Raw genomic sequence first — 72089 nt, 5'->3', positions numbered from 1 at the left:
CACTATTTAAGATGAGGTTGGTTGTTGGCTTTGTATAAATGTCCTTTACTATGTGGAAGAATTTCCCTTCTAGTTCTATTTTGCTGAGAGTTTTTATCGTGAATGGGTGTTGGACTTCGTCAAATGCCTCTTCCACATCAATTGATAAGCTCATGTGGTTCTTTGTTTTATATATGTGATGGATTACCTTGTTTGTCTTTCTAATATTGAACCATCCATGCATACCTAGTATGAATCCCACTTGGTCATGGTGATATGGTCATTTCACCTTGGTCATTTTTTGGTATGTTGTTGAATTCTATCGGCTAGAATTTCACTGAGGATTTTCGTGTCTATGTTCATGAGGGATAACCTGGTTTTGGTATCAGGATTATGCAGGCTTCATAGAACGAGTTTGAGAGTATTCCATCCTTTTCTATACTCTGAAATACCTTTAGGAGTAGTGGTGTTAACTCTTCTCTGAATGTTTGGTAGAATTCTCCAGTGAAGATGTCAGGGGCAGGGCTTTATTTTATTGGGAGTTTTTAAATTACCTCTTCTATCTCTTCTTTTGTTATAGGGTTATTTAATTTTTCTACCTCTGTTTGTGTTAGTTTAGGTAGGTAGCGTGTTTTTAGAAATTTGTCCATTTCCTCTAGGTTTTCGAGTTTTCATAGTATTTGTTAAGATTCTTTAATTTTAGTTGGACCTGTTGTTATATCGCCCATCTCATTTCTTATTCAGGCTCCTTGCTTCCTCTCCTGTTTTTCTTTTGTCAGTTTGGCCAATGGTTTGTAAATTTTGTTGACCTTTTCAAAGAACCAGCTTTTGGTCTTATTAACTCTTTCAATTGTTTTTCTATTCTCTATTTCATTTCATTCTGCTCTAATTTTTATTATTTCCTTTCTTCTGGTGCCTGATGGCTTCTTTTGCTGCTCCCTTTCTATTTGTTCGAGTTGTAGGGTTAATGTTTTGATTTGGGCCCTTTCTTCTTTTTGCATTTGCGCATTCATTGGTATAAATTTACCTCTGAGCACTGCCTTTGCTGTGTCCCAAACGTTCTGGTAGGATGTGTTTTCATTCTCATATGATTCTATGAATTTCTCATTCCGTCCTTAACTTCTTCTATAAACCAGTAGTTTTTGAGTGAGGTGTTTACTCAGTTTCCATGTATTTCATTTTTTTCCCTGGCTTTTTATGCCGTTGATTTCCACCTTTATGGCTTTATGGTCAGAAAAGATGCTTTGTAACATTTCAATGTTTTGGTTTGTGTTAATTGTGCTTTGTGATCTAACATGTTGTCTCTTCTGGAGAATGTTCCATGTGCATTGGAAAAGAAAGTGTACTTGGCTGCTGTTGGGTAGAGTGTTCTGTGTATATCTATGAAATCAAGTTTATTGATTGTGGCATTTAGATCTTCTATGTCTTTATTGACCTTCTTTGTGGATGTTCTGTCCAAAAGTGGTGTGTTGAAGTCCCCTGCTATTATTGTGGGGCTATCTATTTCTCTTTCACAATGCTGTTAGAGTTTGTTTTATATATTTTGGAGCCCTGTTTTGGGGTGTGTAAATATTTATTATGGTTATGTCCTCCTGGTATATTGACCCTTTAATCATTATATAGTGTCTTTCCTTGTCCTTTGTGGTGGATTTTGCTTTAAAATCTATTTCGTCAGAAATTAATATTACCACTTCTTTTTTTTTTTGATTGTTGTTTGCTTGATTTTTTCCTGTCCTTTGAGTTTTAGCTTGGTTATACCTTTGAATCTAAGGTGTGTTTCTTGTAGGCAGCATATAGATGGATTTTTTAATCCATTCTGCAAATCTCTGTCTCTTTATTGGTGCATTTAGTCCATTTACATTCAGCGTAATTATTGATAGGTATGAGTTTAGTGCTGTCATTTTGATATTTTTTTTGTGTGTATTGTTGACAGTTTCTTTGTTCTACTTAATTTTCTGTGCTGAGTCATTTTTCTTTATGTATTTTCTTTTCATCTTTTTCATTCTTGTTAATTTTATATTTGCTGAGTTTTTATATTTTTCTTTTTTTTTATTTTGATGTGTAGAATTGTTAGTGTCCTTTGTGCTTACCTTAATATTTACCTCTATTTTTCTACGTTTAAACCAACTTTTTATTTATTAATATTTCCTTAACTTCCTCTCCATAAGAAACCTTTATGAATACACTATTTAGTCCCTCTTTTTTGTTATAATGTTGGCATCGTTTACATATTGACATCTCCATTTCTCTTTTTTCAGTGTTTCAACTTTGATTTATTTTTGTGACTTCCATATCTTGGTTGATATGTGGTTGTTCTGTCCTGTGTTCTAGACTTGGTTGTTATCTGATGTTATTGATTTTCTAACTGGAGGACTCCCTTTAGTATTTCTTGTAATTTTGGTTTGATTTTTACAAATTCCCTAAACTTCTATTGTTCTGGAAATGGCCTAATTTCATCAGTATATATGAGACACTTTTTCTGGATATATAATTCTTGGCTGGCAATTTTTTTTTTTTCCTTCAAGGCTTTATATATGTCATCCTATTGCCTTCTTGCCTGCATTGTTTCTGCTGAGTAGTCAGATCTTACTCTTACTGACCCTCTTTTGTAGATGAGTTTTTTTTTTTTTTCGTTTATCCCTGGCCACTCTTAAAATTCTCGCTTTATCTTTGGTTTTGGTAAGTTTGATTATAATATGTCTTGGTGACTTTCTTTTGAGATCTACCTTGTGTGGGGTTCAATGAGCTTCTTCGATAGATGTCTTCTTTCATGGTATCAGGGAAGTTTTCTGCCAACAAATCTTCAGCAATTCTCTCTGTATTTTCTGTTATCCCACCCTGTTCTTGCACTCCAATCACTCATAGGTTATTTCTCTTGATAGAGTCACATATAATTCTTAGGGTTTCTTCATTTTTTTTTTTAATAATTCTTGTATCTGATTTTTCAGGAGTTGGTGTCAAGTGCTTTCTCTTTAATCTCACTCATTCTCGCTTCAATTGCTCAATTCTGCTCCTATGACTTTCTATTAAGTTGTCTAGTTCTGAAATTTTATTGTTAATATTTTGGATTCCTGTTTGCTGTCTCTCTATGGATTCTTGCAGCCTGTTAAATTTGTCTTTACGCTCTTGTACAATCTTCTTCAGTTCCTCTGTTGCTTTCTCTACGTGTTCCTTGGCTTGTTCTGTGTTTTGTCTGTTCTCCTTCCTGATCTCTGGAAGAGCTCTGTATTTTAATCTTTTGAACTCTACATCCAGTAATTCCAAGGAATTATCTTTCTCTGGGAGGTTTCTTGGATATTTGTTTTAGTTGATTGCTGAAGACATCAGAGTCTACCTCTCTATGTGTTTTGATATTGTCTATTGTCTCTGAGCCATCAATAAGTTAAGTTTATTTAATTTATGTTTGCTTACTGTGTCCTAGCTTCTTGTTTTATTTGTTTTGATATGTCCAAATAAGCTGGTCATGTAAGCTACTTCGATTATTGGCCTCTTTGAAGTTCTCACATCCTGTCACTGGGTAGTTAGAGTTACTAGGTATGTGAGCCCGGGTGTTTGTTTACTTTTCTTGTGTGGATTTAGCTCAGGTGTCCAGGTCTTTGGTCACTGAGTGTGTGGTGCAGGCTCTCACCTACAGTTCTATATGAGAAGGGGTGATGGAAGTAGGCACCAGTACCTGGCTGCAGTAGGGGGTCATATGCTGAGCAAGGCAGTGAGCTGATAACTGCCCCTAAGTGTCTGGATGAAAAGTGTACCTCTGTTCCCTAAAGTACATAGATGGGTAGATTTTGCAGCCAGATTTTGGGCACCCAATGCTGTTGGCTATAAGGACTGGTAGGCATCACTTATTCTTGGACCCCGTCACTGGTGGCTAGGTAGAGTGGGTGGAGCCACCAGTCCTCAGGCCCCTGATGTGGGTAGGGGAGGATCCTGCTTAATGGACAGGGTGGTGTCAAATGTCACCCATCTGCCATTCCCCTGTATAGCTGTTGCAGTAGAACATAAGCTTCAGGTACATACCTTGTTGTACTGTGCTAATGAGGGCCTATGCTGTTTAAATGGGCCCACACAGGTCAATGCAGGGCTGAAAGGCATTTGACATCGGTGGACCCCTTATGTCTGTGCCTATTCAAGGTAGTTGTGCCTGCCTGGGATTCCCAACTTAGGAGAGCTGATTATTTTTTTCCTGTTTGTTAATTTATTCCCTTTCCAAAGCCGGGAGAATTGCTAGGGGTACACAATGTGTCCTACTTCCAGCTCAGGGGGAATTGCTGAAGCCTGACAGAGACCTTGAGGAGGTGGGTAAATGGGAGAAATGTACCTCCTAAAGGGGTGGAAGGCTTTTTTTTTGATCCACGCAGTAGGTCAGATGCTTGTACTTATCTTTAGCTGATTCAGAGCTACTTCTCCCTGGTTCCAGAGGCTTGAGGTGATTCCCTCCCATTCAGTTTCTCCCTATGTGGAAAATGCGTCCCCAGTGCTACTGCTCACCTCAACCCGTGCACGCTACATATCCAACCTGCAGGGTCTGGCAAATCCTCTCTACTTCTGAACTGTCTCTTCCTCCCCCATATTGCTCAGTTGAACTCCTCGACTTTGCCTTTGATGTTCAGGGCTCCTAGATTCATGTATAATCAATTCACTTGTTTTTTTTTTTTTTTTTGGTCTTTGTTGTAAAAGGGACCACAGGAAGTATTTGACTACTTTCCCCCTACTTTTAATTTTTTTAAGGAAATCACAAGGGTAAACAACTTACTTCTAAGGAATGTATTTTTAAGTACAAATACTAGTAAAACTCTGACTGAATGAAATTGCTAATTGATCATTTCAATGTTGAGGTTACATACCCTTTCTACCAAGAGAATATATAATGATCTGAGTTATACACATACAGCAATGTCTCTGATTCCAACACTGATTGTATGACCATCAGAAACGTCCCTCAATCTCCATTAAAAAAAAAAAAAACCCAAATCTGTTGCTGTCAAGTCGATTGTGACTCATAAGGACAGTACAGGACAGAGTAGAACGGCCCCATAGGGTTTCCAAGGAGTACCTGGTGGGTTCAAACTGCTGACCTTTGGTTAGCAGCTGTAGCTCTTAACCACTACACCACCAGTGTTTCCCAATCATCATCAGGAGAAGAAAATATTTGTCATGAAAAAGTTCCTTTTTTGCCAGTCTTCAAAAAGCATATTTTAAACTTTTGATTTGATTAACATTTAAAGTAACTGTTTTCCAAGAGCACAGAAAAATTTACTAGAACATTGGCAACTATATTAAAAATATGTGGATGTAAACACCTATGACTTGCTTAGTCAACGTTTTTCAAGGTTTCTAGAAATTTAGCACAACCAACAATACAGTTTATTTTCACTAAACAGAAGGTAGTTTTGTTAAAGTCATATATTATTCCATGATAATAAAATAGAACATAAAACACCTATCCAAAAGAGGATGAGGAGTAAGAGTGAAAGATCCCATTTAAAGCTCTGAAAAAATACTCACTGTACAGTAAGGAAAGGTCAATAACTGAGCTGCTGTGCTGAACAGAAATGAAGGAAACAATGGTTTCTTTGTGGAAGAAAGCAACCATGTACTAAATTTGCATTGACTAATACATTATTGTATAACCACTGACTAGTGATGAGAACACCAATTGAATTTTGATAGAGTTATAATTTCATTAGTAAATTGAAAAAGAAATCATCTAACCCAACCCGTTGCCATCAAGCCAATTCTGACTCATAGCAACAAAACAGAACAGATTAGAACTGTCCACATGATGTTTCCAAGGCTGTAAATCTTTACCAAAGCAGACTGCCGTATCTTTCTGCTGTGGAGTGGATGTTGTGTTTGAACCACTGACCTTTCAGTTAGCAACCAAGCACTTAGCCACTGTACCACCAGGGCTCTTTAGGAAAAGAGATCATGAGAGTTAAATACACATGACTAAAATAAGTTTGTCTCATAGCATATATTATCTACAAAAATGATTCATTTATGAAGGGGTCAACTAGAAATATTGGAATAAAGATGAAAACAGCAAAGTCTTATCTATATCTCTAGAGATCTTTAGTTCAAGAATCATAAGATAAAAGAAGGCAGCCTTCCTCTTTAATAACTGGAATTATCTTTTAAGACAAAGAATGTGGGAATAAATTAAATAACATAGGTGGTGATCTATCCTTGAACACTAATAAATCTCTCTTTTTGTCATTTACAACTCTTTTATTTTCAAAATGCAATATTACATCCTGCTATGAAACACTATGGAACAAAATAATGGCCCAGAGTGCCATACTACTAATAACAAATTATGATTTTTGAAAATTAACAGTGATGCTGGGCATTTCTTTTCTGCTTCTCTTTCTTGTTTCTAAAATTCAACATTGAGTGCTTTATATGTTCTTTATCTTATAACTCTGGTGCTATCATTCCCATTTTATAAATGCAGAAATTAAAGTTTTCAAAGGTTAAGAAACTTGCATGATGTCCCACAAGTAATAAGTGGTACAGTTAAGTCTTGCAACTCATCTGTAATTATCCTTTGCCTACTTCTATTAGCTTGCTTTCCTACACAATCTACTGTCTTTGAGCAGCAATACCTGTACTTTCCAAATAGACAAGTTTCTGTTAATGAGCTGGTATATGCCTAATAATCATGTCCTTGTTCCCGTTTGATTATTGAACCTAATTTTGACTTCTATCCTTTCTATGTCTTCTTCCCCTCATTTTATCCTAGATGTAAATCAACTATATTTTTACAGGAAATAGAAGAAAGAGAAGAAAAAGTACAGGAGACAAAATTACAAGCAGTGGGAAAATAATGATGGAAGGCTTAGGATCTGCTCTTCCAGGCTGAATAGAAGCATGTCAGGAATTTATTTTATTTGAACTTTCAAGGGATCTTTGATTGTCAGACAATAATAGAGGCCATTCAATAGTTATAAAAGCATATTATGATGCTAATTATATAATCAAAGGAACAGAAAAACTGGAAAAAATAGAAAAATGCAAATTTTTTTTGATTGGGTGCTAGATAATTAGTAATGCTTTTTAATATATTTTATTTTTCTTCTATTAGTTCTCCTTAAAGAGAGAGAGGAGGCTCCCAAAACAACACCAAGAATACATTATTTAGATGATAAATAGGAAAAATCTATCAATATATACTCTGACTTGCTTAGTCAACTTTTCTTTCTCATATTGAGATTTCAAAAGATTTAGTCCACCAAGAATGTTATATGAAAAATCAGCATGAAAAAACCATCAGATCACTCCCATCGTGTTCCTTCCCATTTCCTCATCTACATCTAAACGCTTTCTGCCTAATGGTCAAGAGGAGGCAGTCTCATGGTCACATTGTATTTGCCCCATAATTTTTAACCTCTACCAATACCAAGGTGCCAATTTTCCATTCATTCATTCGAGATCAACAAATATTTAATTTCAACCATTCATTGAAAACATATACATATACCTATCTCATTTGCAAGAGGTGTAGAGAAAGAACAGCTTGGTCCTGCCCCCTAGAGAGCTCTGATTCAGGGTAGGAGGGGAAGCAATAGTTTGAAAAATAATTGCAAGTATCACGATGGTTAAATACAAGGTGATTAGCTAACAAACCTGAGCAGCCAGACTGAGCCTTTTCTAGGAAGTGATATTGAAAATCTCACTGATGTGTATGACCTTGATTAGTGATGAGTGGGGACAGGTGGTCCAAACAGAAATAAGAGAGGGGTCTTGAAGTAAAATGGAATGGCACTTTCAAGAATCTGAGAAAAGTTGAAGACTAGAGCTTGAGGTAAAAAAATAATAACTCATATAATAAACAGTAGCATTTATTTTCTAAAAGGGTTAAAATTGATGTTATTCAACCCAGTAGATAAACATGTCTAAGAGGTTGTTAATTCTATTATGCCAAAAGTATTTATAAATAAGTGCAATTAAGAGAAAATTTCAAAATAATTCATCCTTTAGCAAGAAGGTAATGAGGTAGTTAATTAAACTGAATTTGCTTTCCCAATTAAAAATTTGACATTGAAATTTGTATTCTAAGGATAATGGCTTTGCAGGAAACTAATAAAGTATTTTGTATAAAGTTTGAAGAAAATGATTAATTGTATCACATTTTAGAGATTCATTTGGGAAAAAGTACATAAAACTATATTAAAAATATTCATAAGATTTTTATGATAAACTACTAGTTTATACGTCTCAGAATTTATTGAAATCTGATTCATTCCTTTAAATACTGACTTAGAAACTTCTGGTCTTAAACCTGACAAAGATGATGCCATCATTTTTTAGGAGAAAAACACGTTCTTTGGAGAAGTGTTTTCTCCGTAGAATGAAATATATAGTACAAATTCTTTATTACTTTTATAATATTAACTTTAGTCAACTCTCCAAAAGAAGGAATACATTCACATTCTTCTTCCTTTTTTATTTCATTGTCAATTGTCATCACTAAGTCAATGCTAATTAAAATAACTAATAGCAGCTTTTCTTGAAACTAGAAAATCAATAAGAGTTGTGTGATTACCAGATATTTTAGGTTATCACTTCAATTAGAGTCCACACTCACTCTTTTATTTATATTTGCAGATTTTTGACAAAAAGAAATCAAGTTTCTTTCTTCATGGAACACATGTTTCTAGATTGTTTAGCAGAACGAGATGTGTGATCCATCCAATATGTGCAGAATTTTACTTGAAATTTCACTTGAATGCTTTATAATGGGTACCATAAATTTTATCCTCTGAACAAAGGCCCTTTTAAGAATGAAAGAAGTGGTAATAGTAATTACTCCAGGCAACAGTTGTAAACTGGAACTGTGCTGGCAAATCAGAATACATAGCTATCCTGACCATAAGAAATGAGGGAAATTCAAACAACGTCATTGTGTATTTTCAGAAATTCAAACAACGTGAGTGACACATTTGAAACATTCTCATGCCAGTAAAGACTAGCCTTTTACATTGTACAGTCCTGTCTATGCAATCTCTGATCTGAAGGGCTATAGCTGTTAAGTAGGGGACACTATTAGTTTAAAAATCAATAGGAACAAAGAAGAGCAGAACTGTATAGCAAATAATACTCAAAAGATTAGATAAGAAACTTAGTGGGCAGTGAGTTTATGTTAATGGGAAAGGAACAACTCAGAAAAGGAGAGTAATGTTACTAAATTGTATGTGTAGAAATTGTTGAGTTGATGTATATTCTACTGTGTTATACTCTCAACAGCAAAAATAAATTATATTTACAAGAAAATCCATAAATTAGAATTTTTTTAATTAAAAATGTTTAGGCAGTATATTGGTTTGCCACGTTTAAAGTTAGGGTAAGATGTAGGTGTGAGAAAATAGAAATTGAAAATAGAATTTAACATAAAGAATGGGAATATCATGTAGAAAGCAAAATTTTAAAAAATCATTTTAGGTCTGAATTCTTATTGGAAGATAGAGGTTTAGACCCACCTGTTGAAACAATATGTGGAAAGAAATTGGAGTTCCAGATTACTCAAGGTTCAAAACAAAATAAAACTTTGGACTTAATCTTTAAATAAATATAGCAAATAGAAGTCACAGAGTCTTAGGGAAGGATTTGATGTATATTGACTAACCTTGGGGGTAGAGGCATTCTAAACAAACAGAAAGCATGATCAGGAGACAGAAAGGCAAACTCAGGTTGTCAAGTGAACATTTGAAGAGCAGGAAAGCAGAGTTAGCAAAGAAAGGGAGCTCCTCACAGGACTGTAGCTTAAAACTCAGCTCCCAAGTGGTGAAAAGGTTTAAATATATGACAGCATCTAGGTTTACCTCCAAATCTGGCTTATAGATTGGCTGTCAGATTCACCAGCTGCCATGTAAAATATTTATAATACCAAGAGATTTGTCCCATGTTTATATTAAATGGAGGTCCCTTATAGTATCTATACCTGTTAAAGCTTTATTTTTCAAAAGGACAGTGATTCTGCTTCATTGAAGTTGCTAGCTTTCTTTTGAGCTCTGTGGTAAGGCATAATCTAAGCTCTAAAAACCAGTAAACAAAACCCGCCCCATTGTCAATAAACAAACACTGTCCACAATTCCATCAGGTACCTCTGGTGAATATTGAACATCTGCGGTGCCCCAAAGGACTTGCTTTCATAATATAAATTGCAAGTCACTGGTTCAATACCATTCAGGGACTCACAATATTTTAGAGCCAAAATGGACCTTAGAATTCAATTCAGGACATGTTTATTAAATACCAGCTAGGTTCCTAGGCTTGGATGGCAAAGTGGGATGATATAAAAATGATAAGCGGTATTTGACAGACAATAATCAAGAGTATGATTAGGTTTTAATTGGGTATAGAGGAAGATGTTAATGATTACAACAACAATAACAAAAACAAAAAATATCGAGTACTTCCTATGTCCCAGGTACAATGTTAAGCTTTAGATGAGCTTTTTCATGTATTGTTAAGAACACTCCCCACTCACAGCTGTAATCCATACATTGTGCACAGATACATGTAAGAATGTCAGCCAACTGAGAGCAGGGAGGAGAGTGCCTTTTTCAAAGAAGGCATTCAGTATGGGTTTAGGGGATGAATGAATGAGTGAGTAATTAATGAACAGCCAATTCTAATAGTAGATGCCATTTTATCACCTCATTATAGAAAAGAAGCTGAGAATCCAAAAAGTTTAAGTACCTGGAACAAGGAGTAAAGACTTGAACCCAAGTCATCTGAGTTCACAACTTGGGCCCTCATTTCAAAGAATCAATGTGGTATAAAAGGGTGAGAAGAAAGATGTTGAAAAGGTAAAGTGGATTAGGTTTAGATTTCTGGAATATGAGAAAAATAACTTTTACATAATATATAAGAAATAATGAATCATGGTTTCAAAATCATGGTTTCAAATAAACTATCAAGAATTTTGATTTTTTTTGAGGGAGAGCCATATATATATATATATATAATTAATACTACAAATGAAAGAGCAAGAACCAATCACAGTTTTAACTTGTCCTTTGTTGTTGTTGTTGTCAGTAGCCATCAAGACAACTCCGACTCATGGCGACCCCAGGTAGAACAGAACAAAACGTCACCTGGTCTTGCATAATGGTATGCTTGAGACCACTGCTGTGGTCATTGTGTATTTTCAGTGACTTCCAACTAGGGAGCTCATCTTCCAGTATTATATTGAGCAATAGTCTGTTGTGCTCCATAGGATTTTCACTGACGAAGTTTTGAAAGTAGATAGTCAAGGCTTTCTTTCTAGTCTTAGTCTGGAAGCTCCACTGAAACCTATCTACCACAGCTGATCCTATTGGTATTTAAATACTGGTGGCAAAGCTCCCAGCAACATAGCAACAAATAAGCCTCAAGAGCATGACAAACTGAAAGATAAGTGGTGATCTTGTCCACTAGAAACAAGTTATGCTGAAGGATTGCTTGAAGTAACATCATTTAAATTGGAGGCAGAAACCAAATGATGGACTCTGTTTGGTGAGGATAACAGCAAAAGAGACAATCTTCTTGACCACAACTTGCCATCAATTTGCTAACTATCAAAAAACTATCAGCTTATTAAAATATGTTATGGCTAAGTCAATTCCTTCTCAGATAGGCCTCCTGAAAAATGACACAACTCTGTTCAAAGGACAGAAAACAGTTTGATATGGACCCTAATTAGAACTCTATGCAAAATCAAGACATTAATTTCCTGATTGACATAAAAGATAAATTGGGAATGATAATTATTTCCTCTAAAATAGATCTTTATATTACAAATGAATTCATTATTAAATTACTTTTGATAACAATTTCTGTAGGGGTCATTGGGATGCATTGGTGAACAATGCATCTCTAGGTACTTATAAACTGCAAAAATTATAAACTCATGTATTCCAATCTAAAAACCATCAACAAATGAACAAAAAAAATATTTTCCTGGAATCCAAAATAGAAATTTGATAATCTTAGAAAAATAACTGTGTATTCAGAAAATTAACATAATTTCAATATTTCAGGAAAGTGAAGGTCTTATTTTCAGATCAATAATAATGTAGATATTTTATGAATATGTTTGTCCGTGCATGGTTAGTAAGGCCAAACAGTGTTGCCTTTAGTGAGGATGGAACATGAGGTAGAACTTTGGTGAAATCACCTGAGTCGGGATTTTGATTCTATTAGAACTTCCAAAAGTATATCAGAACTCTGGTTTAAGAATTAAAAAAAAAAAAAAACCCAGATTCGAATAGATTCATACAAATTAATATAACAACAAATAAAAACAAAATTAGTTTGGGAAATTAAACACTTGCTTATTTACAACTAAAAAAAATAAAATCCAAACAAAACCCAAGGCCATCGAGTCGATTCTGACTCATAGCGACCCTATAGGACAGAGCAGAACTGCCCTGTAGAGTTTCCAAGGACCACCTGGCGGATTTGAACTGCCGGCCCTTGGGTTAGCAGCTGTAGCACTTAACCACTATGCCACCAGGGTTTACAATAAAAAAAGGAACAATAAAAAATATTGGGTAAAAACATTCACAGCATCTTTTGATACATTAAATAAAAAACAATAGAATATGACAAATTATGAATGTAAAAATGCTTATGTCTAAGAATTTTTTCCGGATTTTAGGAAATTTTGTTAAAATTTGTTATTTACTTGATTTCTGAATATGTTTGATTTCAAATGTTTGGAAATATGCACATAATCTCATTGGATAGATATACTGCTATTTTTAATTCTACACACTCACATACACACATAACACCTGTGTACACATGTGTCTACACATACTTTTTCCTCTAGACATCTAGGTTCATATAGAGTAGTATATCCTAGATTAGTCATTTAACTCTATATATTAACATTTTCCTTACATTTAAAAAAATTATTTAAAAATTTCAATTTTAGCACAAATTTATAATTTGAAAGATGATTTTATTTATTTTTACTTTTAATACTAGTTCTATAGTTAATATCCTCAGTGTTTTTGTCAATCTTAACAAATTTTGGAGAATTCTTTTGAATGTCTTCAAACTGAATTCTTATGCAAAATGGTGTGGGCATGTTTTTAAAGAACTAATTTACATGACTACGAACACAATGTGGTATTGCATTTCTCAATACCTACTGGCCAGTAATCAAAATTGATTTTTAATAACTGAATTTTATTGGTGAAAAATACTCTCACATTAGCAACATAGAAAAAAATTTAAATGTTTCTTGACTATGTTTACTTTACATACAGATTGAATAAGCATGATGAAAGGATACAATCCTGACTTACACCTTTCCTGACTTTAAACCATACAGTATCCCCTTGTTCTATTCCAGTTACTGCCTATCAATCTATGTATAGGTTCATTATAAGCACAATTAAGTGTTCTGGAATTCCCATTCTTTGCAATTCACCCATAGTTTGTTATGATCCACACAGTCGAATGCCGTTCCATAGTTAATAAAACACAGGTAAACCTCATTCTGGTATTCCCTGCTTTCAGCAAAACATTCATCTGACATCAGCACTAATATCCCTGGATCCGTGTCCTCTTCTGAATCTGGCTTGAATTTTGGGCAGTTCCTTGTTGATTTACTGCTGCAGCTGCATTTGAATGATCTTCAGAAAAATTTTACTTGCCTGTGACATTAATGATCTTGTTCAGTAATTTCTACATTCGGTTGAATCACATTTCTTGGGAATAGGTGTATCCTTTCACCATACTTATTCAATCTGTTTGCTGAAAAAATAATTTGAGAAGTTGAACTATGTGAAGCATGGGGCATCAGAATTGGAGGAGGACCTGTGATATGCAGACCACACAAAGTTGCTTGCTGAAAGTGAAGAGAATTTAAAGCACTTACTGATGAAGGTCAAAGACCACAGCCTTCAGTATAGATTAAGCCTCAACTTAAAACAAAAATCCTCACAACTGGACCAATAAGCAACATCATAATAAAGAGAGAAAATACTGAAGTTGTCAAGGATTTCATTTTACTTGGATCAATCAACACCCATGGAAGCAGCAGTCAAGAAATCAAGAGACGCATTGCATTGGGCAAATTTGCTGCCAAAGACCTCTTTAAAGTGTTGAAAAGCAAAGATGTCACCTTGAAGATTAAGGTGTGCCTGACCCAAGCCATGGTGTTTTCAGTCGCCTCATATGCATTTGAAAGCTGGATGATAAAGGAAGACTGAAGAACTGATGCCTTTGAATTGTGGTGTTGGGAAAGAATATTACCATACCATGGAATAACAACCCCCATGTGTCTGTCAGTTTGTCCTACTGTGGGGGCTTGGTGTTGCTGTGATGCTGGAAGCTATGACACCGGTATTCAGATATCAGCAGGGTCACCCATGAAGGACAGATTTCAGCTGAGCTTCTAGACTAAGACAGACCAGGAAGAAGGCCCAGCAGTTCACTTCTGAAAAGCATTAGCCAGTGAAAACCTTATGAATAGCAGTGGAATATTGTCTGATACAGTGCTGGAAGATGAGCCCCCCCCCCAGGTTGGAAGGCACTCAAAGATGACTGGAGAAGAGCTCCTTCCTCAAAGTAGAATGGGCCTCAATGACGTGGTTAGAGGGCAACTTTCAGGACCTTCATTCACTGATGTGGCACGACTCAAAATGAGAAGAAACAGCTGCAAACATCCATTAATAATCGGAACCTGGAATGTATGAAGTATGAATCTAAGACAATTGGAAATCATCAAAAATGAAATGGAACGCATAAACATGGATAACCTAAGCATTAGTGAGCTGAAATGGACTGGTATTGGCCATTTTGAATCAGACAATCATATAGTCTACTATGCTTAGAATGACAACTTGAAGAGGAATGGTGTTGCATTCATCATCAAAAAGAACATTTCAAGATCTGTCTTGAAATATGACACTGTCAGTGATAGGATAATATCCATAAGCCTACAAGGAAGATTATTTAATACAATGATTATTCAAACTTACGCACCAAACTCAGGGCCAAAGTTGAAGAAATAGAACATTTTTATCAGCTCGTGCAGTCTGAAATTGATCGAACATGCAATCAAGATGCATTGATAATTACTGGTGATTGGAATCCGAAAGTTGGAAACAAAGAGTAAGTATCGACAGTTGGAAAATACGGCCTTGGTGATAGAAACAATGCCGGATATCGAATCATAAAATTTTGCAAGACCAATGACTTCTTCGTTGCAAATACTTTCTTTCACCAACATAAACAGCAACTATACACATGGACCTCACCAGATGGGACACACAGAAATCAAATTGACTACATCTGTGGAAAGAGACAATGGAAAAGATCAATATTATCACTCAGAACAAGGCCAGGGGCTGACTGTGGAACAGGCCATCAATTGCTCCTATGCATGTTCAAGGTGACACTGAAGAACATCAGAGCAAGTCCACCAGACCCAAAATATGACCTTGAGTATATCCCGCCTGAATTTAGAGACCATCTGAAGAATAGATTTGACACATTGAACACTAGTGACCGAAGACCAGACGAGTTGTGGAATGACATCAAGGACATCATCCATGAAGAAAGCAAGAAGTCATCGAAAAGACAGGAAAGAAAGAAAAGATCAAGATGGATGTCAGAGGAGACTCTGAAACTTGCTCTTGAGCATCAAGCAGCTAAAGCAAAAGGAAGAATTGATTAAGTGAAAGAACTGAACAGAAGATTTCAAAGGGCCTCTTGATAAGACAAAGTAAAGTATTCTAATGACATGTGCAAAGAGCTGGAGATGGAAAACCAAAAGGGAAGAACACACTCGGCGTTTCTCAAGCTGAAAGAACTGAAGAAAAAATTAAAGCCTTGAGTTGCAATAGTAAAGGATTCCATGGGAAAAATATTAAATGATGGAGGAAGCATGAAAAGAAGATGGAAGGAATACACAGAGTCATTATACCAAAAAGAATTAGTCGATGTTCAAACATTTCAAGAGGTGGCATATGATCAGGAACTGATGGTACTGAAGGAAGAAGTCCAAGCTGCTGTGAAGGCATTGGTGAGAAACAAGGCTCCAGGAATTAATGGAATATCAATTGAGATGTTTCAACAAACAGATGCAGTGCTAGAGGTGCTCACTTATCTATGCCAAGAAATAAGGAAGACAGCTTCCTGGACAACTGACTGGAAGAGATCCATATTTATGCCTATTCCTAAGAAAGGTGTTCCAACTGAATGTAGAAATTATAGAACAATATCATTAATATCACATGCAAGCAAAACTCTGCTGAAGATCATTCAAAAACGGCTGCAGCAGTGTATCGACAGGGAACTGCCAGAAATTCAGGCTGGTTTCAGAAGAGGACGTGGAACCAGGGATATCACTGCTGATGTCAGATGGATCCTGGCTGAAATCAGAGAATACCAGAAGGATGTGTACCTGTGTTTTATTGACTATGCAAAGGCATTCGACTGTGTGGATCATAACAAACTACGGATAACATTGCGAAGAATGGGAATTCCAGAACATTTAATTGTGCTCATAAGGAGCCTTTACATAGATCAAGAGGCGGTCATTCAGACAGAACAAGGGAATGCAGAGTGTTTTAAAGTCAGGAGAGGTGTGCGTCAGGGTTGTATTCTTTCACCATTCCTATTCAATCCGTTTGCTGAGCAAATAATCCAAGAAGCTGGACTATATGAAGAAGAATGGGCATCAGGATTGGAGGAAGACGCATTAACAACCTGTGTTATGCAGATGACACAACCTTGCTTGCTGAAAGTGAAGAGGACTTGAAGCACTTACTAATGAAGATCAAAGACCACAGCTTCAGTATGGGTTACACCTCAACATAAAGAAAACAAAAATCTTCACAACTGGAACAATGAGCAACATCATGATAAACGGAGAAAAGATTGAAGTTGTCAAGGATTTCATTTTACTTGGATCCACAATCAACAGCCATGGAAGCAGCAGTAAAGAAACCAAAAGATGCATTACATTGGGCAAATCTGCTGCAAAGGACCTCTTCAAAGTGTTGAAGAGCAAAGATGTCACCCTGAGGACTAAGGTGCACCTGACCCAAACCACGGTATTTTCAATTGCATTATATGCATGTGAAAGCTGGACAATGAATAAGGACGACCAAAGAAGAGTTGATGCCTTTGAATTGTGGTGTTGGTGAAGAATATTGAATATACCATGGACTGCCAAAAGAATGAACAAATCTGTCTTGGAAGAAGTACAGCCAGAATGTTCCTTAGAGGCAAGGATGGTGAGACTGTGTCTTACATACTTTGGACATGTTGTCAGGAGGGATCAGTGGCTGGAGAAGGACATCATACTTGGAGAGTACAGGGTCAGCAGAAAAGAGGAAGACCCTCAAAGAGGTGGATTGACACAGTGGCTGCAACAATGAGCTCAAGCATAACTATGATTGTAACTATGGCACAGGACTGGGCAGTGTTTTGTTGTGTTGTGCATAGGGTCGCTATGAGTCGGAACCGACTCGATGTCACCTAACAACAACAACATGGAATACCAAAAGAACAAACAAATCTGTCTTAGGAGAAGTACAACTAGAATGCTCCTTAGAAGTCTCACATACTTTAGACATGTTATCAGGAGCGATCAGTCCCTGGAAAAGGACATCATGCTTGGTAAAGTGGAGGGCCAGTGAAAAAGAGGAAGACCCTAAATGAGATGGATTGACACAGTGGCTGCAAAAATGGGCTCAAACATGGCAATGATTGTAAGGATTGCACAGGACCAGGCAGTGGTTCTTTCTGTTGTACATAGGGTTACTGTAGGGAACCAACTTGATGGCACCTAACAACAACTACATATTTACTTTTATTTTTACCTGAATTTTCTTTTCTCTTTTACTTATCGGAAACCCTCGTGGTGTAGTGGTTAAGTGCTACGGCTGCTAACCAAAGGGTCGGCAGTTCAAATCTGCCAGGTGCTCCTTGGAAACTCTATGGGACAGTTCTACTCTGTCCTATAGGATTGCTATGAGTGAGAATCGACTCGGCGGCACTGGGTTTGGTTTTGGTTTTTACTTATTACTCCTTTGTCATTGCTGTTGCTCCTGACCTTTGTGCCTTTGTTTAATCATTAGTGTTTCAATATCCTTGTATTGGTTTGTGATAACTATTTAGCATATTAAAGAAATTAACAGTTTGTCTTTGTTTTTGTTGCAATTACCTTCTCAGTTTTTTGCATGTGTTCAAAATGTGTTAATGATGACTTTTTATGTATATGAATCATTAACATTTAATAATATTACAAATAAGTTTTGTATCAAAGCACTTTCCATGATAAGAATTGTTTTCCACAGAGACACTGGGATTATTTCAGAGGCCTTTATTATAATAAACCATGGTTAAATAACCTGATGCTGATGCCTTTTTCCCCATATTATGAAATGAGCAGGTTTATGATTTATTGTACCACTAGGTCTGGAAGTCAAAAGTTAAGGGACCAGAGTAGTGTTCCTGACAGCCCATAATCAAGTTGTGCCCATTCCTCTTCCATACCTAACACAAAATATCTGTTAGGAGTAGAATCCTTTTTGAGTTTTGAAGCATGATTAAAAATAAACACCATCAATAGATGAATGGATAAAAAGGAGTACGTACGTACAATGGGATATTATGCATAAAGAGACATGCTACAACATGGATGAACCTTGGAAACACTATCCTGAGTGAAATATGTCAGTCATAAAAAGATATATATTGCATGATCTCACATAAAATATCTAGAACAGGCAAATGCATAGAGATCAAAATTTATTAGTGGTTATCAGAGATGGGTGGGAAGAAGGGGGAAAAGAAGGCAGAATGCTTAGGGGACACTGTGCCGTTGTTAAGGGTGATGGAAAAATAATGAAAAATTTTGAGAATGGTTAATGGTGATGGTTTAACAACATAATGAACATAATTAATGTTGCTGGATTGTGAATATATGAAGATTGCAGAAATGGCAAATGTGTTGTTACCTATATATTTACCACAATAAAAAAAAAGAAAAAACAAACGAAAGCAATATCGACTTCAAATGTGTATAAAAGCAATAAATCCCAATTCTGAGATTATATCCAAACTACTTTTCTGTGAAGGTGTTTTCTTTGTGTTCATTACATATTTATACATTGGATAAAGGTTGCTGAGTTTCAAATAGAATATATTATTTGAAAATTTTTTTTCCTCAGATAAAACTCAAGAATCTTTAGTTCCTGCCAAGTGTCTGCATTGTCAGAGATTTACATGACCTACAGGCTCAGGCACTTGATATAACACAATATTTTATCTAGTATAGAATGTCATGTTGTGGTTGCTGATATCTGAAAGCCAGTACACACAGTTTTATGCTTGTAAGTTAATTTGATTAACCAGTGAACTTCTCTGATGAGATGAAACCTATTCAAATGCACTGGTGCTAACTACTTGAAATAAAAGAAAGATTTTAGAAAAGGTGGAGATATTGGAACTTTAGTGTTGTGTTACTTGAGATGTCAAGAATGCCACAACTATGATATAACTGGATTTTGCCATATTTTCTCACAAAATGCTACTGCTTTTATCTCAGTGTGGTACAGGTGATACAACGGCCTTCTTGGTGATGAGACCTCTTATCCTTCATTCACAACCAAACTCACCAACACGCCATTTGACTCCTGACACAATTTCAGATCACAGGTTGGAAGGCTGTGAGACATTCTGTTGGGAGTGCATCTTCTGAGTCTGTCAGCTTTGTTACTGGTCTTGTTCTGGCCCTGATTACTTGTACACTGGTTGAAGTATCTTTATGTCAAAGGCTGTAATCCTTAAAAAAAAAAAAAAAGTGAAAACACCAGTTTATTTGAACATCTGGTGATGTTCTATCGTTTGGTTTTGAAATGATTCCCTGTGATAATTCACTGGGATACTAAAAATTGGGCTGTCTTATGTTCCATAGCTCATGTGTACAAACTTCAGTATAAAAAAAGAAGTAATTTTCTTACTTCTTATGAAATCGTATATTAGATTTCTTGATGTTCTATATTGCAAGTTTGAGAACTGAGGTACTAAGTAGTGAGGGGATGGCCTCCTTAAGTTGGATTGATTGCTAGTGTAAGTTTTTACTTGAAAAATCCTTCAGATGGAGCCACCTTGAATTATAACTGGCATTTCAGATTTGCTTAATTTTTTTCAAATGGCAAAGTAAAATAGATTAACATTACAAGTTCTAACTACAGTGCAACACTGTTGTGAATCAAATGAAATTAAACATGTTACAACATATGCCATTTTTCCCTAACCTTAACCAGAGCAACAATCTCCAGTGATTTCAAATGACTCCAACATTGGATTAAATTATTATTCAGTGAACACTATCTTTTTCATTCAAGTGTTCTATGCTTTTCTCATTCAAGGCACAGTAGGAAAATACATGTGACCAAAAAGTTTATGATGGTGTTTCAGATCCAGGAAAAAAATAATCAGGCAAAGGAGAGATGAAAGTTTAAATTAAATGGTAATTGAGAGCTCAATAAAGCAAGAATATGAGAAAGACAAGTATACTGTGCTGATTTAATGTATTCTTATAATTTTCCAAAAATATATTAACGTGTGTTATAAAACTAACCCATTGCCATCTAGTCAATTCTGACTCATAGCAATTCTATCGAGTAGAACCACCCCATAGGGTTTCCAAGGTTGTAATGTTTACAGAAGCAGATGGCCACGTCTTTTCTCTCATGGAGTAGCTGGTATGTCTTAATGACCAACCATTTGGTTAGCAGCCAAGTGCTTACTGCGCCATCAGGGCTCATATGTTTGTTATAGACTGTGTAATATTATGCTCCAGTATCCAAGGAGTAGAGTATTGGTGTAAAGATATTCATATAGATCAATGAAACAGAATTTAGACTACAAAATAAGTCCTATGTTTCTGGCCAATTAATTATTAACAGAAGTGGCAGTACTATTCAATGGAACAAGAGCAGTCTTTTCAAAATGTATCACTTACGCGATACACATACACACAAAACTCAAAATGGATCAGAGACCTAAAAACTAAAACTTTTAGAAGAAAATATTCAAGAAACTCTTTGTGACCATGAGTTAAAGTGTTCTTAGATATGACACCAAATGTATGAGTTATAAAAATATAACATCATTTAAAAGAACTTCAAAAACACTAGGTTTTTTTCAGTTCAAATGTCCCTATTAATAAAATTAAAAGAATCCAGGGCAATTCCAACCATATGACATCATGGAAAAAGCAAAATTATAAACACAATTAAAAGATCAGAGGTTGCCAGGAGTTCAGGGAACAGGGAGGGTTGAATAGGTGCATCACAGAATATTTTTGAGGCAGTGAAACTTTTCTATATGATAAACAGACATATGACATTAAGCATTTGTCAAAACCCGAAAGTGAACTCTGAAGTAAACTATGTTGTTGCTGTTATTTTTAAGTGCTGTCGAGTGGATTTCGACTCATAGCAACCCTATGTACAACAAAACAAAACACTGCCCTATCCTGTGCAATCCTCACAATCATTGTTATGATTTGAGCCAATCTTTGCCTCCACTGTGTCAGTCTCTTCGAGTGTCTTCCTCGTTTTCACTGACCTCCTGTTAATGAATCTTCCTCCAATCTTGACGCAGTGTTCTTCTTCATATAGTCCAGAGTCTTGGATTATTTGCTCAGCATACAGACTGAATAAGTATGATGAAAGGATACAACTCTGATACACACCTTTCCTGACTTTAAACCATGCAGTATCCCCTTTATCTTTTCCAAAGGCTGCCTCTTTGTCCACATACAGCTTCCTTATGAGCACAATTAAGTGTTCTGGAATTCTCATTCTTTGCAATGTTATCCATAATTTGCTACGATCCACACAGTCTAATGCCTTCGCATAATGAATAAAACACAGGTAAACTCTTTCTGGTGTTTTCTGCTTTCAGCCAAGGTCCATCTGACAACAGCAATGATATCCCAGGTTCCATGTTCTCTTCTGAATCCAGCTTGAATTTCTGGCAGTTCCTTGTCAATTTACTGTTGCAACCACTTTTGAATTATTTTCAGCATAATTTTACTTGTGTGATATTAAAGATATTGTTCTATAATTTCCATATGCAGCTGGATCACCTTTATTTAGAATGGGCACAAATATGGGTCTCTTTCTGTCTCTTGGCCAGGTAGCTATCCTCCAAATTCCTTAGCATAGATGAGTGAGCACCTCCAGCACTGCGCCCTTTTGTTGAAACATCTCAATTGATATTTCATTGACTCCTGGAGCCTTGTGTTTCTCCAGTGCCTTCACCGCAGCTTGGACTTCTTCCTTTACTACCATCAGTTCTTGATCATATGCTAGCTACCCCCTTAAATGATTGGACATCAACCAATTCTTTTTGGAACAATGACTGTCTGTGTTCCTGCCATCTTCTTTTGAAGCGTCTTGTGTAGTTCAGTATTTTCCCATTAGAATTCTTCAGTGTTGCAACTCGAAGCTTGAGTTTTTCTTCAGTACTTTCAGCCTGAGAAATGTCAGCTGTGTTCTTCCCTTTTGGTTTTCAAATCCCAGGTCTTTGCACATGTCACCAAGCCACCCTTTGAAATCTACCCCTCAGCTCTTTTGCTTCATCCTGGAGCAAGAGCAAGTTTCAGAATCTCTTCTGATGTCCATTTTGTTCTTTTTATCTTTCCTGTCTTATTGATGACCTATTGCTTTCTTTATTTATGATGTCCTTGACATCGTTCTACAGTTTGGTCTTCAGTCATTAGCGTTCAGTGCATGAAGTATATTCTTGTGATGGTCTCTAAATTCAGGTGTGGTGTACTCAACGTTGTATTTTCACTCCAGTGTACTTGCTTTAATTTTCTTCTGCTTCCACTAGAACTTGCATATGTGTAATTGATGTTCTGTAGTTGGCCCCTGGCCTTGTTCTGACTGATGATATTGAGCTTTCCCATTGTCTCTTTCTACAGATGTAGATTTGATTCCTGTGTATTTCATTTGATGAGGCCCACCCATTTTCGTTGTTGAAAAAAGTTATTTGCAATGAGGAAGTCATTTATCTTGTAAAACTCTACAATGTGATCCCTGATGTCATTTCTAACACCAAGGCATATTTTTCAACTACTGATCCTTCTTCTTTGTTTTCAACTTTCACATTCCAATCACTAGTAATTATTCTTGTATCTTGATTGCATATTTGATCATTTTTAAGCTGCAGATGTTGGTAAAAATCTTCAATTTCTTCATCTTTGGCCTTAGTGTTTAGTGCATAAATTTGAATAATAGTCACGTTAACTGATCTTTCTTGTACGTGTATGTATATTATCCTATCATTAACAGCTTTCTACTTCAGGAAAGATCTTGAAAATTCTTGATGATGAATGTGATAGCGTTCTCTTTAATATTTCATTCCTGGCATAGTAGAACATAATGATTGTCTGATTAAAAATGGTCAAAGACTTTATTGAAACCTCATATCTTTTTGTCAGCTCATTAATGTTTAGATAGCAATCTTTATGCCTTCCAGTTCATTTTTGGCAACTTCCAATTTCCCAAGATTTGTACTTAGTACATACTATTTTCCAATTATTAATGGATGTTTGCAGCTGTTTCTTTTCATTTTTAGTCATGCCACCTTAGTAACTGAAGTTTCAAAAACTTGACTCCATCCATGTCATTAAGGTTGACTCTATTTTGAGGAGGCAGTTTTTCCTCAGTCATATTTTGATTGCCTTCCAACCTGAGGGGCTCATCTTCTGGTATTATATCAGACAATGTTCTGCTGCTGTTCACAAGATTTTCACTTGCCAATTTTTTCAGAAGCAGACCTCCAGGTTCTTCTTTCTAGTCTAACTTAGTCTGGAAGCTCCGTTCAAACCTGTTCACCATGGATGACCCTGCTGGTATTTGAAGTACCATTGGCATAGCTTCCAGCATCACAGCAACACACAAGCCACCACAGTACAATGAACTGATAAGTGAGTGGTGGATGTAAACAACAGACTTTAGTTAATACAGTGTATCAATAGTGGTTTATCAATTGTAACAAATATTCCACAGGAATGCAAGATGTTAATTATAGCAGAAACATCTGCAAGAGGAGGGGATATATGGGAATTCTATGTACTTTCTGCAATTTTTCCTTTAAACCCAAAACTGCTATTAAAAATAAAGCCTATTTTAAAAAAAAAGGCAAACCACTGAGAGAAAATACTTATAAATTTCATATTTAAAAATGTCCTATATCTAGAACATAAAAACGTATTTTAATATTCAGAAAGAGAAAAAGGAACTTAATTTAACAATAGACAAAAGACTTGAATGGACACTTAACAAAACACTTACTGTTGTGGATTGAATTGTGTCCCCTAAAAATGTGTATCAACTTGCCTAGGCCATGATTCCCAGTACCGTGTGGTTATCTACCATTTTGTGATCTAATGTGATTATCCTATGCACTGTAAATCGTAACCTCAATGACGTTATTGAGGCAGAGGCAGGATTAGAGGCAGTTATGTTAATGAGGCAGGACTCAATCCAGAGGATTAGGTTGTATTTTGAGGCAATCTCTTTTGAAATATAAAAGAGAAAAGCAAGCAGAGAAGAGAGAGACCTCATTACTACCAAGTAAGAAGAGACAAGAGCAGATCACGTCCTTTGGAGCTGGAGTTGCTGTGCTAAGAAGCTCCCAGACCAGGAGAAGTTTGATGACAAAGATCTTCCCCTAGAGCTGACAGAGACAGAAAGCCTTCGCCAGGAGCTAGTGCCCTGAAGTCTGACTTCTGGCTTTCTAAACTGTGAGAGAATAAATTTCTGTTAGTTAAAACCATACATTTTTGGTGTTTCTGTCATAGCAGCACTAGATAACTAAGACAGAATTTAGTACTGGGATTGGATGCCTCTCTAACACATACCTACAATGTGGAAATATTTTTAGAATTGAGAAATGGTTAGAGGCTGGGGGAGTTTTAAAGTACCTAACAGTAAATCCTAGATTGCCTTGAAAAGACTGTTGGTGTAATTATGAACACCAAAGAGAATTCTGGTGAGGGCTCAGAAGGAAGTGAGGAGAGCTGTAACACCAGAGATGGTGCAGAAGGTGAGAAGCAGAGACAGGCAGCAAGAGAGCCAGGAGACCAGCACAAGACCCACAGAGCCAAAAAGCTGAGTGCCTTGGGGCAGGAGCTTCCTGAGAGTGAGGTGCATCCTGGCATTTTTCAGCAGAGCTAAGCGTGCTGACTTATGGAGTGAGAGAACTGAGTGCCTTCCATTCCAGGTTTTCTGGCAGAGTGTTGTGGCTCCAGGCACTTATTGATAGAGCTAAAGACACTTGTAATATTTGCCTGAGTAAGACAGAGGCCAGGCTGGCCCAAAAGGCCTGAGGGGCCTAGAGGGCAAGGAACAAGTATGCAGAATCTGAAGAGAAAATGATCCCAGGAAGCAGAGTGCCTTCGTCTCAGTGGGTAGGACCATGACCTGTGGGGTCTCAAAGAGTAGAAACAAGACCTTCTGGGTCTCAAAGCAGAGGGCCTCTTAGTTTTTGAAGAGTCATATCTTATCTTCACCAGTTCAGTTCTGAAGTGTGAGGTGCTGTTCACAAGTGCCAGCAGGATGGGGCCTTATCAACTTCCCAAAGCTGAGGGAGCAGGGCTGCCATGCCCAAAGAGCAGAAGAACTGGGCCTGCCAGGGCTGAAGTGGTGGGATCTTCACTCAGGATGGACTAGAAGAATGGGGCTGCCCAGAGCCAAGGGAGCAGAGTTGCTGTTCCAGTAGGCCTGGAAGGTGGAGCTGAAGCCCAAGGCCAAGAGGTTTCAACCCAGTATTATGCAGAGTTAGGGAGGCAGGGCCTTTCCCCAGATGGTCTCAGAGAATGGAGGATTATTTTCAAACCTTGAGAGCTAATGTAAATTTTTCTGCTAGGCTTTGGACTTGCTTGATGCTCACTATCTCTTCTTACCTTCTAATTTCTCCTATTTGTAATGGAATTGACTACCTTGTGCCTACCCCACTATTGTACTTTGGGATCAGATAGCTTTTACCCTAGATTTTACAGATGAAGAGGAATTTTTCAGAAGATGGAATTTTCACTTGGAGTTGATTTAAGACTTTTGGGACCATATGATGTGGTGAATATGTTTTATATGTGTCATGGACATGAATTTGGGGGAGTGCAAAAGGTAGAATGCTGTGGATTGAATTGTGTCTCCTCAAAATGTGTGTCAACTTAGTTACACAATGAGTCCCAGTATTGTGTAGTTGTCCACCATTTTGTGATCTGATTATCCTATGAGTTAAAAATCCTAACACCTAAGATGTTAATGAGGCAGTTTTACAGACAGTTATGTAAATTAGGCAGGACTCAATCTACAGAATTAGGTTATATCTTGAGTCAGTCTTTTTTGAGACATAAAAGAGAATTGAGCAGAAAGGAGAGGGACCTCATTACCATCAAGCAAGAAGAGCCAGCAGCAGAGCTCATCCTTTGGACCCAGAGTCACTGTGCTAAGAAGCAAAGAGACCAGGGAAGATTGATGAGAAGTACCTTCCCCCAAAACCAACAGAGACAGAAAGCCTTTCCCAGGAGCTGGCACCCTGATTTAGGACTTTTAGCCTGCTAAATTGTGGGAGAATAAATTTCTGTTTATTAAAGCCATCCACTTGTGGTATTTCTGTTACAGCAACACTAGATAACTAAGACACTAAGGGTTGAGTTTTATGGCCTTATCAGTGAAAGAAAATTGAGAGCATGTATTTATTATTGCAGATTACAAACCAGTAAGCAATAGTAACCGATAATAGGATAGCCCAACTGGTTACAATTATGAAAGGGAGAACATACTTCTGTATAGTGAACATTTCTTATTATTCTCCTGATTTCTAAAAATGTATTCCTTTCCATAGAGCTAAGATAGTGAGCCTATCAGTATAGTAATAGAATGTGTATTATGGAAGTATTAAAAAGAAATAAATATGAATAGCAAACCTTTCTTTGTTCTAAGACTTGTTGAACTAAATGGTAACTGGACTGTATTACTGAAGTTTTCAAGCCTAATTCCACTTAAATTGCAGAATAATATTTAATAAAGAGAGGGATTTTAAAAATATTTATTTTACTGCAACTGGTGACAAATTTATCACACTTAAAGTGCCTTAAAAATCTGGAGTTGATCTTTCTGTAGCGGGTTGAGCATAATAAGTTGCTAATTATCTAAACTAGAAGCTTACTACAACCAGTCTAACTACAATGCTGAAGGCATCATGGTAATGTCACTACTCTCACTTTTACAATATTGTTTTCAGTATTATATTTTTTCCAGCTGTTCCAGTCTCTCCCAGTTCAATTCCAAAGCATGTGTCAATTGCCATTTATAAAACAGATAATTACATTTTGTATTGGAAATGAATATTGGTTGAATTAATAAAAAATTGAATCACAATGAAATGAATTAACTGCATTTCAATGGTGTCAGTTGTTATGTAATCTCTTTTTAAACACAGATTTTATTTTCATATGATTAAGTTTATAGAATGCAGCTGATGTCCTTTGTCAAAGAGACCAAGGGAAAAGAGCAACCGTCAGCACTTGTGGATACTAATTTGATAGTTGCCATAAAGCCGTATACCGTGTCCCTGGACCAGCAAAGTTTATGTTATGGAAACAGGTCTGATAATAATAACTTGCATCAGACCTTGGTATACAATTACCAAGTAACAACTTGTAGGTGGGTTAAAAATATATGTATTCCCCAGTTGCTGGTTAAAAAACAATAATGCCAAGCAAAAATACTAGACACAACATAATTAAATGCTATATTTTATATTGTTGTAGGCTACAAAAAGGCTATAAGTATTTAAGCTTTATTTTCAGATAGTATTGCCACTTCATACTCTGTTTCTACATTAGCAAAAACATAAAGTTGATTCTTCTCTTATTTGTACTGGCAAAACAAGCTTCCAACATAAAGTGATAGATTTGCATTTTTTCCTCACTGTAATTTCTAAAGTTCTTGAATAAAATTTGTATAATACATTTTAATATATATTTCTTTGACTTTCCAATATTTCGACTGATCCTTTATATTTTCTCCATTACCACTATCTCAGTCACCGTCTAGCCATTCCTGACAAATTAGAGTTGTAAAGATATAATCAATCCCATACCTTTATAAAAACTTCTTGATAAAATTCATAATCTTCAAAGTTGAAATTCAAAATATTAACCATTTGATATTATCTACCTTAATTGAAAGGAGCTTTGGTGATACAATGGCTAAGCTGCTAACCGAAAGGTCTGTGTTTTGAACTCAGCAGCTGCTCCTTGGGAGAAAGATGTGGCAGCCTGCTTCTGTGAAGATTACAGCCTTCAAAATCCTATGGGGCATTTCTACTCTATCCTACAGGGTGTCTGTGAGTCAGAATCACCTGGACAGCAATGAGTTACCTTAATTGACTATCACCTCTCCCCCTTGAGAGTTTTCCTTTCACAAAGTTTGACTATTCAAAGTTTTTTTTGATGAGGAGACAGGGCCAATATGGCACCCTAGAGAGATGCACCATGCTGTTTTTCTGCAGCAAAGACCCAAAAAACTAAGTAAAATAGTTAATCCTGGAACCCTAAGCATCAAATGACAGGATAAAGAACCAGATCAATCACTGAATGGAAGAACAAACTGACGAAAAACAGAGAACAAGAAGAGATACAGAGTGGAGGTCCTCTGCCAAATAACAAGGCACAGTGTCATCACCTTGCAACCCAGCCAGCAATGACCCCAAACAGATAGTAGGGAAAGCAACTTACAGAGCTTCCAACAGGAGACAGAGCACCCAGTAACCAGAAAACAGATTCCCACCCTTCACTCTTTTGGTGAGTAGAAGCAAGAACCCTTCCAAACTGGATGCCCCCACCATCAGGATCCACTCTATGAGCCACCCCTCCCCCCAGGTCCACTCCACCACATCCTGCCATGTGGCTTTTTTTTTCTTTCATTCTTCCTTTTCTCTCTCCTTTCCTCACACCTAGCCTCATATGCCACCTCCACCCCACTTCCCACCAGACCCTGTTGCACCACACACAGCTAGAGAGCCTTTGACTCACCACCACCCAGGATCCACCCTACCCCAGATTCTCGTTCTCATCCCACACTCTGGCTCCCTCCATGCTGCCATTTTTATATTTTGCTTGTTTTCTTCCTCTTCTTTTTTTTCCTTCTCCTTCACACCTAACCCCATATGCTGCCTCCATTCCCCTTCCCACTAGCCCCTGCCACACTGCTATGGATTGTGTGTCATCAGGACACAGGCCCACCGCTGCTCCTGGTTCACCCTAACCCCACAACTGATCCCCACCATGCCACCATTAATTTCATTTATTTTCTTTCTTCTCTTCCTACCTCCCACCTTGCTCCATACATCATCTTCACCCCTTATCTCCAGCCGCACACCAACCTGCCAACTACCCTTTTTTTCTCTCTCTTTTCTTTTTGTTACTCTACCCAGCTAGCCCTATACACCACCCCTCTTTCCTGATGACCCCTGACTTATTGCTGAGGCTAGAGCATCCCCAGTGTTCAGGCCTACTCATGAACAGGGCCCACACTACCCCTTCCCTCCATCCCTGCAATCAGCAGCTGAAGATTGGGAAGCAATCCTGTACCATTCCCTTTCTGACACCCTTGCCCACATGGCAAGGAGCTGTGAACACTCCTACACCACTGGACCAACTTCAGGAAGGAGGCAATACTCACCCAGTTCTCCCTCAACAACTTTGCCAAACCAGTGTACAGTGAAGAAGGCTTGCAATGCCTGCTGCTGCCCTGCCTACCCAGACAAGCTGGTGAGAGTTATTTTGCCCACAGAATAGCAAGCAGCAAGCATCCTGACATATCAAAACAGAACAAAAAATCAGGAGGAGACAAACAAACATACAATCAATAAAGAAAATAATATCTTAATGTCTCAGAGAGCAGACAATAACAAAACATGAAAAAGCAGGACAGGATGCCTGAAGCAAGTGACCAAAGTAAAGAATCAGATTATCTTCCCATAGAAAAAGACAGTGGAACTACCTGATATGGAGTTGAAAATGTTAATATTTAGGGCTCTACAAGATATTAGGAAAGAGATCATGGAGAACATAGACAAAAACAAGGGGAATATTGACAAAATCATAGAAAACACAGACAAAACCAATGAAAACAGTTAAAATCAAAGAAAATGAGGCAAAGCAATAGAATAATTCAGGAAAATAACACAACAAAAGCTCAAAATAGATATACAAACTACATAAAACAGCATCTAGAAATCCAAAAGACAAACAATGTTTCAGACGTGAAAAACTCAGTAGAAGGTCTAGGAGGAAATTTGAAACACTGGAAGACAAAATCAGTGAGATTGAAGACAAATCCATAGATGCCACTTTGCTTGAGGAAAAATCAGAGAAAAGAGTGAAGAAAAATGAAGAAAAGCTAAGAATTATGTGGAACACAATCAAGAGCAAAAATTTGCGTGCGATCGGAGATCCAAAACAGAGAAAGAAAATGAAAGTAGAGAAGAGATTGTTGAATATTTGCTGGCAGAAACTTCTCAAATATCATGAAAGATGAAAAGCTGATCATCCAAGAAACTCAACAAACAGCATATAGAATAGACACTAAAAGAAAGTCACCTGGACATCTCGTAATCATATTTGCTAACCAACAGCAAAGAAATAATCCTGAAAGCAGCTCAAGAAAGACGATGTCACTTACAAAGGGGAAACAATAAGACTAAACTCTGACTACTCTGTAGAAACTGTGCAAGTATGAAAGCAATAGGATGACATATATAAAGCCTGGAAAGAAAAAACTGCCGATAATGAATAATATATCCCGCAAACCTCTCTCTAAAATACAATGGAGAAATTAAGATATTTCCAGATAAAGAGAAATTATTAAATTCTTAAAAAACCAAACAAAACTTATAAGAAATACATAAGGAAGTCCTTAGGTTAGAGAACTAACAACATTGGACAACAACTGGCACAGGACAACCTCAGCCAGATACCAACCTAGGTAAAGAACTCTCAATAATAAACCAAAGCTAAAAGATTTAAAATAGAGAAACAGAGATGTTGATCAGTAAATGACAACAACACTAAAACACTAAAAGGGGGAATAAACAATGTAGGTGTAGAACTTTCAAATGGAGGGGGAGTCAAGGATATATCAAGTAATAAAAGACTAGTTCAGACTTAGGAAAATAAGGACAAATTTCAAGGTAACAGCAAAGAAACTTAACAAACCTACTTATCAGAATAAACAAGAAGAAAAGTATAAAGACTCAGTAAACACAAAATCTATAATAATGAAAGAAAATCCACAAACAAAAGGAACTCAGCACAAGAAATTAAGAGGAACCAAGAAAATGTCAGCACTAAAAAAAAAAAGTTCAACAGTATAACAGCAATAAACTCATATCTATTAATAATCACACTGAAAGAAAATGGGTTAAATGCAACCATAAAAAGACAGAAAGTGGCAGAATGGGTTAAAAAAAAAAAACGCAACCCATCAATACTGTGGTGCGATTTATTACTTTTGTGTGTGGCCTTTCTAACCATGGCCTGGTGACTTCCACCCAGGTGACCAGGTGGGCTGTTGAAGTAAGGTAATTGTGGGCCACCAAGGGGATTGGCCAGTTTTTTCTTGAAAGAGAGCCAATTCCAGAGCAGAGAGGAGGAGCCCACCATCACCAAGGAATGAGAGGCCTGGCAGCAGAGACCTGGGAGCAAGAGATGGCATGATGGACCTCCCAATTCATGTAGAGAGAAAGCCTGGTGTCTTTAGGCAGAGACTGAGGGCCAAGGAGAGGAGTGTCTGCAAGCACAGCTGGCGAGAGGCTATCCTGTTGGAAGAACTGTATCCTGAGTGTTCTTGAGTCTGAATTGTAACTGTTATTTCCCTAATAAAACCCATAACTGTGAGTATGGCCATTGCAATGAATTATCGAACCCAGTAGAGAATGTTGTGAGAGGGACACGTGGGGTCAGAATTGGTAGAGATAGTGGAGAGAGAAGGTTTTTCTGACTTCTACCTCATAGGAATCAGCCTTGGGCTGTTGATCTTGGTTCTCCTTCCCCCTTGTGGGATTGGAGGCAGTTAGGCACCTCTCCCATGCTGTTTTTGAAAATATTCTGTCTGCAGGAGATACACTTTAGACACAAAGACAAATACATTAAAAATCAAAGGGTGGAAAAAATATATCAAGCAAACAGTAATTAAAAAAGAGCAGAAGTGGAAATACTAATTTCAGATAAAAAATGCTTTAAGGTGAATTCAACCAAAAAAGTAAAAGAAGGACATTATGTAATGATTAAAGTGACAGTCCTCCAAGAAGACATATTAGTAAATATTTACGCATCAAATGAACAGGCTTCAAAATACATGAAACAAACTCTAACAGGACTGAAAAGAGAAATGGACAGTTCACAATAATAGTAGTAGACTTCAACACAACACTCTTGGTAAAGGGCAGCACATCTAAAAAGAAACTCAACAAAGATACAGGAGATTTAAAAACCGAAATCAACCAATCTGAACTCTTACACATAAAAAGAACACTCCACCCAACAACAGCAAAGTATACCTTCTTTTCCTATGTACATGGAACATTCTTCAGTATAGGCCACATTTTAGACCTCACAGCAACCCTCAATAAAATACAAAACTTTGAAATAATACAAAGCATTTTCCCTGATCACAGCACCATAAAAGTAGAAATCAGTAACAGAAAGAACAAGGAAAAAAATCAAATACATAAAAACTGAGTAAAACCTTGCTTGAAAACAACTAGGTAATAGAAGAAATAAAAAAGGGAAGAAAAAGTTCCTAGAATCAACTGAGAATGAAACCACATCATATCAAAACCTTTGGGACAAAGCAAAGTGAGTGAGTACTCAGATGTCAAATTATAGCAATAAACACACATATCAAAAAAGAACACAACAAAATGAAAACATAAACCAAAAACTCAAATAAATAGAAAGAGAACAGCAAAAGAAGAGGGCCACAGTCACCAGAAAAAAGAAAATGATAAAGATTAGAACAGAAATAAATAAAATAAAGAACAGAAAAAAAAAAATAGAAAGAATAAGACCAAAAGTTGCTTCTTTGAAAAGATTAAGAAATTGACAAATTATTTCCCAAACTGACAAAAGAAAAACAGAAAATTAAGCAAATAACTCAAATATGAAATGAGATGGGGAACATTACAACAGACCCAACTGAAATAAAAAGGAACATAGAGAACACTATGAAAAATTGCACTCCAAAAATTTGAGAACTAGAGGAAATTGCCAATTTTCTAGAAACACAATACCTACCTAAACTAACACAAACTGAGATAGAAAATCTGAACAGATCCATAACAAGAGAAGAGATTGAGGAGATAATAAAAAAAGAAAGAAAGAAAGAAACCTCACAACAACAAAAAAACTCTAGCCCAAATGGCTTCATTGGAGAAATCTACCAAACATTCAGAGAAGAGCTCAAACTATTTCAGAGAATAGGAAAGGAAGGGATACACCCAAATTCTTTCTATGAAACCACCATAACCCTGATACTAGAGCCAGGGAAAGACATTACAAAAAGAGATAATTACACACCCATATCTCTCATGGATATAGATGCAAAAATTCTCAACCAAATTGTAGCAAATAGAATTCAACATTGATAAAAAATATATATTAATAATACACCCCCAATGACTGGGATTCATATCAGGCATTCAAGTGGTTCAACATTAGAAAATCAATTAATGATTTTCCACCACATAAATAAAATGAAAGAAAAGGATCACATGATCATCTTAACTGATGCAGAAAAAGCAGTAAATAAAGTCCAACACCCACTCCTGACAAAAACTCTCAATAAAATAGGAGTGGAAAAGAAATTCCTCAACATGATAAAGGGCATCTATACAAAACCAAGAGCCAACATCATTCTCTACAGAGGCTGAAAGCATTCCACATAAGAATGGGAACTAGACTGGTTGTTGTTTGTCACTACTCCCATTTAACATTGTGCTTGAAGTCCTAGCTAGAGAAATAAGGCCAGAAAAATAAATAAAGGGCAACCAAATTGGAAAATGAGAAGTAAAACTATCCCTATCTGCAGATGATATGATCCTATACATAGAGAACCTCAAAGAATTCCACAAGAAAACTACTGGAACTAATAGAAACATTCAGCAGAGTAGCAGGATATAAGATAAACAAACAAAAATAAGTTGAATTCCTAAACACCATTAAAGAGAACTACAAAAAGGAAATCAGGAGAACAATGCCATTTATACTAACCCCTAAAAGGATAAAATACTTAAGAACAAATCTAACCAGGGATGTAGAAGACCTATACAAAGAAAACTACAATACACCACTGCAAGAAACCCAAAGAGATCTACATAAATGGAAAAACATACCATGCTCATCAACAGGAAGACTTAACATTGTGAAAATGCCAATTCTAACCGATGCAATCTATATACATAATCCAATCACAATCCAAATACCAACAACGTTCTTAACAAGTTGGAAAAACTAATCATCAATTTTATATGGAAAGGAATGAGGCTCCTGATAAGCAAAGGATTATCAAAGAAAAAGAACAAAGTAGGAGACCTCACACTACCTGACCCCAGAATCTACTATGAAGCCATGGTAGTCAAAACAACTGGTACTGGTACGATGAAAGATACATAGGCCGAGACAACAGAATCAAAAACCCAGATGTAAATTCATCCACTTATGGTGGGCTGATCTTTGACAAAGGACCAAAGTCTATTAAATGAGGAAAAGACGTCTTTAACAAATGGTGCTGTCAGAAGCAGAGCAACGTGGCACTATAGACAGACGTACCACACCATCCCTCCACAGCAAAGCACCAAAAAACTAAGTAAAACAGAGACAAACTTCAATCCGAGAACTCTGAGTGTCAAATGAAGACATAACTCAATCAAGCACCAAATGGAATACGAAACTGACAGAGAACAGAAAGTAAGAGATATGAGCAGAGGTCCCATATCAGCTAACGCAGCACAGATTCACCATGTTGGACTCCTTTTGGAGATTGGCAAACAGAGAGTACAGGAAAGCAGCTTCACCGAGCTCCAAGAAGGGGACAGAGCATCCAGTAACCAAGATTACACACTTTCGCACCCCCCCACCATTCTTCCCTCTGCTTGACTTCCTCCACTTCCCAGCTTGCCACCGTTGCTCCACTGGGAGGCGCTAGCTCCGTGTGGCTTGGATTTGCCCCACCCACACTGTCTGGGTACTGTGCCATTTAGTTGTTGCTGGTGTTGCTTTTTTCAGCTTCTTTGATTTCTTCCCTGTCTCTCACCTCCTCCCCTCCTTTCTCTCCAACACCTGGCTCCCTGTACCATCTCTGCTTCTTCTTGACGGGCAGTGAAGCACCGTTTGGCTGAGGAACTGTTTCCCTGGTCTGTGTGGTCACGTTGGTGGGATCCCCAAGGCCTTTTTTTTTTATTACTTTGTTTTCTTTTTCTTTTTGTGTCTTGGGAGCCCCTTCTAGCCAGGCTGTACTGTGCGGATCGGGAGCCATTTCCTCGATCTGTGCAGCCATGTCAGTGAGATTCCTGGAAGACTTTCCTTTTTTTTTTTAAATTAATCTTTTCTATTTTCCTTTTATCCTTTTGGTTTCTCTTCATTTCTCAGTTTCTCATCTCTCTCTGCTTTCCTTCTTTTCCTGTCTCCTGAATACCTGTCAGAAGCCCTGGTGGTATAGTGGTTAAGAGCTACAGCTGCTAACCAAGAGGTCAGCAGTTCAAATCCACCATGCACTCCTTGGAAACCATATGGGGCAATTCTATTCTGTCCTGTAGGGTCTCTATAAGTTGGAATTGACTCAACAGCAATGAGTTTGATTTGGTTTTGAATACCTCATGCTGTGTGCCATTTCCACCCCTTCTAGACAGACTTTTCCCCAAGTCCTGGGAGCCACTTCCCCAGCAGCTGATGGGATCTCTGGGGGCTTTTCTTCTTTTTTAATTTTTATTATTTTTTTCTTTTTATTTTTCCTCATTTCTCAGTTTCTCATCTCTCCACTCCAAAGGCAAGATCCCTCAGCACATTTTTTGTTCATTTGTTTTTGGCTCTATTTCTTCCTCCTCTCTCTCTTCTTTCCCATACCCGTCTTAAATCAACACATCACAACCCCCCCTCCTGTCTACTTGCACCACACACTGAACATCACACCCCTTAGCAGCATAGGCACAACCTACTAAAACCTGATATGCACTGGCCCCTGGCCCATCCTGTCGGCCCAAATACGTGCCACAAACAACCCATCCCAGTCCCTCCTCTTCAGCTGAACCTGCCATGCTGCACCATAGCTGAGTGACTGGTCCTGCCCATTGGATAAGGAAGTGCAAAGTATAGTGCCCACAGATGAGCAACAACAAAGAACGTACTGCCTGCCTGCTCAGACAAACAAATAAAACAAAAAAGAGTTCAAAGCAAAGAAATATACAATCAATAAATGAAGAAAATAGCTACTAATGTCCCAAAGATAGCAGGTAATATCAAACATATTTAAAAAAAAAAAAAAAAGAAGAAGAACAGGATGGTTCTAGTAGGCATCCAAAATAAAACACCAGATGGATCTCCAGTAGAAGAAAAGAAAGTAGAACTACCTGAGAGGGAATTCAAATCTTTAATATTCAGAGCTATCCAAGAGATGAAGCAAAAAGCAAGCAAAATTAGGAAAAAATAGACAAATTTGTGGAACTGGCAGAAAAATTCATGGAAAATATACACCAAGAAATGGAAGAATGCAGGAAAATAATACAGGAGTAAAATGTCAAAATACATTCTCAATTAGAAATCATATGAAAACAACAATAAAAAATCCAAGAGGTAAACAATAAGATTTCAGAAATAGTGTCATAGAAGGTCTGAGGAGCAGGTCAGAAACAATGGAAGACAGAATCAGAGAAATTGAAGAAAAATACTTGGATACCACTTTGAGGAAAAATAAGAATAAAGAAAAATGAAGAAACCCTGAAAATTATGTGAGATACAGTCAAAAGCAAAAATTTGCAAGTGACCTAAGTTCCAGAACAAGGAGAGAAAATGGAAAAAACAGAGAGGATCATTGAAGAATTGCTGACAAAAAACTTACCTAAATCATGAAAGATGAGAAACTAACCATCCAAAGCTCAATGAAACCCGTATAGGGTAGACCCCAAAAGAAAATCACCAAGTTATATCATAATCACAATCACTAAAACCAAAGACAAAGAATTCTGAGAGCAGCTCAAGAAAAATAAAGTCACATACAGAGGGGAACAGTAAGACTAAGTAAGCCCTGATTACTCCACAGAAACCATGCAGGCAAAAAGGCAATGGGATGACATATATAAATTCCTGAAGGAAAAAAAATTGCCAACCAAGAATAATATATATTGCAAAACTCTTATTCAAATATGATGGTGAAATTGGGACATTTCCAGATAAACAGAAAGTAAGGAAATATGTAAAAACTAAATCAAACTTACAAGAATTATTAAAGGGAGTCCTTTGGTTTGAGAAGGAACAACATCAGAAGACAGCCTGAATCTAGGACACAAGATCACACCAGCCAGATACCAACCTAGGAAATTAATTCTCAAGGATTATTCAAAACCAAAAGATGTACAACAAGGAACCAGAAAGGGCAATCTGTAAAAGACAACAATGTCAGAACAATAAAAGAGGAAGTAAATGGTGCAGGTATGGAACTTTCTAATGGAGAGGAAGGAAGGGTGATATCAAGTAATGATAGACTGGTTCAAGCCTAAGAAGATAAGGGTAAATTTCAAGGTAACCACAAAGAAAGTTATCAAACCTATTTACCAAAATAAAGAAGGAAAACAAAGTCTCAGTAAAAACAAAATCTACAAAAATAAACAAATGGAAAAAAAAATCCACAAATGGAATTCAGCACAGGAGACTAAGAAGAACAAAGAAAATGCCTACACCATAAAAAAAATAAAAAAGACAACTACAAAATGAAAGCAATAAACTCATGCCTATCAATAATTACACTGAACTTAAATAGTCTAAATGCACCCATAAAAAGACAAAGAATGACAGAATGGATTAAAAAAAGGATCCATCAATATCCTGTCTACAAGAGACACACCCTCAGAAGCAAAGACATAAATTTATTAACAATCAAAGTATGGAAAAAAAAATAGTTAAAGCAAACAAAAGCGGGATTGGCAATACTAATTTCAGATAAAATCAACTTTAAAACAAAATCCACCATAAAAGACAAAGAAAGACACTATATAATGATTAAAGGGACGATCCATCATAAAGACATAACCATAATAAATATCTACACACCCAATGACAGTGCTTCGAAATACATAAAACAAATGCCGACATCACTGAAAAGAGAAATTGACAGTTCCATAATAATAGTAGGAGACATTAACACATCACACTTGGTAAAGGACAGAACACCTAGAAAAAACTCAACAAAGATATAGAAGATCTAAAGGCCACAAACAGCCAACTCAACCTCATAGACATATGTGGAACACTCCACCCAACAGCTGCAAAGTAACCATTCTTGTCCAACGCACATGGAATGTTCTCCAGAGTAGACCACGTCTTAGGTCACAGAGCAACCCCCAACAAAATCCAAAACATTGAGATAATACAAAATATCTTCTCTGACCACAACACCATCAAAGCAGAAATTAACAACAAGAAGAGCAAAAAAAAAAATCAATTACATGGAAACTGAGTAACACTCTGCTTAAAAACCACTGGGTAATAGAAGAAATCAGAGATAGAATAAAAAAATTCCTAGAATCAAATGAGAATGAAAACACATCATACCAAAACCCTTGGGACACAGTGCGAGTAGTGTTCACAGGTCAATTTATAGCAATAGATGCACACATCAAAAAAAGAAAAAAGAGACACAATCAATCAAAACATTAGCTATACAACTAATAGAAAGAAAACAGCAAAACAATCCCACAGCCACCAGAAAAAAGGAAATAATGAAGATAGGTCAGAAATAAATAGAAAAACAATAGAAAGAATCAACAAAACCAAAAGTTGGTTCTTTGAAAGGATTAACAAAATCAACAAACCACTGGCCAAACTGGCAAAAGAAAAACAGGGGAGGATGCAAATAACCCAAAGAAGAAGTGAAATGGGAACATTACAACAGACCCAAATGAAATAAAAAGGATCATAACAGACTATTATGAAAAGCTGCACTCCAACAAACTTGAAAACCTAGAGGAAATGGACAAATTTCTATAAACACGCTACTCAAAGTAACACAAAATGATGCTGAAAATCTGAACAGACCCATAACAAGAGAAGAACCTGAAAAGGTAATTTAAAAAGCACCCAACCAAAAAAAGCCCTGGCCCAGATGGCTTCACTGTAGAATTCTACCAAACATTCAGAGAAGAGCTCCCACCAGTACTACTCAAACTATTTCAGAACATAGAAAAGGAAGAGATACTGCTGAATTCATTCTATGAAGCCAGTATAACCCTGATACCAAAGCCAAGCAAAGACACCACAAAAAAAGAAAATTACAGACCAATATCTCTCATGAATATGGATGCAAAAATTCTCATCAAAATTCCAATAGAATTCAGCATCGTATCAAAAAAATAATACATCATGACCAAGTAGGATTCATACCAGGTACAAAAGAATGGTTCAACATTAGAAAATCAATCAACGTAATCCACTACATATATAAAAGAATCACATGATCATCTCAATCTATGCAGAAAAGACATTCAACAAAGTCCAACAATGATTCCTGATAAAAATTCTCAATAAGATAAATATAGAAGGAAAATTCCTCAACATAATAAAGGACATCTACACAAAATCAACAGCAACGTCATTCTTAATGGAGAGAAGCTGAAAACATCCCCCCTGAGGACAGGAACAAGACAAAGACCCCCTTTATCACCACTCCTATTTAACATTGTGCTGGAAGTCCTAGCTAGACCAACAGGCAAGGAAAAGAAATAAAAGGCATCCAGATTGGTAATGAAGAAGTAAAACTGTCCTTATTTAAGGATGATATGGTACTATACATAGAAAATCTAAAAGACTTCATGACAAAACTATTGGAACTAATAGAAAGATTCAGCAGAGTAGCAGGATATAAGATCAACATACAAAAATAAGTTGGATCCCTATACACCAATAAAGAGAATGATGGAAAGGAGGCCAGGAAAACAATGCCATTTATAATAGCCTCTAAAAAAATAAAATACTTAGGATTAAAACTAACTGGGGATGTTAAAGGCCTATACAAAGAAAGCTACAAAACACTAGTGCAAGAAATCAAAAGACATCAACATAAATGGAAAAACATACCATACTCATGGATAGGTAGACTCAACATTGTGAAAAGGATAATTTTATCTAAGGTGATTTACAAATACAATGCAATCCCAACTCAAATACCAACAGCATTCTTTAAAGAGATGGAAAACTAATCACTAACTTTATATGGAAAGGGAAGAGTCCCTGGATAAGTAAAGCACTACTGAAGAAGAATAAAGTAGGAGGACTAGGACTACCCGACCTTAGAACCTACTACACAGCTGCAGTAGTGAAAACAGGCTGGTACTGGTTCAACTCCAGATACATTGACCAATGGAACAAAATTGATAACCCAGATGTAAATCCATCCACCTGTGGTCATCTGATCTTCAACAAGAGCCCAAAGTCCATCAAATGGGGAAAAGACAGTCTTTTTAACAAATGGTATTGGCAAAACTGGATGTCAATTTGCAAAAACAAATGAAACAGGACCCATACCTTACACTATACACAAAAACTAATTCAAAATGGATCAAAGACCTAAATATAAAGCCAAAAACTATAAAGATCATAGAAAAAAAAAAAAAAGGATCAACACTAGAGGCCCTAATACATGACATTAACAGGATACAAACCATAACTAACAACACATAAACTCCAGAAGATAAGCTTGTTAACTGGGATTTTCTAAAAATTAAACACTTATGCTCATCAAAAGACCACAAAAAGATTAAAAAAGAACCTACAGACTGGGAAAAAATTTTGGCCATTACACATCTGCCAAAGTCTAATCTCTAAAATCTACAGGAAATTCCAAAACCTCTACAACAAAAACACAAATCATGCAATTAAAAAATGGACAAAGAAAATGAACAGACACTTCACCTAATAAATGAGGCAATGGTCTCGACTGTTAGCCATTAGAGAAATGCAAATCAATACTACGAGATACCACCTCATCCCATTACTGGCACTAATCAAAAACAAAAAACAGAAAATAACGAATGTTGGAGAGCTTGTGGGGAGATTGGAATTCTTATACATTACTGGTGGAAATGTAAAATGGTACAACCACTATGGATATCAACATGTCACCTCCTTAAAAAGCTCAAAATAGAAATACCATACAATCCATCTAACCCACTCCTAGGAATATATCCTAGAAAAGTAAGCCATCACACTAATAGACATATGCACAACCACGTATGTTCATTGTAACATTGTTCATAACAGCAAAAAAGATGGAAAAAACCTAGATGCCCATCAACAGATGAATGGATAAACAAATTATGGTACATACACACAATGGAATACAACAAATGATAAAGAACAGTGATGAACCTGTGAAACATCTCACGTCTTGGAATAATCTGGATGACATTGTTCTGAATGAAATGAGTCATTCAAAAAAGGATAGATATTATACAAGACCTTTTTTTACTGTCTTAAGTTGGATTCTCTAGAGAAACAAAACCAGTAAAGTGTATAAATATATATAAAGAGGTTTATATGAAGGAAATGGCTCACGCAGTTGTAGAGGCTAGAGCATTCCAAGTCCATGGATCAGAATAGAGGCATCTCTTGATTCACATAGCCACAGGGGCTGATAAACCCAAGATCTGCAGATCGGAGGCAGGGCCCTTGCTTGTAGGCTGCAAAGATGAACAAATCCCAAGATCCGCAGGCAAGACCACAGGTAAGCTGCTAGCTCAAGTCCCAAGAACCAGTGGTCAGACAAGCAGGAGCCAGATGCATGATCTAGAGTGAACAAAAACTCTTGAGTCCTGCCAGAATATTCATTTAAATTTAATGCAGGTCACAGGCCCAAGGAAACTCTCTTTCAACTGAATGGCCACTCACAGCAGATTGCATTATGGAGATGATCATATATCAAATCTCATCATGGAAGTGATCACATTATACAACTGCCAAACCACTGAGAATCATGGCCCAGCCGAGTTGTCACACAACGTTAACATCACTGTCCACCTCTTGTCAACTTGGCAACTGTACACATCTCCTTAGACCGTATATAGTCCGAATAAAGACAATTATAAAGTCATACTTGTGCTTAACATGGTACAGTGAGCACACATCAACCAAAAATGCACTGACCCTCTTTACATCTTATATTTTATAAGTGAGGAAAACAAAAACATTTGATGTACAACATACAAAGAAGAAATATTCATAACAATTACAGCCCTCGTTTCTGCAACTGGTCAGGTAGTTGGTTGTGCTTCTTTGGCTGGTGGAGTGACTGAAACCTTCATTCCTGAAGGGTCTGTGCCATTAGTAATCATGTCAGAATTGAGTTGCTATAGCTTTCCATTGACTTTAATCACAGAGCATTGTAGTACTAAGGGAGCAATAAGAGATTTCCTGTATTCCAGACATGGTCTTCTTTACCTCCATTATGTATTATTAATCCAATTTAATCTTGATTATCAGGATCAATCATACCAGCCAAAATGGTAACTGCTTTATTTGCCTGTTGATCCAGTGGCATAGAAGCCCAAGGTGGGCAAGTGGCATCCTTAACTTCCAGCTCTATATAATCAGTGATGTGTCTCCAGATGAGAGCTTTTCTCCTTCTGAAACTAAGACCTCTAGATCCACAGAGGATAAGGTGTTGGGGACAGGAAGCAAAAATCTTGTGAGTGGGTCACTAGGGGTAATAGTGAATGGTGCCACTCAAATTTCCACCCCTTTTTTCCTGGAACTATGAATCCCGGTGTCTTAGTCATCTAGTGATGCCATAACACTGGCAGCAAAGTGGATGGCTTTAGCAAAGATAAATTATTTGCTCACAGTCTAGTAGGTTACAATTCCAAATTCAGGGCTTCAGCTGCAGTGGAAGGCTTTCGCTCTTTTTCGGCTCTGGAGGAAGGCCTTTGTCCTCAATCTTCCCATGGTAGAGATGCTTTTCAGGTGCAGGGACCCTGTGTCCAAAGGATGTGCTCTGCTCCTGGTGCTGCTTTCTTGGTGGTATTAGGTTCCCAACTCTCTGGCTGCTTCCCTTTCATCTCTTGAGAGATAGAAGGTGGTACAGGCCACACCACAGGGAAAATCCCTTCACATTGGACAAGGGAGGTAACCTGAGTAAGGGCGGTGTAAGAATCCCACCTTAATCCTTTCAACATAAAATTACAATCACAAAATGGAGGACAACCACAATACTGGGAATCATGGCCTAACCAAGTTGACACATAGTTTTGCAGGGACACAATTCGATCCATGACACTTGGCTATAGAAGAAACAGTACCACATATTGGATGCTGCTTTAGGGCCTCCTGGAGAACATTGCCCCAAGCCTTCAAGGTATTGCTACCTAGTTGGCACTGTAATGGTGTCTTTAAAAGGCCATTCCATCATTTTATCAAACCAGCTACTTCAGGATAATGGCAACAAGGTAAGACCAGTGAATCCATGACTGTGGTCCTATTGTCACAACTTATTTCCTGTGAAGTGAGTCCCTTGATCAGAGGTGATACTGTGTGGAATATCATGATGATGGACAAGGCATTCTGTAAGTCCAAGTTGCTGAGCCCATTCATAACCTCCATCTCTGCCACCATGGCTACTTTGTTCATTAGCCCATTGAGCAATGAAGAGAGTGGCTGGGAAAAGAGGATGACGGGTTTCCACAGAACCAGACATCCTATTCATTTGATTCCTAAAAATCCTTCTCTGTGGAGGTCATCTTTAGTTGAGCATTCACATGGGACACAAATATCTTCAATTCCTTGGCCCATTCAGAGAGACCTATCCATATACCTCTTCCCCAAGCTTCCTTGTCTCCAATTTTCCAATCCTGTTCCAAGTCCTTCCAGCCAAACTGTTGGCCACAGCCTATGAATCAGTATACAATTGCACATCTGGCTATTTCTCCTCTCAAGCTAAGTGAACAACCAGATGCACAGCTTCGAGTTCTGCCCATTGGGAGGATTTCCCTTCACTACTATCCTTAGGGGAGGCTCCAGAAATGGGCTGTAGTGCTCCCACTGTCCGCCTTTCAATGGTGCTTGTATATCGCACAAAGTCATCTATCTGTAAGCCACACACGGGTTTTCTCTTCCTCAGTCAACTGGTCTTACGGAACTTCCCATAAGGCCATAGGTGCAGACTGGGAGATGGAAGGTGATACACAGGTGTGGAGGCCCTGGGCATTTGAGCCACTTCCTCATGCAACTTACTTGTCCCTCCAGGTCCTGCTCAGGCTCAGGCTCGTATATACCACTTCTGTTTAAAGATGGAGTGCTGCTGTGCACATCCAACTTTATGACTCTGCAGGTCAGACAACACCCAGTTCATAATGGGCAGCTCAGGCCACATGGGGACTTGGTGTCCCATGGTTAAACATTCGGTCTCTATTAAGGCCCCAGTAACATGCCAAAAGCTGTTTCCCAAAAGAGTAGTAGTTATCTGCAGAGGATGGCTGGGCTTTGCTCCAAAATTCTAAAGGTCTGCTCTGTGATTCACCAATAGGGGCCTGCTCAAAACTCCACACAGCATCTCTATCTGCCACTGACACTTCAAGCACAATTGGATCAGCCAGATCATATGGCCCAAGTGGTAAAGTGACTTGAACCTCAGCCTGAACCTGTTGTAGAGCCTTCACTTGTTCTGGGAACCACTCAAAACTATCAGCTTTTCAAGTTACTTGATAAATAGGCCAAAGTAGCACAAACAAATGGGGTATATGTAGTGTCTGAAATCCAAAGAGGCCCACTAGACATTTTACCTCCTTTTTTTGTTGTTGTTGTTGTGGGAGGAGCCAGATGCAATAACTTGTCCTTCACTTTAGAAAGAATATTTCAACATGCCCCACATCACTGGAGCCCTAGAAATTAATTTTCTACCCTCTAACACGCAAAAAAAAAATTTTTTTTTTTAACACGCAAATGTTTTTCCAGAGTCCAGAGTCATTGACACTTCTTCCTTACTATGTCCAATAAGCAAAATGTCATCAGTGTAATGGACCAGTGTTGATGTCTTGTGTAAGAGAAAGGAGATCGAGTTCCCTGTGGATGAAATTATGACATAGGGCTGCAGAGTTGCTGTAGCTCTGAAGTAGACAACTGAAGGTGTATTGCTGTCTTTGCCAGTTGAAGACAAATTTGCCAGCTGAAGGCAAATTGCTTCTGATGGGCCTTAGAAACAGGTATGAATCAGTAGCTACATACCAGATACTACGAGCTCTATTAATTTGCTCAAGCAATGAAACTACATCTGTAACAGCAGCTGCAATTGTAGTCACTGCCTGCTTAAGTTTTCAATAATCCACTGTCATTCTCCAAGATCCTTCTGTTTTTTTGCGTACACCTAATAGACAAGTTGAATGGGGATGTGGTGGGAATCACCACCCCTGCATCTTTCAAATCCTTGGTGGTGGCAGTAGTCTCCACAATCCCTCCAGGAATGCATCATTGCTTTAGCTTTACTATTTTCCTGGGTAGGGGCAGTTCTATTGGCTTTCACGTGGCTTTTCCTGCCACAATACCTCTTACTCCACTTGTCAGGGATCCAATGTGTAAGTTCTGCCAGTTGCTGCATATATCTACTGTATTTATGCATTCCTGAACTAGGGAAAGCACTACAGGATGGGTTCAGGACCCACTGGACCCACTGTGAGATGAATATGAGCTAATAATCCATTAAGAAACTGACTTCCATATGCCCCCACTCTGACTGGTGGGCCACAATGACATTTTGAGTTTCTAGAATTAGTGTCAGTTCAGAGCCACTACCCAGTAAAAAAAAATCCCTCCAAAGTCTGATTATTTCCTTTTCCCCAGTAAACAGCCACTCTTGTAAAAGGTCATAAATCTCTTTGGGGAAAGGCTCGGAGAAAGATTAACAGTATGAAATTTTGCAGCGTATTGGAGTCCTTCCTCAAGGGGACCTGGCCTCCCCTTCATTCAAAAGGTTCTGAGTCTGTAAACCCCCTCACATCTGGGAATTGAGTGAGGGGCCATGGCTCTCTTTTCTGGTGATTCCAGTTAGATTGCTGTTTACTTGACCCATAATTCATCTGCTTGTACAAATCAAGTAAATATTTACTAGATTTCCTATCTATTTCACTCCTAGGGATACCATGACTAAGCAGTCTATGCCATAAATCCATATGAGGTGGACTATTCAGATTATTGCTTTGGCTCTGCTGTCCATTATGGTAACCACACCCACCTTGCCTTTGTCAATTCAGTGCCACCACTTGGGTCCTACTACCACGGGGTCCAGTCAGCCCCATTGTTGTTAGGTGTCTTAATTCAGTTAGGGCAGTTCCCACTTTCAAATCTGATTTACAAAGAATAGCAATCCAGCATTACTCAAGGATTTGGGGACTCCCTTCGCAAATTTGTTCCTCACAGTGTTGTGGTAAAGGATGTGTCCACTGGGCACTCCAGGTGTAGGTATTTCGGTCTAACCTGACAAATACACTCAGCATTTCAATCTCGCTAAACCTTTGGATATCTTCTACAGTACAGCAAGGCAGGTCTGGCACTTCTACTTGATTTAGTGTAGGCCACCTATAACCCATACCTCAGCGACTCAACCAAATATACTATTAGATTCTTTCCTAGCTTCTTGAGCTGAAACATTTAATGAAGAATCTATGCTTAGTGGGTCCATTTTAATAAAGTCAGACTGATCCATCTTTACGTTCTTTGCACCATTATCCCACAACCTTAATAGCCATTCCCACAAGTATTCCCCATGTTTCTGTTTGTACCTATTAGAAAAATCAAGCTGTTCTTTTGGAGTGTAGTTTACCTCCTCCTGGGTACACTTTGTATTTCTCCTTTTGGGGCTTGCTGGGACTTAAGTCTAGTTATAGGTCTAGAAGCCAAAATTGGTAGTGCAAAAATGTTTTGAGAACTGCTTCAGGTGATGCCCAGGCCATGACTCAGACAAAGGCTCTGTAACCACAGCTTGGTTAATCTCATTAGATGGGGTGGACTGGATAATGATTTTTTTGGCGAGGGTGGTTTAGCAGATAAACATGGAGTAACCTCTTCAGATGGAAATGAGAGAGCTGTTTCTGTTGACAGAAGTGATTCAATGGAATTTAGGGGCTCAGTGTCTCCAGCTTCCTGATTAGCTGCCCATATGCACCTATCCCAAGTTTCCGGATATCATTTCTTCTCGATCAATGTCTCCACTTCAACTTCAAACACCTCTCGAGGTTGACAATTAAGGGGATATTGTAATTCAGCCATGCTTATGATAAGACTCCAGGTTTGGTTTTTGGCAATATCAGCTCTGTTACTACAAGAAATAAGCCTTTCTTTTCATAAGGCACAGGTGGAAACTTTGAGGTCATTCATGCAGTACTTGAGCTTTGACTTCATGAACCACATCCTCCACCAGCTTGAGCACAGAAGAAATAGGTGTTGCCAGGCTACCACCACCTACTGCTCTGACAGTGATTATAATAGAGGGTCCCAGACAGGGCAGAAGAAAAATGGAGAATAAAATGCAAATTTTTTAAAAAGACCAGACTTACTGGTCTGACAGAGAATGGAGGTAACGCCAAGACTATGGCCCCCGAACACCCTGTTAACTCAGAACTGAAGCCACTCTTGAAGTCCACCTTTCAGTCAAAGATTAGACAAGCCTATAGAACAAACAATAACACATGTGGGGAACATGCTTATTTCAATCAATTACATGAGACCAAATGGGCAACACTTGCCCAAAAACAAGGTAAAAAGGCAGGATGGGACAGAAAAACTGGATAAATGGACATTGGGTACCGGGGTTGTAAAGGGAAAGGGGGAGAGAGCTGACAAATTGGAGGGATTGCAACCAATGGTACAAAACAATTTGTGTAGAAATTTTTGAATGAGAAACTAATTTGCACTGTAAACTTTCACCTAAAGCACAATAAAATTAATTAAATAAATTTTTAATAACTCATTTTCCCAATTCTAAGTCTGTACGCATGCTGCTACCCCCATGTGGGATGCTCTTTGGCAATCTCTGTCTTTTAAAATCCTAATAATACTTCGGGTTCTTGTCAGGTTCCTTTCTCTGAGTACCAATATGCATATGAAGAAAAGGAAACTACTCAATTCCAGGAAAAAAAAAATTGTAAGAGGGTAGCCTAAGATATTCTCTGAGCTCACACACAGAGAAGGAACAGTTTGTGTTACACTAACCAGAGTTGTAGGACTTCAATTATGAGGTATCAATACCTCAATCCATGAGATATTGAATAGCTTTCAGACACAGATGATCCTGGTATGTCTTTAACCTATTGCTGTCAAGTTGATTCCAACTCATAGCAACTCTAAAGGACAGAGTAGAACTATCTCATAGGGTTTCCAATGCAGCAATTTTTTACAGAAGCAAACTTCCACATCTTTCTCTGGTGGAGTGACTGGTGAGTTCACATAGCTTAACTTTTGGTTAGCAGTTGATTGTTTAACCACTGTACCACCAGGGCTCCATGATCTTTGTAGTGAGGCCAAATTAGTCCTAGAATAAAGGTGTCTGTGAACTTGTTTTAACAAACCTTAAAAAGCAAGACTTGAAATGATCGTAATGATCAAAACTGAATTCCAGAAAAAAATATAAAATTAAAGAAAAGCAACAAAATCCAGAAACCATCAACATAAAATTTAAATTGTTCAACATCCAATAAAAGCATTGCCAGAAGTGCACAGGAAGAAGAAAAGTTGACACATAACAGGAAAAAATGAATCATTAGAGAGACAGAAATGCCAGGAATGATAGACATTAAGAAAAACTAGCTACAAGAACATAACACACTTCTTACACAACATGATCTATATGTACAATAGGAAAGAGGGAATCAAGAGATAAATGGAAGATATTTAAAAAAACACTAAAAAAATATATTATATATAAAATCAAAATAAAAAAATATATATAGGATAGACTTAATGTTTTTGTTGTTTGGTGCCATCAAGTCAGTTCCAACTCGTAGTCACTCTACATAGAACAGAATGAAACACTGCCCAGTTCTGCACCATCCTCACAGTCATTGCTATGCTAGAGCTCATGGTTGTAGCCACTGTGTCAATCCATCTCTTTGAGGGTCTTCCACTCCGGCTGGCCCTCTGCTTTACCAAGCATAATATCCTTCTCCAGGGACTGGTCCCTTCTGATAACATGTCCAAAGTACATGAGAGAAAGTTTCACCATCTTTGTTTCTAAGGAGCTTTCTGGATGTACTGCTTCCAAGACAGAATTATTTGTTCTTCTGGCAGTCCATGGTGTATTCAATATTCTCCACTAACACCATAATTCAAAGGCATCAATTTTTCTTCGGTCTTCCTTATTCATTATCCAGCTTTCTCATGCATATGAGCCAATTAAAAATATCGTGTTTGACAAATTACACCGTGCAAAAGGGAAGATCAAATAGCTTGAAGATGTAACAGTAGAAATTATTTAAAATAAATCACAAAGACTAAAAATAAATAAATGGAGCTTCAGAGACCTGTGGAACAGTATCAGTGGTCTGCCATCTGTATAATAGAGTGCTGAATGAGTATGGGGAAGAGAAAAATATTTGAAGAAATAATTGCCCAAATTATTCTGAATTGATGACACAATTAATTCAATCATTCAAGATGCTCAAGAAAAAAAAAATCCAAGCAGAATAAACATAGAGAAAATCGTGACAAAACATAACAGATTTAAATTACTGAAGAACTGTGATAAAGAGAAATTTTATAAACAGCAAGATTAAAAATATGCAGAAAATATAAGCAGAAAAAAGTATGTGTAGAAAAAGAAGAATAAGAAGGACAGCAGACTTTTTGTCAGCAACCACACAGTTTAGATGACAGTAGGCAGATATTTTAAAACTACTAAAAAGAAATGGCCAATCAAGAAATTTTTACCCATTAAAATCTCTTTCCAAATTGAAAGATACATACATGTAAAACTAAAAAAACCCACTGCCATCAAGTTGATTTTGACTCATAGCTACCCTATAGGGTTTCCAAAGCTGTAAACCTCTACGGAAGCAGACTTCCACGTCTTTCTCCCATGGAGTGCTGGTGGTTTCAAACCACTGACCTTTTGAACTGCTGACCTTTTGGTTAGCAGATGTAGCTCTCAACTACCATGCCACCAGGGTTTCCATATATATATGATGTTAATAAAAGATGTAAAAATAAGTTAAGTGACAATGATAGTACAAATGACATGGGGATTATGAAGGATGGAGCTTTAAGGTTTGTTAACTTATGTGAAGTGGTCTAATATTTGAAAATGAACCATGAGAAGGTGAAGATATATACTGTAATAGTGTAGAAACCACAAAATAATAAAATAATAAAAATAAACCATAACCAGTAGTGGAGATAAAATGGAATCATAAAGAAGTAAAAGACAGAATGAAAGCAAAAATGAGCAAAATTATATGTACAAATAGGAAACAAGTAACAAAATGGTATACTTAAACACAATAATATGATAAACTATTTATAAATGGTTTAAACATTTAAACATCACAAGTGAAAGGCAGAGATTGTCATAGTAGATAAAGTAGCACCTCAACTATAATCTGTATACAAGAAAAACACTTCATTTAACTATAATATTCAGTATTTATATATTTATTGAATATAAAGACAGAAGATTGGTGTTATGGATTAAACCGTGTCTCCCCTTCTTTTTTTTTTCCCCTTAAGTATGTGTTAAAAATTTTAATGCCTATATCTGTGTTCCTGCTTGGAAATAGAGTTTTTCTTTTTTTTATGTTAACGGGGACATGCTAAGTAGAGTGGGTCATTTCTATGTGATAAAAACAGCAGAATAGACAGAGACACACACACAAAGGGGAAAGACAGATGGCATATGAGGACCCATCAACTTGGAAAGGAATGCCAAGAACTGTCTGAGACATAAGAAAGTAGAAGAAAAGCCCACAGAAGTTGTTGACATGGCTAAGACCCTAATTTGGACATTTAGCCTCTAGAATTGTGGGAAAATAAATTCGTGCTCTTTAAATCCACCAACTTGTGGGATTTTCTGTTACTGTACTAGGCAATTAAGACAGATGGTTAAAAGGGGGAAAAAGAAAACCAAACCAAACCAAACTCATTGGTCAATTTCAGCTCATAGAGATCCTTAGGACGGAGTAGAACTGCCCCGTAGGGTTTCCAAGGAGCAGGTAGTAGATTGGAACTTTTGACTTTTGGTTAGCAGCCATAGCTTGCTGTAGCTCTTAACCACTGCACCACCAGGCTAAAATAAAAATATTGTTCAGAAAGAACTGGAATGAATATTAAAATAAAAATAGACTTCAAAATAAGCAACGTTAGCAGTGATAAAGAGGAATATTTCATAATGATAAAGGGGTCAATTTATCAAGTCACCAAAGTAATATCAAATGTCTATATAGTTTAAACATAACTTCGAAATACATAAGCCAAAAACTTAGAGAACTAAGAGGAGAAGTAAATAAAACCCAAGACCCAGTGCCATCGAGTCGATTCCAACTCATAGTAACCCTGTAGGACAGAGTAGAACTGCCCCATAGAGTTTCCAAGGAGGGCCTGGTGAATTTGAACTGCCAACCCTTTGGTTAGCAGCTATAGCGCTTAACCACTATGCCACATGGGTTTCCACCAAAATTATAGTTAGTTGCAAATAAGTTATTTAAACTTGCTACATTGGAGAAAATAAAAATTAAGAGGGTTTGTGGTGGTTCTGTTGTAGAATCCTCATCTTCCATGCAGGAGATTTGGGTTTCATTCCTAGAAAATGCACCTCAGCACAGCCACCAATCATCTGTCAGTGGAGGCTTGCAAGTTACTATGAGGTTGAAAGGTTCCAGCGGATCTTTCAGACTAAGATAGACTAAGAAGAAAGGACATGCGATCTACTTCTGAAATATCAGACAATGAAAACCATATGGATTTCAAGTTCCAATCTTGTTATTCCTGGGTCACCATGATTTGGGAGACAACTCCATGGCAGCTAACACCACCACCAATGGTAAGGAAGTAAGGGATAAAGATAAGAGCAGGTATCAATAAATGAGTAACACAATAAAGTCAAAATAGATTTCTTTGAACAGGTGGATAAAATTGATAAACATGAGCAAGACTAATGAGAAAAAAAAAGTGAGAGAACTAATTATCAATATCAGGAATGAAAGACGAAATATCACTATAGATCTTATAGGTGTTAAAAGGATAAACCCATTGCCGTCGAGTCGATTCCAACTCATAGCGGCACCATAGGATAGAGTAGAATTGCCCCATAGGGCTTCCAAGGAGCACCTGGTGGATTCAAACTCCTGCCCTTTGGTTAGCAGCCATAGCTCTTAATCACTACTCCACCAGAGTTTCCATTAAAGGGATATAAGGCAATATTATAAATAATAATATGCCAATAAATTTGAAATGAAAAAACTCTTCAGAAGACACTGTCAAAGCTCACTCAACAAGAAATACATAACTCAAATAATCCTTTATCTATTACAGAAACTTCATGACATATAAGAATTCTATGTGTTGTTGCTTGTAGGTGCCATCTAGTCATTTCTGACTCATAGTGACCTTACACACAATGAAATAAAGTACTACCCATTGTTGCAGCCACTGTGTCAATCCATCTCTTTGAAGGACTTCCTCTTTTTCACTGACCCTCTATTTTACCAAGTATCGTGTTCTTCTCCTTCTGGTAACATGTCCAAAGTATTTGAGGCTAAATCTAGCCATCCTTGCTTCTAATGAACATTGTGGCTGTACTTCTTTCAAGACAGATTTGTTTGTTATTCTGGCAGTCCATGGTATATTCAATATTCTTCACAAATGCTATAATTTAAAGGCATCAATTCTACTTCATTCTCCATATTCATTTCCTATTTTTCGCATGCATATGAGGTGATTGAAAACACTATGGGTTAGTCAGGTGCACCTTAGTCCCTAAAGTGACATCTTTGCTTTTTAAAACTTTAAAGAGATCTCTTGCAGTGTATTTGCCAATTAAAAGCATCCTCTGATTTCTTGACTGCTGCTTCCTTAGGTGTTGATTGTGATCTAAGCAAAAAGAAATCTTTGACAAATTCAATATTTTCTGCATTTATTGTGATGTCGTTTATTAGTGCAATTGTGAAGATTTTTGTTTTATTTATGTTGAGGTGTAATCCATACTGAAGAGTGTTGTCTTTGATCTTCATCAGTAAGTGCTTCAAATCCACTCCACTTTCAACAAGCAAGGTTGTGCCATCTGCATATTGCAGGTTGTTAATAAGTCTTCTTCCAATCCTGATGGCCTGTATTTCTTCACATAGTCCAGATTCTTGGATTATTTGTTCAACATACAGATTGAATAAGTATGGTGAAAAGATACAACCCTATTACAAAACTTTGTTAACTTTAAACCACTCAGTATCTTCTTTTTCTATTCAAACCAATGCCTCTTGGTTTGAGTACAAGTTCCTCAGGAGCACAATTAAATGGCCTGGAATTCCCATTCTTCACAAATATTATCTGTAATTTGTTATGATCCACACAATGGAATGTCTTTGCATAGTCAATAAAACACAGGTAAGCATCTTTCTGGTATTCTCTGCTTTCAGCCAGGATCCGTCTAAGATCAGGAATGATATCCCTGGTTCCACATTCTCTTCTGAATCTGGCCTGAATTTCTGACAGCTTCTTTTCATACTGTTTTAACCATTTCTGAATGGTCTTCAGTATAATTTTACTTGTGTGTGATATTAATGATATTGTTCAATAATTTTCTCATTCTGTTGGGTCTCCTTTCTTTGGAATGGGTACAAATATGGATCTCTTCCAGTCAGTTGGCCAGGTAGCTGTCTTCCAAGTTTTTTGGCATAGACCAGTGAGCGCTTCCAATGCTGCATCCATTCGTTGAAACATCTCAATTGGTATTCCGTAGATTCCTAGAATGTTTATTTCCCCAATGCCTTCAGTACAGCTTGGTCCTCTTCCTTCGGTATCATCGGTTCTTGATCATATGCTACTTCCTGAAATGGTTGAATATTGACCAATTCTTTTTGGTACAGAGACCCTGTGTATTTCTTTCATCTTTTGATGCTTTCTGAATTTTTAAAACATTTTTCCTGTAGAATCCTTCAATATTGCAACTAAAGGCTTGAATTTTTTCTTTAGTTCTTTCAGTTTGAGAAATGCTGAGTATATTCTTCCCTTTGAATTTTCTATCTCCAGGTCTTTGAACATTTCGTTATAATAGTTTATTTTGTCTTCTGGAGATGCATTTTGAAATCTGTTCAGGTCTTTGACTTCATTTCTTTCTTTTGCTTTAGCTACTTGATGTTCAAGAGCAACTTTCAGAGCCTCTTCTGACATCCATTTTGGTCTTTTCTTTCTTTCCTGTCTTTCTAATGACATCTTGCTTTCTTCATGTATGATGTGCTTGATGTCATTCCACAATTCATCTGGTCTTCGGTCATTGTGATTCAATGCATCAAATCTATTCTTGAGGTGGTCTCTACACTCAGGCAGGATATACTCAAGGTCATATTTGGCTCTTGTAGACTTGTTCAAATTTTCTTCAGCTTCAACTTGAACTTGGATGTGAGCAACAGATGGCCCCTGGCCTTGTTTTGACTGATGATAATGAGCTTTTCCATTGTCTCTTTTCACAGATGTACTCGATTTGATTCCTGTGTATTTCATCTGGTGAGGTCCACATGTATAGCCCCCATTTATGTTGTTGAGAAAAGGTATTTGCAATGAAGACATCATTGGACTTGCAAAATTCTATCATGCAATCTCCAGTGTGGTTTCTATCATCAAGGCCATATTTTCCAACTACCCATCCTTATTCTTGGTTTCCAACTTTTTCATCCCAATTGCCAGTAATTATCAATGCATCTTGATTGTGTGTTTTATCAATTTCAGACTGCAGGAATTGGTAAAAATCCTCAATTTCTTCATCTTTGGCCTAAGTCATTAGTGTGTTAATTTGAATAATAGTCATATTAACTTGTCTTCCTTGTAGGCATATAGATATCCTATCACTGGCAGTGTTTTACTTCAGGATAGATTATGAAATTTTCTTTTTGACAATGAGTTCAATGCCATTCCTCTTCAGTTTGTCCTTTCCTGCATACTGGACCATATTATTGTCTCATTCAAAATGCCCAATACCAGTTCATTTCAGCTTACTAATGCCCAGGATATAGAACTTTATGTCTTCCTTTTCATTTTCGATGACTTCCAGTTTTCCTAGATTCATACTTCCTATATCCTACTTTCTAATTATTAATGGATGCTTGCAACTGTTTCTTCCCATTTTCAGTTGTGCCATACAGCAACTGAAATTCTCTAAAACTTTACACCCTTCAATTCATTAAGATTGACTCTACTTTGAGGAGGCAGTTCTTCCTCATTGGTATTTTGAGTGCCTTTCAACCTGAGGGGCTCATTTTTCAGCCTATCTTCCTACTCTGTCTTAATCTGGAAGCTCAGTTGAAACCTGTCTACCATGGGTGATCCTAGTGGTATTTGAAATATGGTGGCAAAGCTTCTAGCATCACAGCAACACGCAAGCCAGCACAGCACAACAAACTGACAAACAGGTGGTGGAAAAAAGATTATATAAATATATAAAAATTTTATAATGAGAAAACCATTATAGTACTCAAATGTAAGGGTTAAGAGGCTGAATTCATAATTTGGATCCTTATTACATACATTCAGCCCAATTCATGATTAGGAAAAATTTAAATATTACTTTTACATTATTTAACTGTGCACAACCTAAAGAAAACGAAAATCCTCACAACTGGACCAATAAGCAACATCATGATAAGTGGAGAAAATATTGTAGTTGTCAAGAATTTCGTTTTATTTAGACCCACAATCAGTGCCCAGGAAAGCAGCAGTCAAGAAATCAAACCACGTACTGCATTGAAAAAATCTGCTCCCAACCACCTCTTTAAAGTGTTAAGAAGCAAAGGCTTCCTTATGAGGACTAAGGTGCACCTGACTCAAGCCATGGAATTTTCAATCACCTCATATGCATGTGAAAGCTGGACAATGAATAAAGAAAGCTGAAGAAGAATTGACCACTTTGAATTATGGTGTTTGTGAAGAATATTGAATATATCATGGAGTGCCAGAAGAAGGAACAAATCTGTCTTGGAAGAAGTACAGCCAGAATGCCCCTTAGAAGAGAGAATGGCAAGATTTTGTCTCATGTACTTTGGGCATTTGGGCATGTTATCAAGATGGACCAGTGCCTGGAGAAGGACATCATGCTTAGTAAAGTAGAGGGCCAGCAAAAAAGAGGACATCCCTCAATGAGGTAGATTGACACAGTGGCTGCAACAATGGGCTCAAGCATTGCAAAGAGTGTGAGAATGGTGCAGGACTGGGCAGTGTTTCTTTCTGTTGTACATCAGGTCACTATGAGTCAGAACAGACTTGCTGGCACTTCACACCAACAACAACAAGTATGTTTACATACACACATTCATATATATATACGAATGTCTGTATTTTTCTAGTCACACACTTAAGATTTTCCAGAAACTTTGGTTGAACCAATGAAGAACATAAGTAAAAGTACTTACTATTTGAAAATGTGTTATATAATAACTACTGTAATTTAGATGCACATCTGTTATCTGGTTACCATACATATAAGCTAAATATTTTCTCTTAAATAAGCGTGTCTCTCTATACTAATTATACTTTATATAAAAGCAGTGCTTCTTGCAAAAACATTCATTACAGTGGTCCCAAAAACTGCTACAAATAAGTTCCTGTCACACAAGTGATGAGAAATTACATTAGTGAAGCTTGGCTTTTATTAGGTGGGCTGACAAAAAAAAAAAAAATCAGAGGAAATTTGGCATCAAAACAAAACAAAAACCTATAAGCAGAAGCCCAGCTGCCCAAACTAATACTTTTGGGAAAATAATAACTATTCCAACTATCATTGTATACCTCATTAATGGACAAATTATGGTAGTATTATTAATACATTACCTCTGATATAAAAAATAACTAAAAATAAAATACTAGAGTGGGGATAATCTTAGGAAACTGAAAGAAAAGTGAATGATCATTAGTTCCAACATCACTGGAAGACAGTGAATGATAGAAAAGCTAAATGATGTTTACAGTTAACTGGAAGACAATATTCACAAGTAGGGTGGGAACAGAAGTGCTTTATGAGGTACATGTTGGACTTAGAGGACATTACATCTGTTAGGGAATGCTATCACATGGCCCTCTGTGAAGGAGTAGCTTAGATGTCACTAAAAAAGAGGTCTCAGGGTGACTGGAAGTAATATTTTCATGTAGTCATTGTCTGTGTGGTTATAATAAAAATATAGCTGATTTTTCAGTAGGTTGTCAGGACTTTCTTCTGAGGCACTTTTGGGTGGACTTCAACCTTTTGGTTATCAGCTGAGTGTCTTAACCATTTGCACCACCCAGGGACTCCCCTTTTGGCCTAACAGTATATAATCCTAATGTTATCTAAGTAAAGAGCTACATAGAATTCTCTTCACATATCTGTGAGAAAATAACTGAAAATTAATAACTGATCACAATATTTTTAAAAATTAGCTAGTATAATTTATATTAACTATATTTTACTCAGTTATTTGTGCCTATGTTAAATAGTTTTAAATTTCTGCACTTAATAGTGCAGAAAGCAAATTCGAAACCAACATAGTGAATATATACACTCAATAGTGAAGGGGAGCCCTGGTGGCATGGTGGTTTAGGGCTTGGCTGCTAACCAAAATATCAGCAGTTCAAATTCACCAGCCACTCCTTGGAAACCCTATGGGGCAGTTCTACTCTGTCCTATAGGGCCGCTATGCGTCAGAACCCATTCAACGGCACCTCAAACCAAAAACACAACAATAGCGAAGGGTTCTGGGGTCATTGGAAAACCCAGGGAATTGACGCACTATGACTCTAACAATGGATGACTAATGGATACTTGATGAATAGACATTAAAACCAAACCAAACCCACTGCCTTAGAGTCAATTCTGACTCATAGACATTACCAAGGGGATAATATATTGGTAGGAAAGTCGGAATGTGGAAAATTTTGAGCCAAAAGAAGCAGAAACATGATCAGTATTGAATTCACAGTAAATTATGTTTACATCTTAGTCAATGTAATTATAGAAGCATGTTCAAAAATCAGTCTACCAAAGACTAAGCAGCACCAATAATTCAGTTGCAAGAATTTGAAAGCAAAAATAGAAATAGTAGGCTTAGAAATCAGTCACAAGATTAAACATTCAACTTTTGGGGACCTAAAATTCATGGTGAGGTTGAAGAAGAATCAAGAATACATTATAACAAAACTTGCAGGCCTTTACATATTTGACATAGATCCAAGATTTGTCCTAGAGAGTGATGTCTGGTTGGAATTCTGAATGGTGCTAAAGTGTGGATTATTGCTAAAGCTAAAGCAAATGGAGTAAAAAAAAAAATTGACAGAGCATCATAATTTTTTTACTTCAAATTTATTCTTGTGTTCTGCAAACAAAATTAAGAAAACCTTATTGAACCACCTACAAAACAAATTGAACCCAAAAAAATGCTTCAAGGGGCAACATTAAATATGCTTGAAATGAGTAAAATATAGAAAAGATTAGAAAAGAAATAGATGATGTAAAGGTGTGCCAAATGAACACTTCAGAACTCAGAAATACAATTACTGACTAAAACACTCAAAGGACAGACTCAACAGCAGAATAGAGGGAACAGAAAAAAAAATCAGTAACTAGGAGTTTGAAAAATATAAATTACCTAATCTGAATAATAGGCAGAAAACAGATTGAATAAAATCAAACACAGTCTCAGGAACATATGGACTGTAATAAAAATTCTAACATTCCTGTTATCAGAATGCCATAAGGAAAGGAGAAAGAAGGTGGGGCTAAAAATTATGAAGAAATAATGGCTGAACACTTCTCAGATTTGGCAAAAAGCGTAAACTTTTAAACAACAAAAGCTGAGTAAATCTTTGGATAACTCTGAAGAAATCCATGCCAAGGCATATCATACTTGAACTTCTGAAAACTAATGAAAAATTTAAAAATCACCATAGAATTCTATCATGTGTTTAAAGACTTAACAGCAATCTTAACTTTACCAAAATTTAGCACCCATTCATAATAAAAACTCACAGAAAACTAGAAATAGTGGGGAACTTCCTCAAATTGATTAAGAATTTCCCCATAATATTTTATTTATTTATTTATTTAGTTTTAAATAGAGAGAACCTAATTTAGTACTTTTTTTTTTTTTTTTGGTGCTCTAGGTGAAAGTTTACAACTCAAGTTAATTTCATACACCCAAAATTTATACACATATTGTTTTGTGACATTAGTTGCAATACCCATGATGTGACAGCACACTCCCCCTTCCCCCCGGGTTCCCTGTGTTCATTTAGCCAGTTCCTGTCCCTTCCTGCCTTCTCATCCTATCTCAGACAGAGGCTGCCCATTTGGTCTCCTGTGTCTGATTAAACTAAGAAGCACACTCCTTACAAGTATAATTTTTGTTTTATAGCCCTGTCGAATCTTTGTCTGAAGAGTGGGCTTAGGGAATGGTTTTAGTTCTGGGTTAACAGAGAGCCCGGAAGCCATGGTTTCAGGGGTTCCTCCAGTCTCTGTCACACCATTATGCCTGGTCTTTATATGTAAATTTGAGTTCTTCTCTACACTTTTCTCCCACTCTGTACGGGACTCTCTGTTGTGTTCCCTGTCAAGACGGTCATTGGCGGTAGCCAGGCACCACCTAGTTCTTCTGATCTTAGGCTGATGGAGTCTCTGGTTTATGTGGAACTTTTCTCTTGGCTAATATTTTCCTTGTGTCTTTGGTGTTCTTCATTCTCCTTTCCTCCAAGTGGGTTGGTGCCAACTGATGCATCTTAGATGGCCACTTGCTAGCTTTTAAGACCCCATACACCAATTACCAAAGTGGGATACAGAGTATTTTCTTAATAAACTTTGTTATGCCAGTTGACCTAGATGTTCCCTGAAACTATGGTCCCCAGCCCCCAGTCCCAGCTACTCTGTCCCTCGAAGTGTTTGGATGTGTGGAGGAAACTTCTTAGCATTTCCTTTGATCCAGTTGTGCTGACTTCCCCTGTATCGCGTGTTGTCCTTCCTTTCACCAAAGATGATCCTTGTCAACTATCTAGTTAATGAATTCCCCTCCCCGTCCCTTCCCACCTTCATAAACATCAAAGAACACTTTCTTCTGTGTTTAAAACTTTTCTTGAGTTCTAATAATAGTGGTCTCAAAAAATATTTGTCTTTTGTTACGAATTTCACTCAGCATAATGCCCTCCAGATTCATTCATGTTGTTCGATGTTTCATGTATTCATCATTGTTCTTTATCGCTTCCTAGTATTCCATTGTGTGAATGTATCATAATTTGTTTACTCATTCATCTTTGATGGGCACCTAGGTTGTTTCCATCTTTTTGCTATTGTGAACAATGCTGCAATGAACATGGGTTTGCATATATCTATTCATGGAATGGCTCTTATTTCTCCAGGATATATTGCAAGGAGTGGGATTGCTGTATCCTATGGTACTTCTATTTCTAGCTTTTAAAGGAAGTGCCAAACCATTTTCAAAAGAGGTTGTACCATTTTACACTCCCACCAGCAGTGTGTAAGTGTTCCAGTCTCTCCACAACCTCTCCAACATTTATTATTTTGTGTTTTTTAGCTTAGTGCCAGCCTTGTTGGCGTGAGATGGTATCTCGTTGTAGTTTTGATATGCATTTCTCTAAATGGCTAATGATCGTGAACACTTTCTCATGTATCTGTTAGCCACCTGAATGTCTTCTTTGGTGAAATGTCTGTTCATATTTTTGCCCATTTTTGAGTCAGTCTTTTTTGTCTTTTTGTTGTTGAGGTGTTGCAGCATTTTGTAGATTTTAGAGATTAGACACTTATCAGATACATTGTAGCCAAAAATCTTTTCCCAGTCTGTAGGTTGTCTTTTTACTCTTTCTTTGAAGGCTTTTGATCTACTATTTATGAAGTCTTTGATGAGCACAGTGTGTGACTTTCAGGAGAGCTCAGTTATCTAGTTTCTCTTCTGGTATTTGTGCATTGTTAGTTATGGTTTATATACAATTTATGCCATGTATTATGGATTCTAGCATTATCCCTATTTTTTCTCCCATGATCGTTATCATTTTAGATTTTATATTTAGGTCTTTGATAAATTCTGGGTTAGTTTTTATACATGGAGTGAGGTATGTGTTTTGTTTCATTTTTATTGCAGATGGATATCAAGTCATGCCAGCACCATTTGTTAAAAAGACTGTCTTTTCCCCCATTTAACAGACTTTGGGCCTTTGTCAAATATCAGCTGTTTATAGGTGAATGAATTTACTTCCGGGTTCTCAATTTTATTCCACTGGTCCATGTATCTATTGTTGTACTAGTACAAGGCTGTTTTGACTAATGTGGCGGTATAATAGGTTCTAAAACCAGGTATGTGAAGCTTCTCACTTTGTTCTTCTTCAGTATTTATTTGGGGCCTCTTCCCTTTCCATACGAAGTTGGAAATTTATTCCTCCAACTCATTAAAACATGTCATTGGAATTTGGATTGGAACTGCCATTTATCTGTAGATCACTTTGAGTAGGATTGATATTTGCACAATGTTGAGTCTTCCTATCCATTAGCGTGGTATAGTTTTCCATTTATGTAGGTCTCTTTTGATTTCTTGCAGTAGTGTCTTGTAGTTTTCTTTGTCTAGGTCTTTTATATCTCTGGTTACATTTATTCCTAAATACTTTATCTACTTGGGGGCTATAGTAAATGCTGCACATTTGGTGATTCCATTTTCGAAGTTCTCTTTGTTGGTGTAGAGGAATCCAAGTGATTTTTGTATGTTCATCTTATACCCTAATACTTTCCTGAAATCTCTTATTAGTTTCAGCAGTTTTCTTGTGGATTCTTTGAGGTTTTCTGTATAGAAGGTCATATCATCTGTGAAAAGGGATACTTTTACTTTCTTTCAATTTGGATGTCCTTTATTTCTTTTCTTGCCTTATTGCCTTGGCTAGAATCTCTAGCACAATGTTGAATAAGAGTGGTAATAAAGGACAGCCTTGTCTGTTTCCTGTTCTCAATGGGAATGCTTTCAGACTCTCTCCATTTAGGATGATGTTGACCCTATTGTATAAAAGCCCTTTATTATGTTGAGGTTTTTCCCTTCTATTCCTATTTTGCTGAGAAGTTTTATCAGGAATGGGTGTTGGACTTTGTCAAATGCCTTTTCTGCAACAATTGATAAGATCATGTAGTTCTTGTCTTTTATTTATATGATGAATTACATTGTGTTTTTAATGTGGAGCCATCCCTGAATACAAGTGGATGTGAATCCCACTTGATCATGATGAATTATTTTTTTTTGATACGTTGTTGAATTCTTCTGGGTGGATTTTTGTTGAGGATTTTTGTGTCTATGCTCATGAGTGATATTGGTGTGAAATTTCCTTTTTTTTTTTTTTTTTTTTTGGTGTCTTTACCTGGCTTTGGTATCAAGGTTATGCTGGCTTCATAGAATGAGTTTGGGAGTACTCCTTCCTTTTCTACGCTCTGAAATACCTTTAGTAGCACTGACATTAACTCTTCTTTGAAAGTTTGGTGGAACTGTACAGTGAAGCTGTCCAGGACAGGGCCTTTTTTGTTGGGATTTTTATTATTACTATCTCTTCAACCTCTTTTTTTGTTATGGGTTTATTTAGTTTTTCTAACTCCATTTGTGTTAGTTTAAGTAGGTAGTGTGTTTCTAGAAATTTGTCTGTACTCTAGATTTTCAAATTTGTTGGAGTACAATTTTTTCACAGTATTCTGTTATGATCCTTTTTATTTCAGTTGGGTCTCTTGTTATACCACCCATCTCATTTCTTCTTTCAGTTATTTGCTTCCTCTCCTCTTTTTCTTTTGTCAGTTTTGCCAATGGTTTGTTGATTTTGTTAATCTTTTCAAAGAACCAGCTTTTGGTCGTGTTGACTCTTTCAATTGTTTTTCTGTCCTCTATTTCATTTATTTCTGCTCTAATCTGTATTATTTCCTTTCTCCTGATGCCCAAGAGCTTCTTTTGCTGCTCTCATTCTATTTCTTCGAGTTGTACAGTTAATGTTTTGATTTTGGCCCTTTATTCTTTTTGGATGTGCACATTTATTGCTATAAATTGATCTCTAATCACAGCTTTTTCTGTGTCTCAAAGATTCTGGTAAGATGTATTTTCATTTTCATTTGATTTTATGAATTTCTTTATTCTGTCCTTGATTTCTTCTATAACGCAGTAGTTTTTGAACAAAGTGTTGTTGAGTTTCCATGTATTTGATTTTTTTCCCCCTGCTGTTTCTGTTATTTATTTCTACTTTTATGGGTTTATGGTCAGAAAAGATGCTTTGTAATATTTCGATGTTTTAGATCCTGTTAAGGGAGTTTTGTGGCCTAAAATGTGGTCTATTCTGAAGAGTGTTCTATGTCCCTTGAGAGAGAAAGTATACTTGGTTCTTTTTCGGTGGAGTGTTCTCCATATGTCTATGAGGTCAAGTTGATTGATCGTGGCATTTAGATCTTCCATGTCTTTATTCAGTATTTTTCTAGGTGATCTGTCCTTCACTGAAAGATGTGTCTTCAGATCTCATACTAGTATTGTGGGGTTTTCTATTTCTCTTTTCAATATTGTTACAGTTTGTTTTATGTATTTTGGAGGCCTGTCATTGGGTGCATATGTATTTTTTATGGATATGCCTTCCTGGTAAATTGACCCTTTAATCATTATATAGTGTCCTTCTTTATTCTTTGTGGTGCATTTTGCTTAAGTCTGTTTTGTCAGAGATTAATATTGCCACTCCTGCTCCTTTTTGGTTGTTGTTTGTTTGATATATATACATTTCCATCCTTTGGGTTTTACTTTGTTTTTGTCTTTGAGTTTAAGGTGTGTATCTCATAGGCAGCATATAGACAAATCATGTTTTTTTAATCCATTCTGCCACTGCCTGCCTCTTTATTGTTGCATTTACTCTATTTACGTTCAGTGTAATTACTGATAGGTATTAGTTTACTGCTGTCATTTTGACGTTTTTGTGTGTGTGTGTGTGTGTGTGTGTGCGGTGTTCACAGTTTCTTTGTTTCACTTAATTTTCTGTGCTGAGCCATTTTTCTTTATGTATTTTCTTTTCAACTTTTTCGTTATTGTTGATTTTGTATTTGCTGGGTTCTCTGTTTTTCTTCTTTTTTATCTTGAGGGTAGATTTGTTAGTTTCCTTTGTGGTTACCTGAAAATTTATCTTTTTTTTAAAGTTTAAATCAATCTTTTATTTTTTGATATAGCCTTAAATTCCTCTCCATGTGGAAATTCTATGACTCCACCAGTTATTCCCTCTTTTTTGTCTTAATGTTGTCATTGTCTACATATTAAAAGCCTCTGTTTCCCAAATTTCAGTCTCGTAGCTTTGACCTATTTTTGTGACTTCTCTATCTGGGTTGATATCTGAGTGTTCTGTCCTGCGTTGTAGTCTTGGATAGTTGTCTGATATTGTTGGTTTTCCAGCAAAAAAAACTCCCTTTAATATTTCTTGTAATTTTGGTTTGTTTTTTTCAAATTCTAATAATTACTGTTAATCTGGAAATGCCCTGATTTCACCATCATATTTGAGAGACATTTTTGCTGGATATATAATTCTTGGCTGGCATTTTGTTTGTTTGTTTTCCCTCCAAGCCTTTAGGTATGTTATCTCCCATTGCCTTTTTGCCTCCCTAATTTCTGCTGCATAGTCAGAGCTTAGTCTTACCAACTTTCCTTTCTGGGTGGCTTCTCATTTATCCCTAGCTGCTGTCTAGATTCTATGTTTATCTTCAACTTTTACAAGATTGAATATAATATGTCTTTGTGACTTTCTTTTGAGATCTACCTTGTGTAGTGTTCATTGAGCCTCTCAGATAGATATCTTCTCATCTTTCACTATATCAGAGAAGTTTTCTGCCAGCAAATCTTCAACAATTCTCTCTGTATTTTTTGTTATCCCCCCCCCCCCGTTCTGGTACTCCAATCACTCATAGGTTTTTCCTCTTTATAGTGTCCCACATAATTCTTTGAGTTTGTTCATTTTTTAAAATTCTTTTTCCTCAAATAAACTTGTGTCAAGGGATATATCTTCAATTTCACTAATTCCAACTTCCATTGCTCAATTTTCTCCTATAAGCTTCTATTCATTTACCTAATTTTGAAATTTTATTGTTAATCTTTTGGATTTCCAGTTGCTGTCTCTTTATGGTTCCTAGCAGCCTGTTAAATTTGTTGTTCTGTTCTTGTACTGGTTTCCTGGATTCCTCTGTTGCTTTGCCTGTGTGTTCCTTGGCTTGATCTGAGTTTTGCCTGATTTCCTTCCTGATGTCTTGAAGAGCTCTGTACATTAATCTTTTGAATTCTAACTCCAGTAATTCCAAGACTTTATCTTCCCCTGGAAGGTTTCCTGATTCTTTATTTGGTCACTTGCTGAAGTCATCTTGACCTGCTTTTTTATGTGATTTCATATTAAGTGCTGTCTCTGAGCCAACAATAAGTTAATATCTTTATTTATTGTATGCTTGCTTACTATGTCCTACTTTTTTGTTTTATTTTGATATGTCCAAGTAGGCTGGGTGTGTGAGATACTTTGGTTGTTGGTAGCTTGGAAGCTCTCATATCCTGTCACCAAGTAGTTAAAGCAGCTACTAGGTGTGTGATTCCAGGAGTCTGTTCATTTTTCTTGTGTGGGTTCAGCTCAGGAGTTCAGATCATTGGTTACCAAGTGTGTTGTGCAGACTCTCGCCTATAGTCCTAGACAGGCAGGGCTGCTCAATGGTGTTCGGAGCAGGCACAGGTATCTGGCTGCAGTAGGGGGTATGTGCTCAGCAAGGCAGAGGGGTGATGGGTGCCCCCAAGTGGCTAGGTGGAGGGTGTGTTCCTGACCCCTAGAGCACATAGGTGGGTGGCTTTTGCAGTTGGACTTTGGGCACCCATTGCTGTTGGCTGCAGGAACTGGGAGGCACCACTCATTCTAGGACCTCTGTTGTGGGTGGCTAGATGGACTGGGATATATCACCAGCCCTCAGGCCCCTGATGTGAGTGCATGAGGACCCTGCTAAATTGGCAATGTGGTGTCAAATGTCACAAAACTGCAAATCCTCCTTGGCTGCTACAGTTGAAAATAGGCTTCAGGTGTATGCCCTGTTGTTCAATGCTAACGAGGGCCTGTGGTGTTGAATAGGCCCATACCTATTTCACCCCAGGCAGGGGTGAAATGTGCTACAAATCTGTGGACTCCTTATGCCAGTGCCTAGGCAAAGGAGCAGTGCCTGCCCTGAGTTCTTGGCTTAGAGGGTGTGGTGATTTTTTAAACCACAAGATTGGTTAGGGTACACATAGTCCTGAGTTCAGGCTTAGGAGGCAAGACAGTTGTTGGATACTGCTGGAATGGTGTTGGAGTGGAGTGGGTTGAAGGGCAGGTAAAGGGAAAGAGACACTTCTCTGCTATGAAAGTCCTGGGGGGAGGGGTTATTTTGACCCTGCCCAACAAGTTAGATGTTTGCACTTAACTTTTGCAGGTCCAGCACCACTTCCCCCCACCTCCAGAAGCTTGTGCAGACTCTGCCACCTGGCCTTTCCTGATTTGGTGACACACATCCAGAGCACTACTGCATGCCTCAGCCCGTGTGCGCTTGCTGACCCATCCAGCAGGGTGCGGGTTATCTCACAACTGGCACTTCTTTGCTGCTTCTGAGCTGTCTGTCCTTCCCCATGCCACTAAGGCAAATCCTCAACTTTGTCTTTGATGATCAGGGCTCCTAGGTTGTCATATATAATCAATGCACTTGTTTTTTTGGGGGGCGGTCTTTGTTGTAAGAGGGATGACAGGAAGCATCTGAGTATTCTGCCATTCCCCCTCACATGGTATTTCAAACTGCAAAATATATATATATATATATATTTATATTTATCATTATTACCTCTCTTGATCCTTACAATAACCATTTGAGGAAGGTGTTTTCATCACTTAATAGAGGACAAAACAAAAGTTCAAAGGGGTTAGCCAACTGCTTAAAGGAAAAATGTAGGAAAAAACCCTAGGATTTCTGACTCCCAAACCAAACCCTTTTCAAAATATAAGTCTTTCTCGAGAAATTTAGATAAATAATTACTTAAATAAAATTATATTTGTCGGTTTCAACATCTGGATGATACACTATTTCATGATTTGATACAATAACCTTGGAAGAATGAACAATTACATTAAAAAAAAGAATATTTATTACCTTGGAGGAAGATGTTGAATGAGTGGGAAGAATGACTTGACTTTGGCATATATTATAAGGTTAAAGAGAAATTATCACTGACACCTTTCAGTAAACACTAAACAAAAACAAGTTTGGAATAGATTCCTGTACATAGAAGTATTAAGAGTTTATTTTTTGAGATTTTTTTCTTTGAAAGAACACGTGTCTAAATCAAATAGGATTAAATTAATGGATAGATATACTATTTTCATAGATTCAAATTCTCAATACTGAGATGTCAGTTGTGCCCCATGATGCTAATTGTCAACATGACCCCAAGAAAAATGTACCAGTCTGACTCTTTATTTCCTTCCTTCCTTCCTTCCTTCCTTCCTTCCTTCCTTCCTTCCTTCCTTCCTTCCTTCCTTCCTTCCTTCCTTCCTTCCTTCCTTCCTTCCTTCCTTCCTTCCTTCCTTCCTTCCTTCCTTCCTTCCTTCCTTCCTTCCTTCCTTCCTTCCTTCCTTCCTTCCTTCCTTCCCTCCTTCCCTCCCTCCCTCCCTCCCTCCCTCCCTCCCTCCCTCCTCCCTCCCTCCCTCCCTCCCTCCCTCCCTCCCTTCCTCTTCTATCTTGTTCTCTCCTTATCTCTCTCTCTCAATCAACAAGCTGTTTCTAAAATTTATGTGGAAGACCAAAAGATCTGTCATAGCCAAAACAATTTGAAAGAAGAACAATGCTGGAGGAATTGAACTCCCTGATTTTAAGACTTCCTAGAAAGATACAGAAATTAAAACAGCCTTGTTTTAGTGAATGGATAGACAAGTGGATCAATGAAACATAAGAAAAAGAACACATCTTACATGGTTGGTGATATTGGTAACAGTACAGTCATTTCGAAATTAACCTACTACTCAACAATCCTAGCCCTTGACGAATGAAGACATATTTTCACAAAAGGCTGTATATAAATGTTTATAGCAGCTTTATTTAAAATGACCTCAACTGGAAACAACCAAAATGTCCATCAACTGGTTAATAAACAAACTGAGATATGTCCATATATAATAAATATGACTTAACAGTAAAAGATATAGGTTGTTGACACACAAAATAGGATTGAAGAGTCACCAAGTTTAAAGCCCAGACTCAAAGGCTCTGTAGTGTATGAAATTTCATTTATGTGATATTCTCTTAAAGGGACAATTGTAATGACAGAAATTAGATCATCTGTTGCCAGTGGTTAGAAATTGGGGGATTTGACTACAAAGGATATGAGAAAAAAATTTGGAGTGATGGAAATATTCTATATCTTGATTGTGGTGGTGGTCACAATTGTATACTTATTTTTTCAAAATTTATAGAACAGTACTCCTAAAAAGAGTGAATTTTAACCTATGAAAATTATATCTCAATAAACCTGATAAGTGAAGGACTACTTTCACTTTGTTTTCAAAGGCTCTTTTGCTTCATACACATTTTCTTTTTCTTTTCTACTTTAGGTTGTGTGTGTTGTTCTTGTTCATTGTTTAGATGCCTTTAAATTGGCCCCTGACTAATGGTGACCCCATGCACAACAGAACAAAATGTTACTCACTCCTGTGCCATCCTCATAATTGGTTTTGGATGGACTATTGTGACTATAAAGTTTTGGCTGATTTGCAGAAGTAGATCACCAGGCCTTTCGTAAAAGTCCTTGTTTGTCAGGAAGTTTTTCTGAAGCCTGTTCAGTATCATAGCAACTCACAAATTCCCACTGACAGAAAGGTGGTGCCTTTACTGTGGTGCACTGGTTGGAAAAGAACCTAGGTCTCCCATTTGGAAAGTGAGTATTCTACCACTGAACTACCACTTTGCCCTTTGTTGCGCATAAAAAACTAATTTGATAAATTTTAATTCATGGATCTGAGACATATTTAGAATTATTGATATTAATTGCTAACTTTTACTCTGGAATTGTGTGTCAGTTGTATATATAGAAAAGTGTTTCTTATTTAAGTTTTAAAGAAATTAAAAAATTTTTTCATTCTGATTTAAATGAAAGTTTACAAATCAAGTCAGTCTCTCACACAAAAACTTATATGCACCTTGCTGCATACTCCCAATAGCTCTCCCCCTAATGAGACAGCCTGGTTTCTTGCTCCACTCTCTCTTTTCGTGTCTATTTCGCCAGCTTCTAACCCCCTCTACCCTCTCATCTCCCCTCTAGGGATGCCAACATAGTCTCAAGTGTCCACCTGATCCAAGAAGCTCACTCCTCACCAGCATCCCTCTCCAACCCCTTGTCAAGTTCAATCCCTGCTTGAAGAGTTGGCTGTGGGAATGGTTCCTCTCCTGGGACAAAAGAAGGTCTGGGGCCTGTGGCCATCAGGGTCTTCTAGGCTCAGTCAGATCATTAAGTCTGGTCTTTCTATGAGAATTTGGGATCTGCATCCCACTGGTCTCCTGCTCCCTCAGGGATTCTTTATTGTGTTCCCTGTCAGGGCAATCATCAGTTGTAGCCAGGCACCATGCAGCTCTTCTGGTCTCAGGCTGATGTAGTCTCTTGTTTATGTGGCCCTTTCTGTCTCTTGGGCTCATCATTACCTTGGGTCCTTGGTATTCTTCATTCTCCTTTGATCCAGGTGGGTTGAAACCAATTGACGAATCTTAGATAGCCACTTGCTAGCATTTAAGACCCCAGACACCTCTCTCCAAAGTGGAATGCAGAATGTTTTCTTCATAGATTTTATTATGCTGATTGACTTAGACGTCCCCTGAAAACATGGTCCCTAAACCGCCACCCCTGCTATGCTGGCCTTCAAAGCATTCACTTTATTCAGGACACTTCTTTGCTTTTGTTTTAGTCCAGTTGTGCTGGCCTTGCCTGTATTGTATGTTGTCTTTCCCGTCACCTAAAGTAGTTTTTAACTACTGTCTAATTAGTGAATACCCCTATTCCTCCATCCGTACCTCCCCTCTCTAATAACCATCAAAGAATGTTTTCTTCTCTGTTTAAGCTATTTCTCGAGTTCTTATAATAGAGGTCTTATACAATATTTTTCCTTTTGCAACTGACTAATTTCACTTATCATAATGCTTTCCAGATTCCTCCATGTTATGAAATGTTTCACAGATTCATCACTGTTGTTCCTCAATGGATAGTATTCCATTGTGTGACTATACTACAATTTATTTATCCATTCATCCATGGATGGGCACCTTGGTTGCTTCCATCTTTTGCTATCGTAATTACTGTTGCAGTGAACATGGGTGTGCATATATCTGCTTGTGCAAAGGCTCTTCTTTCTCTAGGATATATTCCAAGGAGTGAGATTGCTGGATCATGTAGTAGTTCTATTTCTAGATTCTTAAGGAAGTGCCAAATCAATTTCCAAAGTGGTCATACCATTTTACATTCCCACCAGCAGTTTAAACGTATTCCAATCTCTCCACTGCCTCTCCGACATTTATTGTGTTTTTTGGATTAATGGCAGCCTTGGAGTGAGATGGAATCTCATTGTAGTGTTGATTTGCATTTCTTTAATGGCTAATGATTGTGAGCATTTCCTCATGTATCTGTTAGCTACATGAGTGTCTTCTTTAGTGAAGTGCCTGTTCATATCTTTTGCCCGTTTTTAGTTGGGTTGTTTGTCGTTTTGTAGTTGAGTTTTTGCATGTAGATTTTAGAGATCTACTGCTGATTGGAAATATCATAGCTAAAAACTTTTTCCCAGTCTGTAGGTAAACTTTTTTATTCTTTGGGTGAAGTCTTTGGATGAGCATAGGTGTTTGATTTTTAAGAGCTCCTAGTTATCTGGTTTTCTCCTGCATTGTTATTAATGATTCATATACTGTTTATGCCATGTATTAGGGCTCCTAAAGTTGCCCCTATTTTTTCTTCCATGATCTTTATTGTTTTAGATTTTATATTTAGATCTTTGATCCATTTTGAGCTCGTTTTTGTGCATGGAGTGAGGTATGTATGGGTCTTGTTTTATTTTTTTGCAGATGGATATCCAGTTATGCAGCACCATTTGTTAAAAAGACTGTCTTTTCCCCTTTTAACTGTTTTGGAGCCTTTGTCATATATCAGCTGCTCATATGTGGATGGATTTATGTCTGGATTCTCAATTCTGATCCATAGTCTATGTACCTGTTGTTGTACCAGTACCAGGCTGTGGCAGTATAATAGTTTCTAAAATCAGGTAGAGTAAGGGCTCCCACTTTGTTCTTCTTTTTCAGTAATGCTTTATTTACCTGGGGCCTCTTTCCCTTCCACATGAAGTTAGTAATTCGTTTGTCTAGCTCATTAAAAAATCTCATTGTCTGAATAAAGCCAACAGCCAACATCATTCTAAATGGAGAGAGCTTGAAAGAATTTCCCTTGAGAACAGGAACCAGACAAGGATGCCCTTTGTCACCACTCTAATTCAACATTGTGCTAGAGGTCCTAGCCAGAGCAATTAGGCTAGACAAAGAAATAAAGGGTATCCGGATTGGCAAGGAAGAAGTCAAATTATCTGTACTTGC

The sequence above is a fragment of the Elephas maximus genome, chromosome 26 (assembly GCF_024166365.1).
Source record: "Elephas maximus indicus isolate mEleMax1 chromosome 26, mEleMax1 primary haplotype, whole genome shotgun sequence".
Lineage (NCBI taxonomy): Eukaryota > Metazoa > Chordata > Mammalia > Proboscidea > Elephantidae > Elephas > Elephas maximus.
This window is presented reverse-complemented; position numbering follows the sequence as displayed.